The sequence below is a fragment of the Oncorhynchus nerka genome, linkage group LG4 (genome assembly GCF_034236695.1).
Source record: "Oncorhynchus nerka isolate Pitt River linkage group LG4, Oner_Uvic_2.0, whole genome shotgun sequence".
Taxonomy (NCBI): Eukaryota; Metazoa; Chordata; class Actinopteri; order Salmoniformes; family Salmonidae; genus Oncorhynchus; species Oncorhynchus nerka.
Genome location: NC_088399.1, coordinates 33,400,811 through 33,472,899, shown reverse-complemented (window position 1 = coordinate 33,472,899; position 72,089 = coordinate 33,400,811). Strand labels below are relative to the sequence as shown.

Genomic DNA, 72,089 nt, shown 5'->3' with positions numbered 1-72,089 from the left:
AAACAAACAGGAAACAGACATCACCCCTTAGCTTCTCACACCCTCTCCTTTGGAACATTTAGAAGCCCTGTGGTCTTGGCGTGGGGAGATGGGCCTGGATGTGAGTATGTGGATATGAAAGTACTGTGTGCTCTGACTCTCTGTGTACTGTGGAGTGAGCCAGCCGTTCTTCAGCACGATTCTCCCCTCCTCTCCTCTAGCCTCCTCTGGCCCGGGCTCTGCTCTCTGTCTCCTTCACCTCATCACCCCTCTCTCTTTCCTTCACCTCATCACCCCTCTCTCTCATCGGTACCACCACGTGGAGGGAAGGAAGAGGAGGGAGCATCGCAGCTTGCTTTATTTAGAGGACAGAGGTTCAGAGGTGAAAGGGAAGTGGGTGTGTGGTGGGGGAAGAGGAGGGAGGAGGGGTGATGTGTGAGCAGGGGAGTGTGTGGTGTGGCCTGGCATAGAGGGATGGGACCATATATCTTTAATAGCACGTTATGTTTGACATGGGGGCTGGCTGTTGTAGGAGGAGGAACTTTGGCTGACACACACACACATATCCCCCTGAAGTGTGCTCCTGCGTGTCAGCCGAGTGGCGCTGTGCTTTGATCTCAGCTCTGCGGGTCAGGCTCCGAGCTGGTTCGAAAAATGGCACCCCCTCTCTCCCCCCTGCCCATCTCTCTCTCTCAGTCTCTCTCTCTCTCTAATATTTTTTTATCTCTCTTTCTGGCTCTCTCTCTTACTCCCTCTATCTCTCTCTCTCTCCAGTGGTATGCCTCTCAGGGTGTTTAGGTTCTGGAGGGATCCCAATTTCCTCTACTAATCATGACATCATCCTGCCTGAATAGGTTAAAGATGTTGCCAGGATATTCCTCTCTTCCTCACTCCAGCAGGGCCCAAATTAGACACATTACATGCTGGCCCGGTGTGAGATAACATTAACCACATTTACTTGCTGAAAAACAATAATAGTGGTGTAAATGTGGCAGGAATGCATGTTCATGTTGTTTGGAGAAGAGAGTGTACGTGTGTGTGTGTGTGTGTGTGTGTGTGTGTGGGGGGGGACGTGTTTAACTATTCTTGCAGGGACCAGAAGTCCCCACAAGAGAGTAAATGAACAAAAGTTTGACCAACTGGGGACATTTTGTTAGTCCCCATAATGTCAAATGCTATTTCTTGGGGGTTTAGGGTTAAGGTTAGAATTTGTTTTAGGGTTAGAATTACGTTAAATATTAAGGTTAGGAGCTAGGGTTAGTTGTAGGGTTAGGGTTAGGAGCTAGTAGCTAGGGTTAGGTTTTTGGGTTAGGGCTAGGGCTAGGGCTAGGGTTAAGGTTAGAGTTAGGGTAAGAGTACGGGTTAGGATTAGGGTCAGATTTAGGGTTAGGGGTAAGGGAAAATAGGATTTTGAATGGGACTGGGTTAGGGTTAGGGTTAAGGTTAGGGTTAGGGTTAAGGTTAAGGTTAAGGTTAAGGTTAGGGTTAAGGTTAGGGTTAAGGTTAGGGTTAGGGTTAAGGTTAGGGTTAAGTGAGGTAATTCAATAGTGGAGAATAAGTTGAGTTGAGCAGCTCCCCCCCCCCCCCCCCCATCACAGACATGATTAAAGACTTTGACTGATTAGACGTGAAGAGTGGTCATGGCCTCCTCGGCTTGTCAATAACAGTTAGAATCAGCTCCATGCTGCTCCGATCAGCCTGTTTCTCTCTGTCCCCAACACCTACTACCATCCAGCTAAAACAAAAAGCCTAGCTGTCATTCATCTGACAGTTTAGAGTTATTATGCATATCAAATTTTTTTATTTTACACTCTGGTGAAAATGTACAAATTCAATGCATTTGAAGGCAGGAAATTATCTAAAAAAAAGCTTAACATTCAGAAAAAGTCACTGACATTTAGCTAATGCTGTATTTACCATGACTTTGACATGTGTCTGCAGTCTCACTCCAGCTTGTCTGGCGTGCATTCAAAATCTAGTGGCTTTGTCTCAACCAGAATCTCCCCAGTGTATTTAAGTGAGTAATGAGAGAATCCAAACTCTTTATTTTTTATTTTTTGTGCCCGGCCCTCAACTAAACTATAACAGCAATGGTATTTATATAATTCACGTCCCGAGAAATGTGCCTGTGTTGCTATCATGAGGGTGACTCAAGAAGTAAAAAGGCCACAAGATAAGACTATGTCTTACATCCCTGATACAGATACAGTTGACTCCTGAAACAAAACAGGTCTCTTGTCATAAATGCCTGAACGAAACCGGAGCATGCAGTTATCCAGAGCAAGTAAAACGTAACATGATATACTGTATTTGATTTAGACGTGATGGTCTGTACTTGCATGACAAAGACATGATGACATGATAAAGACACACTTAGAAATTATACATACCAATCGTCATAACATACGTGGACTCGACTTGTCCTTCTACTATTTTCCTTCTACTATTTTGTGATATGTGTATGTATGGAGGACTGAGAAGTGGGACAAATAAAGTTGCATCCATAAAACAGAGATTCTCAGCTCAAACGACCATGTGTTTTCCATAAAATCATCATTTTTATAGGGGTGTTGCTTGGAGATCTCTGAGGCAGTATCTGTGTTTCCTCCCTGAACACACATGATCCCACAGGCCTGAAAAGACAGCATGACATAGCTACAGTAGTCTCGAAAACCCTTGACAACACAGTGTAGAGGGTCTGGTTTCAATGATGGCCTCTTTTGGCATAGAGGAACTACCTCACTGCCCTCATCAGTACTTTATCAGCATGAATAAAATGCAAAATACCCAGCTAGCACATTTGGTTCCTAGGAAGTTGTGGGAATGTACATTTTTGGTTTCCCATTGGTTTCCTGACAGAAGTGATCATTTTTCCTGTTCTGGGAACATTACATTTTAGGTTGCAGGGAGGTTCTGAAAACGTTTTACTATGGTTCCCTGAAAGTTTTCCTGGAAGGTTTTATTAACGTTCTGAGCGGAAATTATACATTCATTGAATGCAATTAAATAACAGTCCGACAACATGTTTCAATGAGACTTTTAGTAACACTGCTAGTTTAGGTTAAATGTTTTTTTAACTCCAAGTACAGACAGGACATATGGAAATGAATTTGCTTAGGCATTAAACATGCAAAAACATGTATTTGTGTTGTGGCACAGCATCAGTGAGATTCAAACCTATGATCTTCTGTTTTCTATCCATGGAAGTAGCCCACTGTGCCATCAGCACAGAGCTAATGCTCCATGTTTTTATAACCTGTCCATTTTAGTCTATTCAAACAGACCCCATTTCAAAGGTCATTAGGACAACACACCTGAACATACTTAACAAGATAGAGGATAGAGAGAGTTTTGTTGATGCTGAGAACAGAATGTATATGTATTTAAATAACATTCTTTGAACGTTCTTTGAATGTTAGGCATGCTTTCTTGCGATTTTTATGGAAAGTTTTCTTAGTGTTCTGACTTGAAATAGAACCATGAGGAAACCTAAAGAAAACGTTACGCTGAAGTACTGAAATTCCCACAGAATAACATTGTTTCTTAACATTCTCTGAATGTTCTGAGAACATTACTTTAAATATAACCATGAGGAAACCTGTAGGAAACAGTATGCTGAAGTACTGAAATTCCCACCTAAGAAACATATGGTTCTCACAACTTTATGTTCTATCTGAGTATCCAGCACCAATCCCAGAACATGGTGGGAAAGCTGAATGCCAAATAACCATAGGACAACCACGCTCTCACCAAGCTCTAAGCAACATATGGTTCTCAGAGCGTTATGTGCTAGCTGGGTAGTAGCTAGCAAGATGGAGATCACAGAGGTTGTTTTTAATGAGTGCATTTCGCAAGCGGCTAGTTTGAATTAACTACCTTAACTAAAACCACTGCAAAACGTTTTGTCTGCAAATGTTGGTTTTGAATAGCAACGTTCTGGCATGTCTGCTTCATGATTTGTTGGGAGAGTCCCCATATTTTCTTTCTTATCGACATCAACAGTGTAGTTCCTCTATGACAAAGGAGCCCATCATTGAGACCATACCCTAGTTACTATGTTGCCTAGGGTCGGGTTTTCAAGGCTATAGCAGAAGCAGCTAAAGAGAGGAAAGTTCAGGCTTGTTCTGCCAAACTACATGGGGAGAATCCAGTCCAGTTCCTTTCTGTAGTCCTGATGTTTTGTGTGAGGCGAAAACATGTTTGACAACAGGAATGAATGAATTGAACAGAATTGGAACTAAATGAAAGCGTAATTATATTTGAACATTTGTGGTTGTGGTTTGTTTGATATTGAGTTCTAGTCAATCCCAATGCAGGACCATGAGTTGTGTGACTTGGCAATATGTTATTTCACAAAATGCCAATGTTTTGCTTCTTGCAGTTTAATTATGGACAGCATTTAGAATGGAGATCGAGTTCATATACTATATTCACTCTTGGGCTAAAGATGTTCTCGTACACTGTCATAGACTAGTTCAATTAGAATTACTTGTGTGCGTGTCTTTTGCCTGATAGCATTAGGTATACTCTCTACAAATATCTACGGTCACATTTTTAACTTGATCCATTTATGCTGGAAACATATTATCTGGAATTTAGTCATGTCACATAAATAGCAGAAGACGCTCATTCATAATATGAAATTAGCCTCGAGCAGGAGAGATTCGGAAAAGCAGAGGGAAGCTTGAATAGCATTTAGCATGTACAGTACAGAACCTTGAACTGATGTTTTACATGAGGAAATGGGAGAATGAGAGTGTGTATGCACTCTGCATGTACTAACCTTTATCGGGGGGGGGGGGGGGGGGGGCAGCAAACAGAGCGATAGATTGAACATACAGCCGTTTCACATTCTCTTACCTTAATCTTTCACTAACCACTGATCCTCTGAAGTTTACACTGCTTCTACTTTAGGAAATTCTGTAGATAGTCCCAAGATAACATCCTAAATGGCAAACTGCTGGTATGACCAGCTTGTTGAGCTAGTTAACATGATTCAACTATGCTAATAAGCCGTAGAACCCGCAGCACATTACTTTTTTAAATGGCATCTTCTAGAATCTGTCACAAATACCAAACAAACCATTTATTTTGTTCCACTATCTGTTTGCGTGTTTACGTTTGGACTATCGTGTGTACTCTTTGAGTAAAGGAAGAGAGAAAAGGTCGAAGGGAATTTAATTATTTATAGCCTGCTGTTCCCAGTCTCTATCGCGTAGACAGCTGGGCGCCCTGTACAGTTAAGATCACAGGCCTTGATAACCTGGTCCTTGATTTATGGATAGCATGGGCTTTTTCAATCACCTAATGAGGAAGCTAGAGTGTTTACATGTTTATTAAATACCCAGAACCAGCTGGGACTGGTTGGGTAGACAGCATCTATCATAATATTTCTGTTTCCGTCACAGCCCACCTTAACCCCATGCTGGATTGTTTGGACTTACTCAGTCAGATGTCGTTGAGTACGACAAGCAAGCGAGGCTGTTTGGCTGTAAGCTGTATAGACTGGACTGAGAGTGGCGGGCTGATTTGGAGAAAACCTCACAGTCAATGTGGCACCATGAGTAATTGAGTGATGGAGTGGCTGCTTTGGCGCTGTTAATAGCTGTTTCCCTGTTTCACAGTTGTGGTTATTATAGCAGCTAGGTACTTCTGTTCACAACTTTCATCTAATTGGAGGGCTTTGCATCAAGAATGACCTCAGTGTATTAGAAATAGCATTCGCAAAGAGTTTGTGCGTAATTTTATTACTATTTTTGTTCTAAGTAACCTTGCAGTGTTGTGTTAAAGGCCCAACATGGGCCCCCTTGTGCCAAAGGTGCTGTAAGGAAAGGCTCATGGTTCTAGGAACAACAATAATACCAGTTATTCTCAGTTATTATTCAGTTATTCTCAACCAGAGTTTCCTGAAAACACAATTACCTTTGTTGGATTAGCATGGAAAAAAGAACATCACAGATCTGTCGGGGTGGCAGGTAGCCAGTATTTAGAGAGTTGGGGCAGTAACCAAAAAGGTGTTAGATCAAATCCCTGAGCTGACAAGGTAAAAATCTGTAGTTAATCCACTGTTTCTAGGCTGTCATTATAAATATGAATTTGTTGTTAACTAGCTTGCCTAGTTAAAAATAAATCAAAGTTTTCACAGACTTTTACCATTTTTTAAAAAGCACATAACAATAGCGAGAAAAAGAACGCAAACCTACAGTACACATTTGCTTTCTTCCTCCTTTTTTAACGATGTCCAACAGCCCTGTTGTCTGTTTCCCCCCCTGAACGAAATACTTTGCCGTTGACATTACAGGAGGTCATGCAAAGTTTTCTCAGTAGGGGCCTGTCTACCCTGAGGCCGTTCTCAGCCAGAGAAGACTGGAACTCACATGGTACTGTACTTACAGCGAACCTTTAGCTTCAGTTACTGGGACTTAAATGTTTTACAGCTCTCAGTCGACCAACATAAACACGCTACTTTTTGGTCCGCATAAAGACAATTTCAGGAACAGTGCTCGCTGGAAATTAGATCTTGTAATCCCTGCTATTCGTGCCTCTCTTAAAAAATGCAAGAAGGGACAAGTGGGGGTAATTGTTTTTACTGCAGTGGCGACAGGAGGGCTTTAGCTGCGCTCATATCACCCCTCTCTCCCTCTCCCTCTCTCCCTCTCTCCCTCTCTCCCTCTCTCTTGCCTTCGTCTGTTCCTCTGTCCCGCCGAAAGGGAGGTGAAAACAGCCCCACATCCTAACCCTCCACCTCACCTACCTTACCCACCACCCCCTACCTCCTCCTGGCCCTTCCCATCACAGTCTCTGGAATACCTCAGCACCTGATAAAGATTCCCTGCAATCCAAAAAGGTTCGGGCACAACAGACGCCCTTTCTCCGTTAGTCCTTGTAAAACCTTTGCATACCAATTCTTCTTTCCATCAGAGTGATGTAATTGTCAGTTTTCTTTAAAGAAACAGAGAGCACCCAGCGAACATGGCCCTATGTGGGTATTTGGTGGGAAAGGTGGGCAGAGGCTAGCCCACACCAAGCCCACACCAGCAAACACAGGCTAGCCCAGCACAGGCTTTCCCACAGCAATCCCACATCGATCTAGCATGATCTAGTCTACATCAGCCTAACACAGGCTAGCCAACGACAAGCCCACTTCAGCCCAACACAGGCTAGCCAACAACAAGCCCTTTTCAGCCCAACACAGGCTAGCCAACAACAAGCCCAAATCAGCCCAACACGGGCTAGCCTACATCAGCCCAACACAGGCTAGGCAACAACAAGCCCAAATCAGCCCAACACAGGCTAGCCTACATCAGCCCAACACAGGCTAGGCGACAACAAGCCCAAATCAGCCCAACACAGGCTAACCAACAACAAGCCCAACATGGGCCAGCCCACACCAAGACCAAATCAGCCCAACACAGGCTAACCAACAACAAGCCCAACATGGGCCAGCCCACACCAAGACCAGCACAGGCTAACCAACAACACATAAACTACTGCAGCATAAATACTGGAGGCTGAGACAGGAGGGGTCAGGAGACACTGAGGCCCCATCCGAGGACACCCCCGGACAGGGCCAAACAGGAAGGATATAACCCCACCCACTTTGCCAAAGCACAGCCCCCACACGACTAGAGGGATATCTTCAACCACCAACTTACCATCCTGAGACAAGGCTGAGTATAGCCCACAATGATCTCCGCCATGGCACAACCCAAGGGGGGGCGCCAACCCAGACAGGATGACCACATCAGTGAATCGACCCACTCAGGTGACGCACCCCTTCCAGGGACGGCATGAGAGAGCCCCAGTAAGCCAGTGACTCAGCCCCTGTAATAGGGTTAGAGGCAGAGAATCCCAGTGGAAAGAAGGGAACCGGCCAGTCAGAGACAGCAAGGGCGGTTCGTTGCTCCAGAGCCTTTCCATTCACCTTCCCACTCCTGGGCCAGACTACACTCAATCATATGACCCACTGAAGAGATGAGTCTTCAGTAAAGACTTAAAAGTTGAGACAGAGTTTGCGTCTCTGTCATGGGTAGGCAGACCATTCCATAAAAATGGAGCTCTATAGGAGAAAGCCCTGCCTCCAGCTGTTTGCTAAGAAATTCTAGGGACAATTAGGAGGCCTGCGTCTTGTGACCGTAGCGTACGTGTAGGTATGTACGGCAGGACCAAATCAGAGAGATAGGTAGGAGCAAGCCCATGTAATGCTTTGTAGGTTAGCAGTAAAACCATGAAATCAGCCCTTGCTTTGACATGAAGCCAGTGTAGAGAGGCTAGCACTGGAGTAATATGATCAAATAATTTGGTTATAGTCAGGATTCTAGCAGCCGTATTTAGCACTAACTGAAGTTTATTTAGTGCTTTATCCGGGTAGCCGGAAAGTAGAGCATTGCAGTAGTCTAACCTAGAAGTGACAAAAGCATGGATCAATTTTTCTGCATCATTTTTGGACAGAAAGTTTCTGATTTTTGCAATGTTACGTAGATGGAAAAAAATCTATCCTTGAAATGGTCTTGATATGTTCTTCAAAAGAGAGATCAGGGTCCAGAGTAACGCCGAGGTCCTTCACAGTTTTATTTGAGACGACTGTACAACCATTCAAAATCAAATCAAATCAAATTTATTTATATAGCCCTTCGTACATCAGCTGATATCTCAAAGTGCTGTACAGAAACCCAGCCTAAAACCCCAAACAGCAAGCAATGCAGGTGTAAAAGCACGGTGGCTAGGAAAAACTCCCTAGAAAGGCCAAAACCTAGGAAGAAACCTAGAGAGGAACCAGGCTATGTGGGGTGGCCAGTCCTCTTCTGGCTGTGCCGGGTAGAGATTATAACAGAACATGGCCAAGATGTTAAAATGTTCATAAATGACCAGCATGGTCGAATAATAATAAGGCAGAACAGTTGAAACTGGAGCAGCAGCACAGTCAGGTGGACTGGGGACAGCAAGGAGTCATCATGTCAGGTAGTCCTGGGGCACGGTCCTAGGGCTCAGGTCCTCCGAGAGAGAGAAAGAAAGAGAGAATTAGAGAGAGCATATGTGGGGTGGCCAGTCCTCTTCTGGCTGTGCCGGGTGGAGATTATAACAGAACATGGCCAAGATGTTCAAATGTTCATAAATGACCAGCATGGTCGAATAATAGTAAGGCAGAACAGTTGAAACTGGAGCAGCAGCATGGCCAGGTGGACTGGGGACAGCAAGGAGTCATCATGTCAGGTAGTCCTGGGACATGGTCCTGGGGCCCAGGCCAGTTGAAACTGGAGCAGCAGCATGGCCAGGTGGACTGGGGACAGCAAGGAGTCATCATGTCAGGTAGTCCTGGGGCATGGTCCTAGGGCTCAGGTCCTCCGAGAGAGAGAAAGAAAGAGAGAAGGAGAGAATTAGAGAACGCACACTTAGATTCACACAGGACACCGAATAGGACAGGAGAAGTACTCCAGATATAACAAACTGACCCTAGCCCCCCGACACATAAACTACTGCAGCATAAATACTGGAGGCTGAGACAGGAGGGGTCAGGAGACACTGTGGCCCCATCCGAGGACACCCCCGGACAGGGCCAAACAGGAAGGATATAACCATTAAGATTAATTGTCAGATTCAACAGAAGATCTCTTTGTTTCTTGGGACCTAGAACAAGCATCTCTGTTTTGTCCGAGTTTAAAAGTAGAAAGTTTACAGCCATCCACTTCCTTATGTCTGAAACACATGCTTCTAGCAAGGGCAATTTTGGGGCTTCACCATGTTTCATTGAAATGTACAGCTGTGTGTCATCCGCATAGCAGTGAATGTTAACATTATGTTTTCGAATAACATCCCCAAGAGGTAAAATATATAGTGAAAACAATAGTGGTCCTAAAACGGAACCTTGAGGAACACCGAAATTTACAGTTGATTTGTCAGAGGACAAACCATTCACAGTTTGGGTTTCCAATCTCTCCAAAAGAATGTTTAATTTTACCTTTATTTAACCAGGCAAGTCAGTTAAGAACACATTCTCATTTTCAATGACGGCCTGGGAACAGTGGGTTAACTGCCTGTTCAGGGGAAGAACGACAGATTTGTACCTTGTCAGCTCGGGGGTTTGAACTCGCAACCTTCCGGTTACTAGTCCAACGCTCTAACCACTAGGCTACGCTGCTACGTGATCGATGGTATCAAAAGCAGCACTAAGGTCTAGGAGCACGAGGACAGATGCAGAGCCTCGGTCCGATGCCATTAAAATGTCATTTACCACCTTCACAAGTGTCGTCTCAGTGCTATGATGGGGTCTAAAACCAGACTGAAGCATTTCGTATACATTGTTTGTCTTCAGGAAGGCAGTGAGTTGCTGCGCAACAGCCTTTTCTAAAAATTTTGAGAGGAATGGAAGATTCGATATTGGCCGATAGTTTTTTATATTTTCTGGGTCAAGGTTGGGCTTTTTCAAGAGAGGCTTTATTACTGCCACTTTTAGTGAGTTTGGTACACATCCGGTGGATAGAGAGCCGTTTATTATGTTCAACATAGGAGGGCCAAGCACAGGAAGTAGCTCTTTCAGTAGTTTAGTTGGAATAGGGTCCAGTATGCAGCTTGAAGGTTTAGAGGCCATGATTATTTTCATCATTGTGTCAAGAGATATAGTACTAAAACACTTGAGCGTCTCTCTTGATCCTAGGTCCTGGCAGAGTTGTGCAGACTCAGGACAACTGAGCTTTGAAGGAATACGCAGATTTAAAGAGGAGTCCGTAATTTGCTTTCTAATAATCATAATCTTTTCCTCGAAGAAGTTCATGAATTTATCACTGCTAAAGTGAAAGTCATCCTCTCTTGGGGAATGCTCCTTTTTAGTTAGCTTTGCGACAGTATCAAAAAGGAATTTTGGATTGTTCTTATTTTCCTCAATTAAGTTAGAAAAATACTACCTTAAAACACCTTGGAAAATGCTAAATAAATGGTCAATAGTACAGTTTCACCATTTTGAGATGCCGTAGCCTGTATATGCTTCCTCAAAATAGTCAAATCAGGCAAATATATTGATAAAAGTCAGCGTGTCCCAGAGAGATGTTTCACGTTTATCAAAAAGTCACGCCGTAATAAGGCTACACGAAACACAGACCTTATTTTAAGTGTTTCTAAAATCCCCAAATGGGAAAATGTAATGGTGGAAAAACGATTGGAACCATTTCCTTCTTTGACCGCTAGGTTTTATGGGTATTGTGACTCATACTGTGGTACTCTGAAGGCATGGCCCTGAACATGGGAGTTCAAGATTGATTTGACAACGTTCTTTTGCATTGCTTTGTACACAGCATACACATTCACACCTTAACGATTACAAGCATACCCATAACATAATGCAGACACCACTATGCTTGAAAATATGGAGAGTGGTACTTAGTAATGTGTAGTATTGGATTTGCCCCAAACATGACACTTTGTATTCAGGACAAAAAGTGAATTGCTTTGTCACATGTTTTGCAGAGTTACTTTAGTGCTTTGTTGCAAACTGGATGCATGTTTTGGAATATTTTTATTCTGTTTTTTCACTCTGTCAATTAGGTTAGTATTTTGGAGTAACTACAATGTTGTGGATCCAGCCTCAGTTTTCTCCTATCACAGTCATTCAACTCCGTAACTGTTATGAAGTCACCATTGGCCTCATGGTGAAATCCCTGAGTGGTTTCCTTCCTCTCCAGCAACTGAGTTAGGAAGGATGCTTGTATTTTTGTAGTAACTGGGTGTATTGACACACCATCCAGGGTAATTAGTAACTTTGCCATGCTCAAAGGGATATTCAATGTCTGATTTTTTTACCCACCTATCAATGAAAAGCCTCCCTGGTCTTTGTGGTTGAATCTGTGTTCAAAATTCACTGCTCGACTGAGGGACCTTAATTGTATGTGTAGGGTACAGAGATGGGGTAGTCATTCAAAAATCATGTTAAACACTATTATCGCACACAGTGAGTGCATGCAACTTATTATGTGACTTGTTAAGCACATTTTTACTCCTGAACTTATTTAGGTTTGCCATAACAAAGAGGTTGAATACTTCTTGACTCAAGACTTTTCAGCTTTTCATTTTTAATTAATTAACATGATTCCACTTTGACAGTATAGGGTATTGTGTGTAGGCCAGTGACACAACATCTCAATCGAATACATTTTTAATTCAGGCTGTAACAAAATAAAATGTGGGGAAAGTCAAGGGGTGTGAATACTTTCTGAAGGCACTGTGTGTGTATTGTCTCAGCCTCTCACCGTCCTGCTGTGTTTTGGGTAGCCCTTTCCCTGTTACGAATTAGCACTGAGAGCTACAGGAACATTTATGTCTCATCCAATCACCAACGGCTCTGAATAAATCCAGACCTTAGGTGTACTGAAACCAGAATCACACTCCCTCTATGGATCTAACACTAATAGTTCCTACAGACCCCCACCCCCTGTGCATATACACACATACACACAGAGCGCGGGTGCACACACCGGCGCATATGCAAGCACACGCACACACACACACACAGAGACAGGTATGCGTACACACACACACAGCAGCCGCGGCAGCAGATTAACACAGCCTTTGTTCACGGCGGTGCGACCTTGCCAGACCTCGTCTTCAGCTACTCCCTCTGAGGTGGCGTGGAAAGGCAGACGGCGCTCCCAACAAGTCTCTGCCCCAGCAAATCACACATTTTCTTACAATTACATCCTTTCCTGCGCATGGCTGGGTGCGAGTGTCGCCTGTCTGCCTGTCATTGTGTGCTAATTTAAGGCCCATTATTTGAAGTAACAAATGTGCGCCAGGCAGAGTCACTTTCACATTAATACTTTGCACCCAAGGCGAAGTCTTCCCACAGCTATGGATCAAAGGTCCTCTCTATTGTATGCAACTTCCTGTTTCCCTTTTTAGCTCCAGGTTGTTGTTTTTTTTCGCCCTGCTCCTCCTGTTGGTTCACAGCCCACAGCACTAGATCTCCTCAGACGCCATGACGGACAAGCGTGAGAATCTGACCTTGCACCCCTCTGTGGTGTGAACAGGTGATTTGTGGGAAGAAGAAAAGGAGGTGGCTAGTGAGAGGAGAGATCATGCTCCTCGTGTATATCTTGGGTCGCAGGGTAAAATCTGTCTTGTATTATCTTACTCTCAGTGGAGGACGTCATTAATGGCAAGACACCTCATCATACTGTATGTCTGTGGTTCATTGGCTGGCCGCAGACATTTGTGTTCGATGATTTAAGGCAAAGTTGACTTGGCAATGATATTGACAGGGCCACAATATCTTGTACATGTGATGTTGACCTATTATCTTGCCATCAAACTGAGCTATATAATTTATTTCTCCTTGTCCTCAGAAACCTTTATTTTACCATCTGTCCTTACCTACTGTATTCCACCACATACACACACTACTCTCCAGTGCCATTCACTTGGGCCTTAGGCCATGGGCCTCGGAGTTCATGGGCAACAAAGAGCGATGGAGAAATGTACAGCTGCGCAGAGAGAAGTCTCACTCCCACTGGCATCACAAGAGTGACCATCATACCATAGTGCTCTAATGAAACACCCCTTAAGCCTGTGAAACCGGGGACGTTGTGTGTCTTACCAGGCACGGTTTATGACCACTTCCTGAACCCTTTGATGAGGGCTTATACTGGGGACGTTTGTGACGGATTATACAAATGTCTTGTTTTGCATTGGGGCAATACCACTGCAATGTTGCCACTTATAAATGTCTTTATAGTTTCCTCTGTGTAGTCAGCACAGCATGCTGACTGAATTAACAACAGAGACACACTGATAAGTACTAAAAGAACATTTGGTAAGTCTGCCTTATGTCACAGAATGTTTTTTGTTGTTGTCATCATCCATTGATAAACAATGGGCTTATATCTTGTCTCGAAACCCGAGCTTTCCTGAACATTTAATAGGGGTAAATTAGACCGTTATGCCTAAAAGTTATTGGTCTAATGAAGAAAGAAGCTTAATAGCGGGAAAAACATCATGATCTGTTTAGAGCAGCCCTTTCAAGTGGTTCCGCTGTCCCTCATTTAGGCTTTTGTTCTCCAACGACAGAGCGTAAACATGGGAGTATAAACCTGGTTAATGAGCGATGTCACGAAAGCCCTGTACCCAATGCCAGTTCACCAGATCCTGAACAACAGCCTTTGAGTAACCTCCCATCACAAACAGGGGTCACACACACATGCACACACGCATATATATATATACACACACACACACCGCATATATATATATACACACGCACGCACGCACGCACGCACGCACGCACGCACGCACGCACGCACGCACGCACGCACGCACGCACGCACGCACGCACCCACACACACACACACACACACACACACACACACACACGCTGTCTGAGTCCGAGGTAAACAAAACTCAGGATATGAGAGCGGTGGCACGGGGGCCTGTAACGTAATGGCCAAAGAGCTTGTCTCCAGGCCCTGCTTCAGTAATTAGGCTACACACTGAAGGTGAAAGGGACTCTCGTCCTAGCTTCTCATTAAAGAGAGGACAGAGCAGCAGAGCCTCGGAGGGGGTGGGGGTGGAGGAGGGAGAGGCCAGTAGTGCTTTGATGCTAGCATGTCATCTTGCTCCAGGTGGAGACTCTATGTTAATGTGTAATGCCTCCTGTGGGCCTCTATCAAGGCCCTGTGGACTCATATGATGTGGGAATTGCATTGCTCATGAGACTTTAGGTCAAACACTCCACTTCCAGGTCTCACGCGCGTCTGTGTGTCACAAGCGTAGTGTGGATGGTCACAGAGGAATAGAGGGTTTATAACGACTGTTTACGGTGAAACATTTAATTCCTTTCCTTCTTGCTATAGTAATGTATTATCTATTGTAGTTGTGCAGTGATATATCCAAAGTCAAGAGCAGGTTAGATTTATGATCAATTCATGAACCACCAAACCATCTTCATTTTCATAAGAAGAGAAAGCTATGGATTTATATTAGGCACAAAGTCCAAATTACTGTTACCTAATAAGATTTAACGACCAAACAAATATCATTTGAGATAGCAAAATTGATTGATTCAAGTTGGCACGCTTGTAACAGTTTATTTCCTGAAAAGTGCATTGCTTCATTGAAGCCTTGAAACATGAAGTACACACCTAAAACTAACAATGCAGAGATATGTACATTTTTGCCATCATTATTAATGGATTTAACTATTGTAATGTTTTTCCAGTAGCGGGGGGGTGGATAGCGACCAAGAGATGGTTCAACCAAGGTTTGTCAAGTTCTCTGCTGGACCCTGCATGTTCTCTGCTGGACTCTGCATGTTCTCTGCTGGACCCTGCATGTTCTCTGCTGGACCCTGCATGTTCTCTGCTGGACCCTGCATGTTCTCTGCTGGACCCTGCATGTTCTCTGCTGGACCCTGCATGTTCTCTGCTGGACTCTGCATGTTCTCTGCTGGACCCTGCATGTTCTCTGCTGGACCCTGCATGTTCTCTGCTGGACTCTGCATGTTCTCTGCTGGACCCTGCATGTTCTCTGCTGGACCCTGCATGTTCTCTGCTGGACCCTGCATGTTCTCTGCTGGACTCTGCATGTTCTCTGCTGGACCCTGCATGTTCTCTGCTGGACCCTGCATGTTTTCTGCTGGACTCTGCATGTTCTCTGCTGGACCCTTCATGTTCTCTGCTGGACTCTGCATGTTCTCTGCTGGACCCTGCATGTTCTCTGCTGGACCCTGCATGTTCTCTGCTGGACCCTGCATGTTCTCTGCTGGACTCTGCATGTTCTCTGCTGGACTCTGCATGTTCTCTGCTGGACTCTGCATGTTCTCTGCTGGACTCTGCATGTTCTCTGTGGGACCCTGCATGTTCTCTGCTGGACTCTGCATGTTCTCTGCTGGACTCTGCATGTTCTCTGCTGGACCCTGCATGTTCTCTGCTGGACCCTGCGTGTTCTCTGCTGGACCCTACGTGTTCTCTGCTGGACCCTGCATGTTCTCTGCTGGACCCTGCATGTTCTCTGCTGGACCCTGCAAGACCACACTCTGTTCTGAGGAACAGACACATTTACTTCATCCTCTTCTTCTAAAGTTCAGAGGCCAGACACACATAGAGGCACAATGTCTTTGAGCATGTGCGTGTCTCAGAGGGGCTTAAGGGGACATGGGATGAGAAGGAGGGTGGAGTGGTGAAGTGGGGGGTTAGCACGGGGCAGGGAGGTGGGGGTCACAGTGCCCCAGGGCCCAAGCTCTGTGTTGGGCCACAGAGGCCAGTGTTGGGATGGGGGCTCTGGGATTTAATTGCTAGTTTGGAGGATGATGCTAAGTGGTAGTGACAGTCTATGTGGCTGGAGCCAGTGAGCTCCTGCTGCATATTCACTCTGTCTAAGAGCATCGCAGCATCTGTCAGCGGTGTGCAAGCGACGGGATGGCCAGGGTTCTACACTGTACAGCAGGGAGAGATAATCTGCTGGGATGGACTGGGTAACAGGCATGGGGAGGGACAGGGGAACAGGCATGGGGAGGGACAGGGGAACAGGCATGGGGAGGGACAGGGGAACAGGCATGAGGAGGGACAGGGGAACAGGCATGGGGAGGGACAGGGGAACAGGCATGGGGAGGGACAGGGGAACAGGCATGGGGAGGGACAGGGGAACAGGCATGAGGAAGGACAGGGGAACAGGCATGGGGAGGGACAGGGGAACAGGCATGAGGAGGGACAGGGGAACAGGCATGGGGAGGGACAGGGGAACAGGCATGGGGAGGGACAGGGGAACAGGCATGGGGAGGGACAGGGGAACAGGCATGGGGAGGGACAGGGGAACAGGCATGGGGAGGGACAGGGGAACAGGCATGAGGAGGGACAGGGGAACAGGCATGGGGAGGGACAGGGGAACAGGCATGGGGAGGGACAGGGGAACAGGCATGGGGAGGGACAGGGGAACAGGCATGAGGAGGGACAGGGGAACAGGCATGGGGAGGGACAGGGGAACAGGCATGGGGAGGGACAGGGGAACAGGCATGGGGAGGGACAGGGGAACAGGCATGGGGAGGGACAGGGGAACAGGCATGGGGAGGGACAGGGGAACAGGCATGAGGAGGGACAGGGGAACAGGCATGGGGAGGGACAGGGGAACAGGCATGGGGAGGGACAGGGGAACAGGCATGGGGAGGGACAGGGGAACAGGCATGGAGAGGGACAGGGGAACAGGCATGGAGAGGGACAGGGGAACAGGCATGGAGAGGGACAGGGGAACAGGCATGGGGAGGGACAGGGGAACAGGCATGGAGAGGGACAGGGGAACAGGCATGGGGAGGGACAGGGGAACAGGCATGGAGAGGGACAGGGGAACAGGCATGGAGAGGGACAGGGGAACAGGCATGGAGAGGGACAGGGGAACAGGCATGGGGAGGGACAGGGGAACAGGCATGGGGAGGGACAGGGGAACAGGCATGGGGAGGGACAGGGGAACAGGCATGGAGAGGGACAGGGGAACAGGCATGAGGAGGGACAGGGGAATTAATTCAAAGGGGATTCCAGTTCCGGTGAAATGCATTGAAACGCGTCGCTTTCTTGTGGCTTTCTTTAGCAAAATAACTATGAATTAACAGACTTTAAAAAAAACAAGCCATGAGGTTCAAGGAGGCACAGATCTGGGGAAGGGTACCAAAAAATTGTGCAGCATTGAAGGTCCCCAAGAATGTAGACGCCTCCATCATTCTTGAATGGAAGAAGTTTGGAACCACCAAGACTCTTCTTAGAGCTGGCCGTCCGGACAAACTGAACAATCGGGGGAGAAGGGCCTTGGTCAGGGAGGTGACCAAGAACCCGATGGTCTCTCTGACAGAGCTCTAGAGTTCCTCTGTGGAAATGGGAGAACCTTCCAATCAGGCCTTTATGGTAGAGTGGCCAGATGGAAACCACTCCTCAGTAAAAGGCACATGACATCCCAGAAACAAGATTATCTTGTCTGATGAAACCAAGATTGAGCTCTTTGGCCATCTGGAGGAAACCTGGTCATGTCTGGAGCAAACTTGGCATCATCCCTACGGTGAAGCAAGGTGGTGGCAGCATCATGCTGAGGGGATGTTTTTCAGGGGCAGGGACTGTGAGACTAGTCAGGATCGATGGAAAGATGACTGGATCAAAGTACAGAGAGATCCTTGATGAAAACCTGCTCCAGAGCTCTCAGGACCTCAGACTAGGTCAAAGGTTAATCTTCCAACAGGACAACGACCATAAGCGCACAGCCAAGACTATGCTGGAGTGGCTTTGGGACAAGTTTCTGAATGTCCTTGAGTGGCCCAGCCAGAGCCTGGACTTGAACCCGATCAAACATCTCTGGAAAGACCTGAAAATAACTGTGCAGCGACGCTCCCCCTCCAACCTGACAGACCTTGAGAGGATCTGCAGAGAAGAATGGGAGAAAATCCCCAAATACAGGTGTGCCAAGCTTTTAGCATTATACCCAATAATACTCGAGGCTGTACTGAGTACTTACGTAAATTCTGTCGTTTTTATTGTTGTTGTTTTTTCTGAAATTCCCCCAAAAATGTTTTTGCTTGGTCATTATGGGTCATTGTTTGTAGATTGATGAGGGGGAAAAACAATTGAATCAATTTTAGAATAAGGCTGTAACGTAACAAAATGATGGAAAAAATTCAAGGTGTCTGAATACTTTCCGAATGCACTGTATAACATCACTTTAACGTGTGGGACACTAACTGTATTACAAGGAACAATAGCAGGTGTTTTTCATTCCAGCTGCTGGCATATTCTGGCCATTCACAATTGACCCGAGGGAACATGATGGCTCTCAACACCCGACAACAGAAAGAGTTGGACACTGCCATCCAAACAATTGTTGGAGATTACAATGCCCTCGACCTTGCAATTAAAACTGCAATTAATCTCTTGCGCTGCTCACTTCTAAAGTAGATACCTACTCAACTAAAGCAGAATGTTTGGAAACTGCTGCTAGTGTGACAGAGGGGCGACTCCACGACCTGGAAACTGTGCAAAATAAGCTAGAAGGAGAAATCAATCTCCTAAAAAAGAAAACATATTCACTTAAAAATCATTCCCTGAAATTCTGCTGAAACAGAGGGTGACCTACAACGAGGTCAGATCCCAGCTATGCAAGCTAAACTTGAGATGTGGCTTCATCCACCCGGCAAAAATCATCTTGACCTTCCAGAACATAACACACACGTTTTCCACTACCAAGGAGGCTCAAGACATATTGTTGAAGCGCATCAAACCCAACGCACAAGGGGACTGGCAGATCTAGGCTAACCCCAATTTGACTGGATCAATACTCAGGTATGCTACGCACAGTCACGAGCCATGGCTGTGATGCTGCCCTCAGCAAGTCAATGATGAGGACATCCCCTCAATTGGGTAAAAGGAACACTATTATTATTATTGCTGAACATGGGAAATCATTATTATTATATTCTCTATGGTCCAGGACATTTAGACAATGATGACCACGCTGATTAATGAACAATGGACAACATATTGAACTGTCATGCAGACAGGGCTACAGCGCATTGCATCACTATGGACTAAACTGTTTAGGATAGATGGCTAGTCCCATATGGGCTACCACACAATTCCTTTTGATCTTCCTGTTGATGCCAGTCCCCCTCAAGTTATGCTGCTGAATGTATCTCTCATGGAGGACTTGGCCTACAGGCCATGATTCATTATTGTGAAGATCTCAATTAAAGACAGCATTTCTTACACAGACAATTTTTTCCTTTATTTTTTTTTACATACAATAGAGCACATACATTGAGTGTACAAAACATGAATCTATTTCCATGGCATAGATTGACCAGGTAGATCCAGGTGAAAGCTATGATCCCTTATTGATGTCACTGTTAAATCCATTTTAATCAGTGTAGATGAAGGGGAGGAGACAGGTTAAAACCTCGTAAATGTAATGGCAAAAATGTACATTTCCGCCGAAATAGACATAGCCAAAAGTAACTGATTTTAATGAGCAACGATAAGGACATGTGTCCTTAAATGTGGGATTATTGGAAAGAAAATACCCGGGAGATTATAAGAAAATGGTCAGAACATAGATAGGAAGTAATTCCACTGCTATTACACGTTGAATAAGCCTAAAAGATATTTGTTCCTTTAAAAACACAATTTCTACAATATCAGCCTCTCTCAAACAGTGTCAGAGGACATCCAGGGGACATCCAAGTGTCCTTTCAACCTCTCCAACGTGTCCAAATGGGGTATTTCCACTGCTATTACACACTGAATAAGCCTAAAAGATAACCAGGCTTGACTCTTGCGAGACGATCATACCCTGCGCTCCCCTTCTTCTTGTCATTCCCCTCATACTTTTGTGGGTCGCTCATGTGACGAGTACAGTTGAAAGCCAAGAAATGGTTTTCATTCATGAGTCAGGGAACTTGATACCTTTGCCAGTCCCATGTATATTACCAGGGAAATGTACGAGAGCATGTCAGTGCATCTTCTTCCCCCTCTGCTGCTTCTTGTCCCCATACTTGTTGCTATTGGATACTAGTGTCCCCAGCACAGAGGTGGTTGAGTACAGCTGAAACAGCTGGAAGGGGTTGTATGTTTGAGTACTATCCAACTGTGGGTCTGAACCTGGGTGGTATTGGCTCCACAATCTATAATGACTGTATGCCATCTGTGCTCAGGTTCATCTCCCTCTATTGTAGTGTTTCCGGTGCTGTTTCCAGTGGCCCTAGCTCTGTTCCTCCCTCTTCTCTGAGAGGCCCCGGCAGTTCTAGAGGGGCGAGGAGCCAGGGCCTGCCGTGGGGGTAGTGGAAGAAAGGGAAAGGGAAAGGGGGATACATAGTCAGTTGTCCAACTGAATGTATTAAACTGAAATGTGTCTTCCGCATTTAACCCAACCCCTCTGAATCAGAAAGGTGCGGAGGGCTGCCTTAATCAACATCCACGTCTTCGCCACCAAGGGAACAGTGGGTTAAATGCCTTTCTCAGGGATAGAAAGACATATATTTACCTTGTCAGCTTGGGGATCCGATCCAGCAACCTTGGGGATCCGATCCAGGGGTTGTGGATCTGGCAGAGGAGAGTGAAGACTGGCGGGTGCACTTGCTGGGGGTGGTTTGCTCCCAAACATCATCATCTTCTCTGTGGGGAATACAATGAAGGAATATAAAGGGTAAATATCATTACAGTTGACTCATTTTACAATAATACATTACTGTAATGTAAAAGCAAACTTTGTTACAAATTCCTTGCTGGTGACTTTTAGCACATCATGTTACAGCCCTCTCTTAGAGACAAGCACTGTACATTTCTAACTCCTTCAGTAGGTTCCCTTCCCCCACTAGATAGGCCAGGGGGATCGTAAACTGGCTCTTCACAACTGAACAGGTTAGAGTGAGCAGCAAGCTCACCTCTGTCCACAAAGCACCTCAGAGTATGAGTTCTGATCGCTTAACCAAGATGGCGTAGCAGTGCAGACGTGATTTGTCGTCCTCTCGTGTACTTTTGTATTTTTTGTATTTTTTTGTATATATTTCAATTTATTTATCTCTTTTCCATTTATAAATTAAATATACCTTCCGGTAACCTGCCTCACCCAATGTGACACGGGTCCGCTATTTATTTAGACCTTATAGCCAGAACCTCCATCAGAGGCTGTAACGGAATTCTTCGTCCTCCTCTGACGAGGAGTATGAAATGTCGGACCAATGTGCGGCGTGGTATGTGTTCATGATGTTTATTTTACTGAACACTGAAAATACAAAATAACAACGTGAAATAAACAAAAAACGAACAGTCCCGTAAGGTGAATGGAAACAACACTAAACAGGAAATAATCACCCACAAAACACAGGTGGGAAAAGGCTACCTAAGTATGATTCTCAATCAGAGACAACGAACGACACCTGCCTCTGATTGAGAACCATACCAGGCCAAACACAAAACCACAACATAGAAAAAAGAGCATAGACTACCCACCCCAACTCACACCATGACCAAACTAAAACAAAGACATAACAAAGGAACTAAAGGTCAGAACGTGACAGAATTAGCTACTAGCTATTTAGCCATTGTTAGCCACTGCTAGCGGCCTTTCCTTCTGCACAGACAACAGCTGTTTTTATAGCCTGTATAATACTTGCCAGCATCGGACTGCTTTCTCCACTATAACGCCGGATTCCTGCCGTAAACCCTGGACCATTACTCCTGATCATCACAGCTAGCTAGCTGCCACCGAGTGACTCAGCCCCAAAGCTAGCCCCGAGCCAGGCCCACCTTCTACTCTGTGATCACCCAGCTACTCAGTCAATGCCTTCCGGACTCTACCCCAACACGGCTAGAATCCACCACTCCGCCGAATCCTTGCCGTAAGCTCTGGACCTGTGCATCGGATCATCGCTGCTACCGAGTGGCTATAGTGGCTAACTCCCCTGCCCCGAAGCTAGCACCATTTAGCCGCGAGCCAGGCACATCTCCCGGCAAACGAAATTACTACAACTACAATTACCTCTTTCGCCATCTGGTCTGGACCCTTTGTCGACACGGCGCCCGCCGTACCACCACGACTGGTCTGCCGACTTAACTCCATCCGCTGTGCCCTCAATTGGCCTTCGCCTGACGTGGAGCAGACGCTTCTACTTACCCCGGCCTGCTAACTTTAAACGCTGTGTCTACCACGTGCTAGCGTAGTAACGACTACCCCGCGCTTCCCTGTTCCATTTATTGCTGTTCACTGGACCCTATGATAACTTCACTACATAGCTGATGCCTGCTGGACTGTTCATTAATCACGGTACTCCATTTTGTTTATTTTTTTGTTTATCTGTCGACCCCAACTCAGGCCCTGTGTGTAGTTAACTGACCCTCTCAGCCCATTCATCGCCATGTTACCTGTTGTTGTTGTCTTAGCTGATTAGCTGTTGCTGTCTTACCCATTGTTGCCTTAGCTAGCTCTCCCAATCAGCACCTGTGATTGCTTTATGCCTCGCTTTATGTATCTCTCAAATGTCAATATGCCTTGTACACTGTTGTTTAGGATAGTTATTATTGTCTTAGTTTACTATGGAGCCCCTAATCCCACTCAACATGCCTCAAATCCCACCTCCCACATATGTGATGACCTCACCCAGCATAACTAGCCCGTCCAGAGATGCAAACTCTCTTATCATCACTCGGTGCCTGGGTTTACCTCCACTGTACCCGCACCCCACCATACCCCTGTCTGTACATTTTGCCCTGAATCTATTCTACCACGCCCAGAAATCTGTTCCTTTTATTCTCTGTCCCCAATGCACTAGACGACCAGTTTTGATAACCTTTAGCCGTACCCTCATCCTACTCCTTCTCTGTTCCTCGGGTGATGTGGAGGTTAAGCCAGGCTCTGCGTGTCCCCAGGTACTCTCATTTGTTGACTTCTGTAACCGAAAAAGCCTTGGTTTCATGCATGTTAACACCAGCACCCTCCTCCCTAAGTTTGTTTCACTCAGTGCTTTAGCACACTCCGCCAACCCTGATGTCCTGTATGAATCCTGGCGAAGGAAGGCCACCAAAACATTCTGAGATTTCCATCCCCAACTTCAACATTTTCCGTCAAGATAGAACTGCCAAAGGGGGAGGAGTTGCAATCTAATGCAGATATAGCCTGCAAAGTTCTGTCATACTTTCCAGGTCTATGCCCAAACAGCTTGAGCTTCTAATTTTAAAAATGAATCTCTCCAGAAATAAGTCTCTCACAGTTGCCGCCTGTTGTAGACCCCCCTCAGCTGCCAGCTGTGCCCTGGACACCATATGTGAAATGATTGCACCCCATATGTCTTCAGAGTTCGTTCTGCTAGGTGACCTAAACTGGGATATGCTTAACACCCCGACAGTCCTACAATCTAAGCTAGATGCCCTCAATCATACACAAATGATCAAGGAACCCACCAGGTACAACCCTAAATCCGTAAACATCTGCACCCTCATAGATATTATCCTGACCAACTTGCCCTCCTCTGATGTTTTCGATCAGGATCTCAGCGATCACTGCCTCATTGCCTGTATCCGCTATGGATCTGCGGTCAAACGACCATCCCTCATCACTGTCAAACGCTCCCTAAAACACTTCTCCGAGCATTTCTAATCGACCTGGCCCTGGTAGGATATTGACCTCAACCCGTCAGTCGAGGATGCCTGGTCGTTCTTGAAAAGTAATTTCCTCACCATCTTAAATAAGCATGCCCCTTTCAAAAAATGTAGAACTAAGAACAGATATAGCCCTTGCTCCACTCCAGACCTGACTGCCCTCGATCAGCACAAAAACATCCTGTGGCGTACTGCACTAGCATTGAATAGTCCCCGCGATATGCAACTTTTCAGGGAAATCAGGAACCAATACACACAGTCAGTCAGGAAAGCAAAGCAAAGGATAGCTTTTTCAAACAGAATGTTGCATCCTGTAGCTCTAACATCAAAAAGTTTTGGGACACTGTAAAGCCCATGGAGAATAAGAGCACCTCCTCCCAGCTGCACACTGCACTGAGGCTAGGTAACACTGTCACCACCGATAATTCCATGATAATCGAGAATTTCAATAAGCATTTCTCTACGGCTGGCCATGCTTTCCTCCTGGCTACCCCTACACCGGCCAACAGCCCCGCACTCCCCGCAGCTACTTTCCCAAGCCTCCCCAGCTTCTCCTTCACCCAAATCCAGATAGCAGATGTTTTGAAAGAGCTGCAAAACCTGGACTTGTACAAATCAGCTGGGCTAGACAATCTGCCCCCCTCTCTTTCTAAAATTATCCGCCGCCATTGTTGCAACCCCTATTAACAGTCTGTTCAACCTCTCTTTCGTATCGTCCGAGATCCCTAAAGATTGGAAAGCTGCCGCGGTCATCCCCCTCTTGAAAGGGGGAGACACACTAGACCCAAACTGTTATAGACCTACTGTATATCCATCCTGCCCTGCCTTTCCAAAGTCTTTGAAATCCAAGTTAATAAACAGATCACTGACCATTTAGAAACCCACTGTACCTTCTCCGCTGTGCAATCCGGTTTCCGAGCTGGTCACAGGTGCACCTCAGCCACACTCAAACTAAACAATAGCATAACCGCCATCGATAAAAGACAGTACTGTGCAGCCGTCTTCATCGACCTGGCCAAGGCTTTCGACTCGGTCAATCACCGTATCCTTATCGGCAGACTCAACATCCTTGGTTTCTCAAATGACTGCCTCGCCTGGTTCACCAACTACTTCTCAGGCAGAGTTCAGTGTGTCAAATCGGAGGGCCTGTTGTCCGAACCTCTGGTACTCTCTATGGGGGTACCACAGGGTTCAAATCTCGGTCCGTCTCTTTTCTCTGTATATATCAACGATGTCGTTCTTGCTGTGGGTAATTTCCTGATCCACCTCTATGCAAACGACACCATTGTGTATATATCTGGCCCTTCTTTGGACACTAAAGCCTGTTATGGCAAGGCGATCCCCGAGGGGAACTCCACCCCCCCCATTCAGCTGAAAAGGTAGCGCAGGGAATTCAAAAATATTCTTTAGAAATATTTCACTTTCACACATTAACAAGTCCAATACAGCAAATGAAAGATAAACATCTTGTTCATCTACCCATCATGTCCGATTTTTAAAATGTTTTACAGCGAAAACACAACATATATTTATGTTAGACCACCACCAAATCAAAGGAAAAACTCAGAGTCACAAAAGCAGGATTAGAGATAAAATTAATCACTAACCTTTTGAAAATCTTCATCAGATGACACGCATATGACATGTTACACAATACATTTATGTTTTGTTCGATAATATGCATATTTATATCCACAAATCTCGGTTTACATTGACGCCATGTTCAGAAATGCCTCCAAAATATCCCGAGGAATTATAGAAAGCTACGCCAGATAACAGAAATACTCATCATAAACTTTAACTAAAGATACATGTTCTACATATAATTAAAGATACACTGGTTCTTAATGCAACCGCTGTGTCAGATTTTTTTTAAACGTTATGAAAAAAGCCTACCATGCAATAATCTGAGACAGCGCTCAGACGTAAATATATTTCTCCGCCATGTTGGAGTCAACAGAAATGCGAAATTACATCATAAATATTCCCTTACCTTTGATGATCTTTCATCAGAATGCAGTGCAAGGAGTCCTAGTTCCACAATAAATTGTTGTTTTGTTCCATAATGTCCAATACTAGTGTCCAATTAGCTGCATTTGCTATCACTTTCAGCTCACGTGCCCAAAAGCTGACGCTGGTCCAGGACAACTCGCATGAAAACTTCAAAAAGATATATTCCAGTTCGAATAAACTGGTCAAACTAAGTAGAGAATCAATCTTCAGGATGTTATTTTCATATATATCCAATAACGTTCCAACCGGATCATACGTTTTCAGCTGCAGCCAAATGGAACGACGGTGGCACCCACAGAGAAATGCGCCAAGACCGTGACTATTTCCCCTCCCCTTCGGTCAAAGTTCACACCAAAGCTCCATTCCACGTTCTACTGAATGAGGACATCTAGTGGAAGGCGTAGGAAATGCTGCCAGATCCATATCTTGTTGGGAAAGGAAGGGGCGATGACGTCAAAGTTGACCCACATTCAGAATTTCACTTCTTGTTTGGAAGATTGCCTGCCCTATGAGTTCTGTTATACTCAGACATAATTCAAACAGTTTTAGAAACTTCAGAATGTTTTCTATCCAATAGTAATAATAATATGCATATATTAGCAATCTAGGACAGAGTAGGATGCAGTTCACTATGGGCACGCAATTCATCCAAAGTGAAAATACTGCCCCCTATCCTCAACAAGTTTTAATGAATGGAGCAAATTTGGAGCAGCAGTTTTTTTCCTGTGAGGGAGGAGTGGTTTTTAGTGGAGCGGTTGGAAAGGACTTGGAGCATGAGCGATGAGTGGGATTTCCGACCGCTTTACTCCACTCACATGCTCTGGTTGGGTACAGAGATGAGGAAGTCATTCAAAAATCATGTTAAACACTTTTATTGCACACAGAGTGAGTCCGTTAAACATATTACGTGACACATTTTTACTCCTGAACTTATTTAGACTTGCCATAACAAACAAATACTAATTGACTCAAGACATTAAGCTTTTCATTTTTTATTAATTTGTAAACATTTTGAAAAACAAAATTCCACTTTGGTATTATGATGTGTTGTGTGTTGGCCAGTGACACCAAATCTCAATTGAATCCATTTCAAATTCAGGTTGTATCACAACAAAATGTGGAAAAAGTCAAGGGGTGTACATACTTTCTGAAGGCAATGTAGCAATGCTTCAAGAAATACATCTGCTCCAAAAGGACTATAGAATATACAGAATAGAGAACCATACAAACTGGCAGTTTTTATCAGCCCCCCAAAAAACTAAAGATGTAAACTATATAGAATAGAGAACCATTTGTACAAACTGGCAGTTTTTTATCAGCCCCCCAAAAAACTAAAGATGTAATCATAATGATACATAAGCTCAAAATCACCATCTCGGTTAAAGGCAAAGACCAAGAAGGCAGAATCAGTTTCCTTAAAAATCTCCATAAAGGAAAGAAATGTCATTTGTTAATGTGTACGCTTCAAATTCATCTGATCCTAAGTTTTGATTCTCTGAACAGCATATTGTTAGAATTAACTGAATTCCATCTGGTTATTGGAACAGACATTAATGCCATTTTGGACATGCGGAACAAATCTAATTAGACCAATCCACAGGCAACCAAGGCTCTCCAACATATACTCTCTGATTACAACCTCATTGATGCCTGGCGAGCTCATAATCCTAAAGCAAAATAGTACACTTTCAACTCAGACAAGAATAAATCATTCTCACAAATTCATTTCATACTATTATCTACACCTCTATTGTCTTTAACCCCCTAAGCCGCTGGGGGGTTCAAACCGACATATGGAATTGTTTTAAGATGGTCTTCCTATGGATCATTTAGCTATTTGATTTAGAATTTCAGGAATCCTTTAGGTACAAAACAAATATATACATACAGTGGGGCAAAAAAGTATTTAGTCACCCACCAAGTGTGCAAGTTCTCCCACTTAAAAAGATGAGAGAGGCCAGTAATTTTCATCATAGGTACACTTCAACTATGACAGACAAAATGAGAAATAAAATCCAGAAAATCACATTGTAGGATTTTTAATGAATTTATTTGCAAATTATGGTGGAAAATAAGTATTGGTCACCTACAAACAAGCAAGATTTCTGGCTCTCACAGACCTCTTTAAGAGGCTCCTCTGTCCTCCTCTGTCCTCCACTCGTTACCTGTATTAATGGCACCTGTTTGAACTTGTTATCAGTATAAAAGACACCTGTCCACAACCTCAAACAGTCACACTCCAAACTCCACTATGGCCAAGACCCAAGAGCTGTCAAAGGACACCAGAAACAAAATTGTAGTCAAAAGTTTGGACACACCTACTCATTCAATGGTTTTTCTTAATTTTTAATATTTTCTACATTGTAGAATAACAGTGAAGACGTCAAAACTATAAAATAATATAACTTACTCTGGGTCTTCCTTTCCTGTGGCGGTCCTCATGAGTGCCAGTTTCATCATAGCGCTTGATGGTGTTTACGACTGCACTTAAAGAAACTTTGAAAGTTCTTGACGTTTTCCGGTATTGACTGACCTTCGTGTCTTAAAGTAATGATTGGCTGTCAATTCTCTTTGCTTATTTGAGCTGTTCTTGCCATAATATGGACTTGGTCTTTTACCAAATAGGGCTATCTTCTGTACTCCATCCCTACCTTGTCACAACACAACTGATGGGATCAAACGCTTTAAGAAGGAAATGAACATCCACAAATTAACTTTTAACAAGGCACACCTGTTAATTGAAATGCATTCCAGGTGACAACCTCATGAAGCTGGTTGAGAGAATTCCAAGAGTATGCAAAGCTGTCATCAAGGCAAAGGGTGGCTACTTTGAAAAATCTCCAATATATATTAGTTTGTTTAACACTTTTTTGGTTACTACATTATTCCATGTGTTATTTCATAATTTTGATGTCTTCACTATATTCTACAATGTAGAAAATAATTTTTTCAAAGAAAGAACATCCTTGGAATGAGTAGGTGTGTCCAAACTTTTGTATTTATACTGTAATTATATTTTCTAGTCTGTTGCTCTGTCCTCCTGCTATATGAGCCAACCCAAGGCTGGCTGTGTGGTAGATTCTGGCTTTATTTTAGCTAAGTTGCCAGCGTCCACCTGTCCTTGGAGCATTAAGAGCATGAGGTCTAGGGCCAGGAGGGGGGCATGGAGGGGAGGGCCAGCCAGCGGTGGAGGACCAGTGGAGGCAGAGGGGGTATGAGGCAGCTAGGGCTGACTCAGTGCTGTCCTTCTGCTAATTTTGGCCCTGAGATATTATTGTACCCTGGGTCCAGGTCAGGCCTCAGTAAGGTTACAGTGCCCCTCTTAAACCTGTTGTTATCACGGCACTCCATAAATATAACACCTCATAAATATGGCCCACTTTGGGATTGGTTTACCTTGGAAAACGCCAGCTCTGAACTATGCCCTTTGAACTCATAGTCACGTTGGTCCACCCCTCTGCCTGCCTGCCTGCTTAACTGTCTGCCTGCTTGCCTACTAACTACTTGCCTGCCTGCTAACTGTCTTATTTTCACAGACATAGACGTCAGTTCAACATCTAGCTTTAATTTACATTTGATTGAGTTGTCAACTAATGTGAATTCAATGTGAAATCAAATGATTTAGGTGTCATTGGATTTAGGTCCTGAGGGGAACAGTGGTCTAAGGCACTGCATCGCAGTGCTAGAGGCGTCACTACAGACCAGGGTTCCATCCTGGGCTGTATCACAACCGGACGTTATCGGAAGTCCCATAGGGCGGCGCACAATTGGCCCAGCGTCGTCCAGGTTAGGGGAGGGTTTGGCCGGGGCAGGCCTTCAATTGGCCCAGCGTCGTCCAGGTTAGGGGAGGGTTTGGCCGGGGCAGGCCTTCAATAGTCCCAGCATCGTCCAGGTTAGGGGAGGGTTTGGCCGGGGTAGGCCTTCATTGTAAATTAGAATTTGTTCTTAACTGACTTGCCTAGTTAAATAACGTTTAAATAAAAATAAAGTAGGTTAAAATTTGTGTCAAAAACAGACAAAAGACAAATTCCCGAAATTCCCCAAAACAGACAAATTCCTGAAATTCCTTTTTCACACCGATTCAATGTCGTCACATAGATTTTTTGTTGTTGTTGTTGAAATGACGTGGAAACAATGTTGATTCAACCAGTTTGTGTGCAGTGGGGTCTGCCTCTCTGACTGCCTGGCTGGCTGGCTACACTGGAGTAGGGGAGCATGAGAACAGGGGACAGAGACAGCTGAATGTGTGAGATCCGCTGTCTGACTCTTCTCTGAGAGGTGTACAGGTGCAGTGTTAATGGGATCACCCTCTAAACTGTCAGTTGTGATTACAATCCCTTGCTGAGGTACACATGGTAACATCACAAGTAAGCTTCCTGATATTGGTATTTCTTTTTTCCCTCTTAGTCTAGTGCCGCGCTCACATGCTAGTCGAGACTCTGAAATTTCCGAATTGCTAATTGGCCTGAACGCGTCACAAGTATAACTACAACCAATTGGACATTTCTGAGTTACATAGTTCCGACTAGCATGGGAACGCGGCATTAGTAAAGGTTCATTGATATATTATTTGTATATCAAAATACATTAAATTGGAGAATATTGCATTCAGGTTCCATGCCAATGTATACAGATGTAGGATCTTAATTTGATCACGCTAATGCAGGAAATGTTTAACTTGTAGTGCATTTGAGGTTTTAAAAGGCTTCTGAATGAAAGAAATCTTCAACACTGCATCATATTACCAGGCCTCGGGTCAAATCACAGCCCATGTTTTTTTTAATGTATCATAAAGAGGAGTAAAGAATGGGGTTGTTTTGTATCATACATGACTCCCTGGGCCATTGTGGATCACAGACCTCTTTCAAATGCACACAGAAACACACTTTTACTCTCAACCTCAACTAATGAAATAGCCTGGACTTCATGCCTGTCCTATCCATGTAACAAGGCTGATTTTAATAAGGCCTTATTTGTCATTAAGGTGAGTAATGAGGATACTGGCTGAGAGAGCCCAGAGGGGAGCATCAAAACAGTTTATATTGTTTTAGACCATATTTATTCAGCTGCAGAAGCCTCATTACCAAAGTCCTTTTTCCCCCTCTCTCTCTCCCTCCGTTTTCTCCTTCTTTCGCTTCTCAGTGCTTTACGTGGGAACAATAGGTGTACAATTAACGTGTGCCGGGGCCGGAAGGGCGAGTGTTTGATGTCCCCCTGGAGTGGTTGCTGTGGTGGTGAGGCTATAGGAGGACCAGGGATGTCTGCCTGGAATCCTGCTTTACTGGTTTCTCTGAAGCATTATTAGCTCCCAGCACACAAAAGCCAGGCCATAAATAAGCTGCTGGAGGCCACAATACGGCAGAAATAATGTTTATCTTTCCCTCCTGAAGCACAGGGCCCTCATTATCTCCCGGGGGCGCAGGGAGAGAGACGGGAGCCGCCATTCAGCCACTTTACCCCCTCTGCCCTCTGCTCCTCTTCACTGTCATCCTCCTATCTCTCAATTTGCCTGTCATTAGACGCCTCTAGTGTGGTGTAGTGGTGGTGGTGTGATACAATAGAAGTAACTGTGGTAGTGGTACTGGGATGGTGGTGATTCTCTAACTACTCTGATATTCAAACATTCATATCCAGGCTTCCCATATAAGAGAATAACCTTATTTAAATAAATGAATAAGTACAGCTCCAGTACATGTCCCATAAAACCATTGGTAAGCATAGAATGGATTTTCCTGGCAGAAGTACATGACCCATAAAACCATTGGTAAGCATAGAATGGATTTTCCTGGCAGAAGTACATGACCCATAAAACCATTGGTAAGCATAGAATGGATTTTCCTGGCAGAAGTACATGACCGAAAAATTACTCCATCATTTTGATTTTATATTCTTCCCAAAACAATATCATCTCCATTCAAATTACACAGAAAGCTTTACTGCATTGAAAGTATGGTGATTTATTTTGTGTGTAACCCAAAGATGCTCTATCACATTTGTGACCGGTTACAGGATCTGAGAATTTTGATGCCAGTTCCTACTTCACAGTAGGGATGTTTGAAAAAACGTAGAAATGACTTCTTGAACATGGGAAATTTCATGCGCCTTAATTACAAACTTGTATGGGATCTGTAAATGAGCTATACATATAAAATCCAAGATGGCGTAGCAGTCGGATGTCTTGTCGTGTCGTGTCCCTTGTATATATCGTTTTTTTACATATTTTTCTTCGCATATCTTTTAAAACATTTTGCTAAACCTCAACTTCGAAATACTCTCCTGCAACCCGCCTCACCCAATGTAGCGCGGATCTGCTTTTTTTTCTAAAGTACTTATATTTACTTCGGATCCGGAACCCCCCCAACTGAAGCTAGCCAGCTAACTACCAGCAAACCATTGCTAGCGGTCATCAGCTAACTGGTCATCAGCTAACCTTTAGCTCGGAAAGCTCTCGCCAGTTCGAACAATGCGACTCTAACCAGAGCATAACGGACCTATTATTATTTTTTTTTTTTATCCCCGGATTCCCACCGCAAACGGAACATTTTCAGCTGGATCTTCACAGCTAGCTAACTAGCTAACCAGCTAACCGCAACCCCGGATGATTACTCCTGGCTAGCGTTTCCATCCACTTAGCTTGAAGCTAGCCCGGCCAGAGCTCCTGTGCTACCACCGAAGCATACTCCTGGGCTACAATATCCGGACCCACGACCGGTCTATCGATGTCACCGCATGAAGAGGCATAAACAGACTCACCCCATCGCGATGTCCCCCAAAGACTAACTTTATAGCCCTTGCTATCTGCTTGCTTGCTAATTCGGCCTGCTAACTGCTAGCTTGTTTAGCCCCGGTCCGCTAACTGCTACCTTGCTCAGCCCCGTCCTACTAACTGTTAGCTTGTTAGCACAGGCCTGCTAACTGTCTGAATCGCCGCGTCCCCAGCCAGCCCAACCATTCACTGGACCCATATTTACTTTCAATCTCTTTTCGATTTTTAATTTGATTATACCTTCTGGTAACCTGCCTCACCCAATGTGATACGGAATCGCTATTATTTTTCATTTTTAGAACACATTCAAGAACCCTCCAGAAGCTAACCAGCTAACTAGCTACAAGCTATTTAGTCATTGTTAGCCACTGCTAGCGGCTTTACCTTCTGCACAGCCAGCCAGTTTTTAAATATTTTTTTTACCTGGATAATACTCGCCAGTCCCATCCACCGCTGCCCCCTGGACACTGATCACTTGGCTACATAGCTGATGCATGCTGGACTGCCCATTAATCACGGTACTCCATTCTGCTTGTTTATGTTTTATCTGTCGGCCCCAGCCGCACTCAGGCTCTGTGTGTAGTTAATCCGACCCTCCCTGCCTAGTCAACGCCATTTTACCTGCTGTTGTTGTGCTAGCTGATTAGCTGTTGTTGTCTCACCTACTGTTTAGCTAGCTCTCCCAATTCAACACCTGTGATTACTGTATGCCTCGCTGTATGTCTCTCTCAAATGTCAATATGCCTTGTATACTGTTGTTCAGGTTAGTTATCATTGTTTTAGTTTACAATGGAGCCCCTAGTTCCACTCTTCATACCCCTGATACCTCCTTTGTCCCACCTCCCACACATGTGGTGACCTCACCCATTACAACCAGCATGTCCAGAGATATAACCTCTCTCATCATCACCCAGTGCCTGGGCTTACCTCCGCTGTACCCGCACCCCACCATACCCCTGTCTGCGCATTATGCCCTGAATATATTCTACCATGCCCAGAAATCTGCTCCTTTTACTCTCTGTCCCCAACGCTCTAGGCGACCAGTTTTGATAGCCTTTAGCCGCACCCTCATACTACTCCTCCTCTGTTCCGCGGGTGATGTGGAGGTAAACCCAGGCCCTGCATGTCCCCAGGCACCCTCATTTGTTGACTTCTGTGATCGAATAAGCCTTGGTTTCATGCATGTCAACATCAGAAGCCTCCTCCCTAAGTTTGTTTTACTCACTGCTTTAGCACACTCTGCTAACCCTGATGTCCTTGCCGTGTCTGAATCCTGGCTCAGGAAGGCCACCAAAAATTCTGAGATTTCCATACCCAACTATAACATTTTCCGTCAAGATAGAACTGCCAAAGGGGGAGGAGTTGCAGTCTACTGCAGAGATAGCCTGCAAAGTAATGTCATACTTTCCAGGTCCATAGCCAAACAGTTCGAACTACTAATTTTAAAAATTACTCTCTCCAGAAATAAGTCTCTCACTGTTGCCGCCTGCTACCGACCCCCCCTCAGCTCCCAGCTGTGCCCTGGACACCATTTGTGAATTGATCGCCCCCCCATCTAGCTTCAGAGTTTGTTCTGTTAGGTGACCTAAACTGGGATATGCTTAACACCCCGGCAGTCCTACAATCTAAGCTAGATGCCCTCAATCTCACACAAATCATCAAGGAACCCACCAGGTACAACCCTAAATCTGTAAACAAGGGCACCCTCATAGATGTCATCCTGACCAACTGGCCCTCCAAATACACCTCCGCTGTCTTCAACCAGGATCTCACTGCCTCATTGCCTGTATCCGCTACGGAGCCGCAGTCAAACGACCACCCCTCATCACTGTCAAACGCTCCCTAAAACACTTCTGTGAGCAGGCCTTTCTAATCGACCTGGCCCGGGTATCCTGGAAGGACATTGACCTCATCCCGTCAGTTGAGGATGCCTGGTCATTCTTTAAAAGTAACTTCCTCACCATTTTAGATAAGCATGCTCCGTTCAAAAAATGCAGAACTAAGAACAGATATAGCCCTTGGTTCACTCCAGACCTGACTGCCCTCGACCAGCACAAAAACATCCTGTGGCGGACTGCAATAGCATCGAATAGTCCCCGCGATATGCAACTGTTCAGGGAAGTCAGGAACCAATACACGCAGTCAGTCAGGAAAGCTAAGGCCAGCTTCTTCAGGCAGAAGTTTGCATCCTGTAGCTCCAACTCCAAAAAGTTCTGGGACACTGTGAAGTCCATGGAGAACAAGAGCACCTCCTCCCAGCTGCCCACTGCACTGAGGCTAGGTAACACGGTCACCACCGATAAACCCATGATTATCGAAAACTTCAACAAGCATTTCTCAACGGCTGGCCATGCCTTCCGCCTGGCTACTCCAACCTCGGCCAACAGCTCCGCCCCCCCGCAGCTACTCGCCCAAGCCTCTCCAGGTTCTCCTTTACCCAAATCCAGATAGCAGATGTTCTGAAAGAGCTGCAAAACCTGGACCCGTACAAATCAGCTGGGCTTGACAATCTGGACCCTCTATTTCTGAAACTATCCGCCGCCATTGTCGCAACCCCTATTACCAGCCTGTTCAACCTCTCTTTCATATCGTCTGAGATCCCCAAGGATTGGAAAGCTGCCGCAGTCATCCCCCTCTTCAAAGGGGGAGACACCCTGGACCCAAACTGTTACAGACCTATATCCATCCTGCCCTGCCTATCTAAGGTCTTCGAAAGCCAAGTCAACAAACAGGTCACTGACCATCTCGAATCCCACTGTACCTTCTCCGCTGTGCAATCTGGTTTCCGAGCCGGTCACGAGTGCACCTCAGCCACGCTCAAGGTACTAAACGATATCATAACCGCCATCGATAAAAGACAGTACTGTGCAGCCGTCTTCATCGACCTTGCCAAGGCTTTCGACTCTGTCAATCACCATATTCTTATTGGCAGACTCAGTAGCCTCGGTTTTTCGGATGACTGCCTTGCCTGGTTCACCAATTACTTTGCAGACAGAGTTCAGTGTGTCAAATCGGAGGGCATGCTGTCCGGTCCTCTGGCAGTCTCTATGGGGGTGCCATAGGGTTCAAATCTCGGGCAGACTCTTTTCTCTGTATATATCAATGATGTTGCTCTTACTGCGGGCGATTCCCTGATCCACCTCTACGCAGACGACACCATTCTATATACTTCCGGCCCGTCCTTGGACACTGTGCTATCTAACCTCCAAACGAGCTTCAATGCCATACAACACTCCTTCCGTGGCCTCCAACTGCTCTTAAACGCTAGTAAAACCAAATGCAGGCTTTTCAACCGTTCGCTGCCTGCACCAGCACGCCTGACCAGCGTCACCACCCTGGATGGTTCCGACCTTGAATATGTGGACATCTATAAGTACCTAGGTGTCTGGCTAGACTGCAAACTCTCCTTCCAGACTCATATCAAACATCTCCAATCGAAAATCAAATCTAGAGTCGGCTTTCTATTTCGCAACAAAGCCTCCTTCACTCACGCCGCCAAACTTACCCTAGTAAAACTGACTATCCTACCGATCCTTGACTTCGACGATGTCATTTACAAAATTGCTTCCAACACTCTACTCAGCAAACTAGATGCAGTTTATCACAGTGCCATCCGTTTTGTCACTAAAGCACCTTATACCACCCACCACTGCAACCTCTATGCTCTAGTCGGCTGGCCCTCGCTACATATTCGTCGCCAGACCCACTGGCTCCAGGTCATCTACAAGTCCATACTAGGTAAAGCTCCGCCTTATCTCAGTTCACTGGTCACGATGGCAACACCCACCCGTAACAAGCGCTCCAGCAGGTGTATCTCACTGATCATCCCTAAAGCCAACACCTCATTCGGCCGCCTTTCGTTCCAGTTCTCTGCTGCCTGTGACTGGAACGAATGGCAAAAATCGCTGAAGTTGGAGACTTTTATCTCCCTCACCAACTTCAAACATCTGCTATCTGAGCAGCTAACCGATCGCTGCCGCTGTACATAGTCTATCGGTAAATAGCCCACCCATTTTTACCTACCTCATCCCCATAGTGTTTTTATTTATTTTATTTTATGCTCTTTTGCACACCAATATCTCTACCTGTACATGACCATCTGATCATTTATCACTCCAGTGTTAATCTGCAAAATTGTAATTATTCGCCTACCTTCTCATGCCTTTTGCACACAATGTATATAGACTCTCCTTTTTTCTACTGTATTATTGACTTGTTAATTGTTTACTCCATGTGTAACTGTGTGTTGTCTGTTCACACTGCTATGCTTTATCTTGGCCAGGTCGCAGTTGCAAATGAGAACTTGTTCTCAACTAGCCTACCTGGTTAAATAAAGGTGAAATAAAAAATTAAAAAATTACAAAAAATACTCTGAGCTATACATTGAGAAAGAAAGGATACTTCCTGGATAGTCATGATTGGCTGCGATAATGTAGTGGTTGGACATACCGAGAGATGAGTCCTGATTGGTCTGTCATGTCACAGGCTTCTGTCTATAACAGAATGGGGGCTTCCCTGGGCAGTATATAGATCATATTTGCTACCTACAGATTTTTGGGAAGATGTAGCGTTGGACAACTGCAAAACAGTTGCTAGAGGTCTCAAAAACATTGCTGTCTTTAATTTAGCTGGGTTTAACTAGAGAGACTACTTTCTGGAGGACAATGCCATGCTACGGCTTAAGAGGGTGTGTGAACAATGTGAACAAACCTGAATGGGCGTGAACAAAGAAGAACACTTTAGGAACTGTGAAAATCTCATCAAAATCTTGGGCATTTCTCATGCTTTTCTCAAGTTGGATAACAAGTTGATCACCTTTTGAAGCGGCATTACTTTCCCATGTTTCCTCCAACTACAGTTTATGGTATACCCTTTGGAAGCTACAAGTCTGTCCTTTCATAAACATCACTTACATTTGATATAAGCCTAAATAGAGAAATCCGGAAATATTTCACAGTCGTGAAATAGCTAAAAATGTAATCTGACATTTAATGAATTGATCATGTCAACCCCTTTCAAATACTTATAGTCATTTATCTCTGTGATTTATGCCATCACTGTGGCAATAAGACCATACTAGCGGCACCCTGCCCATACGGGCGGTAATTCATTGGAAATTACTCATTCAATTCATTGTTGTGGACCGACAGAGAAGCAACTACCAAATAACCTTCAACTCAATTTGTTCTATGTTCCTAAGTTTCTCAACTCAAGAGCACTTTAAAAACTCAAATTCCCTGTGGGATCATGCTTTCCCTTAGAAATGCAATGATTTGATGAGACTACCATGAACCCATAAGTTAAACAAAATGTGTGTAACAGGCCTAGGTCAAATCTTTAGGCTAAAATAATTTGGTTGCAAATGAAACTGAGGTCATGTAAATAAATAACCTTTTGTGACCATGAAAGTCTACAAGCAATGTGCACTGTAAAATCTTGTGGCTGCCCAACTACACCATAGAAGGCTCCCGAGTGGTGCAGCGGTCTAAGGCACTGCATTTCAGTGCTAGAAACACCCTGGTTCAATTCCAGGCTCTATCACAACCGGCTGTGATTGGGAGTCCCACGGGGTGGGGCACAATTGGCCCAGCGTCATCTGGGTTTGGCCGGTGTAGGCCGTCATTGTAAATACGAATTTGTTATTAACTGACTTGCCTAATTAAATAAAGGTTAAATTATAATAATAAAGAGGCCCATGGTCTTACATCAGGTGGTAACACTCATCGCTCAACTGACAGTACAGGCAGAATTGTTGTGCTTATCTGACATAAGACAATGCCTTCACCATAGAAATAAAAATAGCTATTGATGCATAATTGTCATGGTAATTTGGAACGATCAGTCAATGAGCATTGTGGGTAATGTAGTCATTCTACCGTTTCCAAATCGGCATACGTTCTATGCATTGTGACAGCACTCATACAAAGTGCTAGTTGTATGTCCCCTGACGACGAGCCTAAAATGAAGAAAATTGGCACATAATTGTAGGATCAGAACCCGCCGCAAGTGTGGCCTACAGTATTATAACATAGATCATTATCACAACCCCTTTCAAATCTTTACTACAGTCATTTATCTCTGTGATTTACGCCACCACTATGTCATCACTGTGGTAATAAGACTCCGTGTTTGAATACTAATCACGCTCACCTGCTAATAGCCTGATAAGTAGCCATGTCCCTGTGGGGCTCAGATGGCCTGCCCTGCACTGACATCCCCAATGTTCTCCATCAAAAGGCCAACCATTCAGAGCTAAAGGCCAGGGTGGGTCCCAGCCAAGAGGGTGGAGCAGGATTTCGCGAATGGAAACTCAGGCCCGTAACAGGGCCAATTCATGGATGAACGTGAAACACGGCAAAAGGACATTTAATTGCATGCATGCTTTGTGAGCGCACAATGACGTCCTGTAACATTTTAGGAGCCATGTGAATTGGTCTGAAGCGGGCTGTTGGAAATGTGCAGTGTTCAGTCCCCATCAGCTTCCCTGGCAACGGAGCGCTGGAGCATTTCCATCGTCATGGAGGCCAAGTTCATGGGATTTGTTGCATGACAGGGCCCATAGGTTTACTATCATACACATGGCACTTTTGTGTGTGTGTGTGTGTGCATACGCTGCCATTCAGTCTTACTGGTGAAACAGGGTACGATCAGCACTGGCAGTTTTATTGTCAAATTTTTCACCACTGTGACCATTTCATGGTGTAATCATACCGTAATGGATTGGAGTTCTCCAATCACTGTAAAGTCAACTGTAATAGTAAAGGAGGAGAGAGTGTTTTCTACTGCATATTTCAGCTAGATAGGTGAAAAGTAGTGTGTTAATGTAAATATCAAGTAAGTGATCCATCCCTGATCATATGACTTTGGCTGGTGCTGCCAGTGCAATGATATGCTACATGCTGAAGCAGTTCATGAGGAAAATATGTTTTGTGGTCAATTGGTCATATCTGACATTGATGATAATCAACATCTGACATTGATGATAATCAACATCTGACATCGATGATAATCAGCATATGACATTGATGATAATCAACATCTGACATTGATGATAATCAACATCTGCAATATGCTCTGTGTGTGTGTGAGCTTGTGTGTGAACGTGTACGTGTATGTGTGCTCACTATATGTGCACGTGTGTATGTGTTTATGTGCATGCGCTGGGAGCTGCTCTGAGTAATCCATTGTCGGCTAATTCATGTCAATCATCTGTCTGAAAAAGCCTTACACTTATTTTAGCCTAGCTTTGTGTGACACAGAGTCTGGCCTCCGTAGAGCTGAAGGTTGTGTTCTGGCTGAAATAAAGAGCCATGCAGCGCACACACACACACACACTTAAAGTTTAGTGGTGCCGGGTGTTTGTTATAAATGTTGCTCTAACTTCAGTGTGTCTTTGATCTGCGGTGCTGCTGACGGGAGACAGTGTGGGGGAGCGTTTGATTTTGTAAAGGCTGAGGGAGGATATAGAATATGGTACATAAAAGCTTATTTGTTGGGAAAGCAGAGGGAGAGAGTATGGTGTATTGAAGTGCTGGGGTGATGAGGACGGTGTTGAATCATTCTTCCCATACACACACGCACACTCAGAAACACTCACACACATTGGATAGAGACCTTATTGAGGGGAATATTATAGATGGACTCTGTCTGCCTAGTATCCACAGAACCAGGACTGCGCCTACCTACTTCACAATACCGGCCCAAACAAAGCTTCAGTCGCCCTCAGCACAAGTTGATTGAATTTTACACTGACGGTAAGGAGAACACGCAAGGCAGGAGAGAATGCAATAAAGGCCACCGTGGATGACAAAGGAGAGTGTGATGACATTGAAGGAGATTAAACATTTCAGTGCATAGCCCGCAGTGGGCAGTGTTTTTTACCAGGGAGAATGTTTTTTCCTCATGGTCCATCTCTTAAGTGTGCCGAAGAGTTTCCATTCCCCTGTCACATTCTATCCTTTTCTTCTCCTCCTTCCAACCCATCCACTCTGGAAGATCATCTCTAGGCTGAGGTGTGGCCCTTCTCTGGCATATGGTTAGGGTACTGGGGGTCAGGAAGGCTGGAAGTGTGGAATACCTCCTCATGATGGGTTTTATTACTGCAAGACAGGCAAGAGAGAGAGAGAGAAATACAAAGAGAAATACTCAAAGCCACAATGCACAAGAAGTTCAGAGTGCAGTATGGAATGCATGGGTCACCAATACACACAACACAAACTATGAAAAGAAAGCTAAAGTGCTGAAGACCATTATACTGCAGTATTATTCAAAACACAACAACATCACTGTCATGTGCCAATGTTTTCTTCATTATCAGGCGAGGGAGGGAGAGGAGGAAAGAGAGAGAGGCTGCCCCCACTCAGGCAGTCCAGTCCAGTACAATCTCTATAATAAATCAGTGTATGCAGCTTGACAACAACAATCCCAAAGAGAGGATTGATTGGCAGGGCCCAAACAAACTAGGAGATGGAAAAACTATGATGTACTTTGCATATGTTTTAATGAAACTAGCTCTATTTGTATTATTGGTGCCAGCTGTTGGACTGTGTACAGAGGTATAAATCAGGAGTCAAATGCCAATACACCCTCTAACCAGATCTCTCAACCTGATGAAACACAAGAATAATCAGATTTGGAGAGAGGCTTTTCAGAGTGGAGGTTCAGGGTCGCCAAGTCCTGGATGATGATATGTCTGTAGACTGAACAAGAAGTCCTTTTAAGGAAGACAGTCCTGGGTAGGTTTTCCTCCGAGGGGGTGTATTGTGACTTGTCACTGAATACAATCCTAAACATAATCTTAAACATAATCAAGAAACCCAATCCAAGAAAACAGGGAAGGGAAAAGCAATGCTGTAGCAAGGGTTACACAGCACAACCTGAGGTTTTGTGTGCAGATAGGAATGGCAACTTTAAGTTGAGTTTGTGTGTTTGAAAATACGTACACTGTACAGGGTGTATTTTGTGGATATACAGTGCTTTCGGAAAGTATTCAGACCCCTTGACTTTTTCCGGATTTTGTTACATTTCAGCCTTATTCTAAAATGAATTCAATTGTTTTTTCCCCTCATCTATCTACACACAATACCCCATAATGACAAAGCAATTTTTATTTATTTTTTGCTAATTTCTTGAAAATAAAAACTTTAGTATTACATTTACATAAGTATTCAGACCCTTCACTCAGTACTTTGTTGAAGCACCTTTGGCAGCAATTACATCATTGAGTCTTCTTGGATATGATGCTAAAAGCTTGGCACACCTGTATTTGGGGAGTTTCTCCCATTCTTCTCTGCAGATCCTCTCAACCTCTGTCAGGTTGGATGGGGAGCGTTGCTGCACAGCTATTTTCAGGTATCTCCAGAGAGCAGGTTTTCATCAGGTATCTCTCTGTACTTTGCTCTGTTCATCCTTGCCTTGATACTGACTAGTCTCCCAGTCCCAGCCACTGAAAAACATCCCCATAGCATGATGCTGCCACCTCCATGCTTCACCATAGGGATGTGCCAGGTTTCCTCCAGACATGACGCTTGGCATTCAGGCCAAATCTTGGTTTCATCAGACCAGAGAATCTTGTTTCTCACGGTCTGAGAGTCTTTAGGTGCCTTTTGGCAAACTCCAAGTGGGCTGTCATGCCTTTTACTGAGGAGTGGCGTCCGTCTGGCCACTCTACCATAAAGGCCCAATTGGTGGAGTGCTGCAAAGATGGTTGTCCTTCTGGAATGTTCTCTGATGTCCACAGAGGAACTCTAGAGCTCTGTCAGAGTGACCATCGGGATCTTGGTCACCTCCATGACCATGGCCCTTCTCCCCCGATTGCTGAGTTTGGCCAGGCGGCCAGCTCTAGGAAGTGTCTTGGTGGTTCCAAACTTCTTCCATTTAAGAATGATGGAGGCCACTGTCTTCTTGGAGTTGTTTAATGCTGCAGACATTTGTTGGTACCCTTCCCCAGATCTGTGCCTCAACACAATCCTGTCTCAGAGCTCTACAGACAATTCCTTTGACCTTCTGACCTTCTGACTTGGTTTTTGGTCTGACATGCACTGTCAACTGTGAGACCTTATATACTGTAGAATGGTGTGTGCTTTTCCAAATCATGTCCATTCAATTGAATTTACTACAGGTGGACTCATCTCGAGGATGATCAATGGAAACAGGATGCACCTGAGCTCAATTTCGAGTCTCCTAGCAAAGGGTCTGAATACTTATGTAAATAAGGTATATTCAGTGAGCACCATAATTCATTGGACAGTGACAATGTTTTTGTTATTTTGGTTCTGTACTCTAGCACTTTGAGTTTGAAAGGTTACAATGACAATGAGGGTGAAGTGCAGACTGTCAGCTTTAATTTGAGGCTATTTTCATACATATCGGATGAACCATTTATAAATTATAGAAGCTTTTGTACATAGCCCCCCCCATTTTCGGGCATCAAAAAACATTGGACAGTTTAACATAAAGTAATCATTGTTAATATTTGGTCGCATATCCTTTGCATGCAATGACTGCTTGAAGTCTGCTATGCATCGACATCACCAGACGCTGGGTATCTTCCCTGGTGATGCTCTATCAGGCCTGTACTGCAGCCATCTTCAGTTCCTGCTTGTTTCGGGGACTTATTGCCTTCAGCCTCCTCTTCAGCATGTAAAATGCATGTTCAATTGGATTCAGATCCGGTGATTGACTTGGCCAGTCAAGGATTTTCCACTTTTTGGCCATCAAAAACCCCTTCGTTGCTCTAGCAGTATGTTTAGGGTCATTGTCTTGTTGCATAATGAAGTGCCGTCCAATGAGTTTGGAGGCATTCGGTTTAATTTGAGCAGATAAAATATTTCTGTAGACTTCAGAATTCATTGTTCTACTTCTGTCTGCAGTCACATCATCGATGAAGACAAGTGAGCCTGTTCCACTGGCAGCCATACAGGCCCAAGCCATAACACCCCCTCCACCATGTTTCACGGATGAGGTGGTATGCTTTGGATCATGGGCATGTCTTTTTCTTCTCCACACTTTCCTCTTTCCATCACTCTGGTACATGTTAATCTTTGTCTCATCTGTCCACAATACTTTTTTCCAGAACTCTTGGGGCTCTTTTAGGTGCTTTTTAGCAAACTGTAATCTGGCCTTTCTGTTCTTCAGGCTTATCAGTGGTTTGCATCTTGTAGTGTACCCTCTGTAGTCCTGCTGGTGTAGTCTTCTACGTATGGTAGACTTTGACACATCTACACCTGCATCCAGGAGAGTGTTTTTGATCTGTTGGACTGTTGTCAGGGGGGTTTTCTTCACCATGGTGAGTAATTCTCCGGTCATCCACTACAGTGGTCTTCCTCAGTCTACCGGGTCTTTTGACATAATTGAGTTCACCGGTTGTTTTTGTCTTGTCAATGATGAACCAAACTGTTTACTTGGGCATGCCCAGGGTTTTTGTAATGTTCCTGATTGATTGATTTTCATTTCTGAGCCTTATGACAGCCAGCTTCATTTGCATTGACACTGCTGTCTTCCTCATGTTGTCACACCCCAACCACAACCTCCAAAGGCAATAGCAAAGTCTAGAATCAATACTATTCATCAACAGCTCTCCTGCATTCACTAACGACACAAATGAATACACCTGCCTAACGAAACACATCTGTGAAGCCAATTCAACAAATACTTGTAGTACCTTAAAATGGGGGGACCATGTACAAAAGGTGCTATCATTTCTAAATGGTTCATCAGATATGTATGAAAATACCCTCAAATTAAAGCTGACAGTCTGCACTTCACCCTCATTGTCATTGTATCCTTTCAAACTCAAAGTGCTTGAGTACAGAACCAAAATAACAAACAAAATGGTCACTGTCCGATGAATTATGGTGCTCACTGTATACTGTATTTTGACTGATCTGTACAGGCCATGTTTAGCTTTTATTCTTCATTGTGATCGTGGCCTACATAGTCTTTCATTCAGATACTTAGCCAATACATGACACAATTGTCCTTTGTCTATTGCTTGGTTTAACCTCTTCTGGGCACATCAGGACTGGTGTGCTTTACGAGGCAAATTCAACTTAATATAGACTTTGGGCTCTATTAATTTCAACCTGGTACAGGGAAGTATGTGTGGAAATACTTCACAACATGTTTTTTTCACTGGCAGAATATTATTTTGCCTTATCTGAGAATCTTGATAATAACAGTTTTGATACAGGGCCCAATCCTGAAAAAGATTGTGCTAGGCTAAGCAATGTGACAGTGTACCATAAAACAAGTCACATTCAGGAGAGGTTTTCAGGTGATGGCAGAGTAACCAATACTGTCTGCTTAACTTGATGAATGAGAGAGGAGAACTAGAAGGAGAGAGGGGAGGGGAGGGGAATGGAGGAGGAGATGGGAGGGGAAGGGAGGGACGAGAGTCGGAAAGATTCCAGGCGATTGTAATTCGAGGAACATCATTCTGTGGGAATCTGTGATCATTTCTGGGGAAAGATGATTTGGAAACTTGCTCACATCTCTCACACCAAAGTTACTGCACCACCGTAGACTTTGATGTTAGGGAGGGGAAGGCGTTCTGGTTTTCATGCCTGAGCGTGGTGTGTCTGGGTGTGTGTAGGTTCTGGGTGTGTGTAGGAGCAGAGGTCTTTGCTCATAAAATCTTTTGTGTGGTGCATTTAGAGAGAGAGAGGCAGATACCCAGACAAAAAACATGTCAAACGTCTTTCTGCACTGAGTCAGATCTGGTTTATAAAGACATATGCCATTTTAACCTGAGACAGGGGATTTAGAATTATGATGCTCAATGAAAGCGAAGGATTGACTTTAAGCTATTGTACTGTATATTTGGGACTGCTATAATAAGAAATAGTCAAGTTTTGAAAATAGTACCATGTTGAAGTAATGCCCAATAAAGTCAATAGATGGATTCAATACATTGATGCCATTATTAAGGTAAACATAAACATGAGATCATAGGTCATGTATTTAAATACAAAATACATTATTCTTATGTGGGACTTGCCTACATTAGCCTATAGGCTACATCCAGATTCCTTGCTTATAAATAGGCCTATCGATGTTTGTATTTTGAGGGGCTTTACAAAGGCATAGCCATAAAATGTGTCTACTTCTTTCCTGTACACATGACAAACAACAACAGCTAATTAAAGAGTAGACATATAAGGAATATGATTCTTTACATAACAGGGCCCACAATCTACAGACCTTATTGTGACAAAATGCAATATAACCAGCAATGAAAAAACAATACTGCTCTTTTTTATCGATCATCCCATCCATTAGAATACATGTCAAATTCAAGATTGGCTTTTAATTTAAATTGCACATTAACACTTGTCAATGTCAAAGTAACCTATAGTCTACCATGACGGCTGCCATTTCTGCAACTTGTATTAGTAGCCTTACTAATGATCATTTATATTAGTAATAGTAGCAGTATGGTTTTTGTTATCATTGGTATGCTATGTGTTTTTCATATGTATGTATGAATATGATTATGATAATATACGGTGCCTTAGCGCCATGCAGTGGTGAGATACATTTTCAAATACAATACTTTTCAGGGTTAGAGACTATGTACATGAACATCTAGTTGATTTATTGAGCACGCGTGTGTAACCTGTTTGTACGTTTTTTCAAATGAGGTGTAATCTAATTTAATGTTATTCATTCACTTTAATAAGGATTTTAATCTGATCTATTCATTTATAATGTATCTAAACACATATTAGATTGCCATTAGTTTGGATTGTTAGACAGTAGGCCTATAGCCAGTATTTGTTTCAATGAATTTTAGGCTATGTAGTTAGTTGAATAGTTTACACTTTTCAATTCATCTTAAATACGAAAGAGCACTGTTCTATTGAATTCTACAATTTTAAGTGGATTTAAATGTCCATTAAAGTGTTTCATGAAAATAATCTAAACAAACGTTGATTTATGCTAAAAGTCGACTTTGATGTTGGAAATCAAAAGCTAGTCCTTTGTAAAAATCCATCTGAGAAAAATGGGGTCGATCAAGTATAATTGTTACAATAACTTCACCTCTTCCTAGCCGTTTACAAAGAAAACTCAGAAAACCTCTGCCTCGTATATAATGAGGCAATTTTCCTTCACCCGGGACACCGCTCCAAAAGACATTTGCTAGGGAAAGGAGTAAAATGTTAAACAAGACCATTTGAGAATATGTTTTTTTCTCTCAAAATAAATTGAACTAGTTGAGATGCCTCGCTCTCGGAGATCGTTTGAAAATCTGTCTTCTTCAATTAAAGACGACTACCATTTTGGTGGGCGACTGGGGGTTACAACAACTCTTGCTTATAATTCTGACACGAGCGCGTTAAACAATGCACTTCTAACCCGACTGGTTTTTACAATTCTAATACATGTCTGGTTTAATATAATGTAATATTGCGAATTATATTAGTTAAATGTTTGTTTTTTATTAAAACATGAATATCTTTATTGTAGGCTATTGTAGCTTATATTTATTATTTTAGCATAGGACAGGGGAATTTTTGCCCCTTTATTTTGCATGTCCTGATTGTTAAATAAATAAGCAGTTGTGATATCAAAATGTCAGTGATATATCTTCTCACACAGCAAAGATCAAAGTGTCCATCCAGAATAAGCAAATTAACCAACTACATATCAAAGGAAGATACTATTTCATTTCGTTTAAGCCTATTAAATGTTAAGCTAATTAGCAATGATAAATTAACAATAACTAGGTCGTGTTGCCTAATGCAGTTTCTCTTGCATTTTTTTCATGGTATTAAAACAATCATTGAATCATCGAATTGAAAGCACCGCTAGCAATAATGAAAAGGAAGAATCTCACCGTGAACTATCATTTAGCTCCTGTAGTTATTGACAAGCCAATACTCTATGCTTGGAGCTCCTCTCTGGCCGCATGCCCTGGGTAAATATTTTTTCTGACCCAGTTTTACAATCAATTGCAGCACAGCCATTCAGGTATCTAATAACATTCTCAGCGTCGTTTTAACTGTCTAACTCTAGACATATGATGCGCTGTGAAACGTTTTCTAATTAATAATAGCGAAATAGACCAAAATCTGTTTTAAGAAAAATATTATTGAACATTTTCATATATTTACCTGTCTTTAAAAAAATACATTTTAGTCATGTATTTGCCCATACAAAAAAATAGAAACAACCGACATAGGCTAAAATGGAGAATTATGAGGCATACATGCATCTTGTGGAGGGTTTTGTGTACCTACAGCAGGTATAGGCATGAAGTAACCACTTTTTAAAATTCTAGAACCAAGGTGATTCATTTCAGGACAGGTCAAAGTGAAATGAAAACAACAGTAAACTTATACATTTATCTATCTTCTCTTGATACAGTATATAATCCATTACAACCACGACACATCATGCAACCTAGGGCCCTGTGTATACACTGTATTATACAGTATACACACTGTGCATTAAATACACGGAATTCATACTCTGCTAGATGAGCTATGAAGTCACACAATAATAACCTCTAATATATCAAATGCCTTCAAGTTTTTCTCTGGATTGTGTCTTTGTTCGAGACAAATTAATTAAATGACTCATCAAGTAGGCCACAAACAGTAAACAGCATTATAGTTACCCCCCCCCCACCCCACCCTCTTATTTTTCAGTATATTTTCTCATGTAAGTTTTGGACATGGAAAAGTTATCAATTTAAACTGTTCTCACACCATTAGAAGTAGATGTGGAATGGAGCAGAGGAGTTTGGAGTCTGGCGACTATTTCTCACCACATTCTAAAAAATGCTGGGTTAGACTCAACCCAATTTGGGTTATTTGGTAACCCAACGCTGGGTAAATATTGGACAGAACACACACTGGATGATTTTGACCCAGCCAGTTGGGTTGCTGAATAACTCAACACAGTTTGGTTGATCCAACAGCCGGGTCTTTTTTAATGTAATCTATAGGTTATTTCCAGGAAGCATGGCCTATTAGGGCTCTGTCTTTCAAATAATCAATTTTAAACTCCCATACGAGTAAATGTCATTCCTGTTCATCAAGTTAAGTTTATACACTACAATTTATATATTTTTCACATTACATATTCTAATATAATATCCATGACATTATTATTTACATATCCCAACATTTGGATGTGCATAGCCTCTTGAGGAACTCATACACTTGTATAAGCCTCATTAAAGCTTCAAAAGTGTCAGTGTACAACCTTAACATGTGATAGCAATACAACAGAACAGATTAACTGGAATTACATTTACTTTCACGGGTGGCCAAAAATAACTACCTGAAAGCCACGCCCTATTAAGCCACGTCTCCAGTCTTCTGAGCTGACCAACTGGGTCATATCTCAATAACCCAGCATCAATATCCCAGCGCTTTGGTCGACCAAACAGCCCAGCATGTGTAACCCCTGGCCAGCCGGCAGAAAGGAGAGACTCCCATGTGCAACTGTTTAAAAGAAGAGAGCTCTCCATCTTCCTTTGTCGGAGGCCCTACTGTCAGTCGGACACATCCATAGAAATAGAGACAGATTACTAAAATTATAAGCAGTCAGAGGGGCTGCCAGCTCAGAAAATCTAATTTTATTTATTTTTTTTTACCTTTATTTAACCAGGCAAGTCAGTTAAGAACAAATTCATATTTTCAATGACGGCCTAGGAACAGCGGGTTAACTGCCTGTTCAGGGGCAGAACGACAGATTTGTACCTTGTCAGCTCGGGGGTTTGAACTTGCAACCTTCCGGTTACTAGTCCAACTCTCTAACCACTAGGCTACCCTGCCTAGTGAGTAGAGTACGGTAGAGTACGACATCCAAAACCTTAAACTCACAATCCAACAGGTACGAGATAAGATGCTAGAATCTCCAAAGTCTCTCCTTTACCTCTCGCTTGCATCATGCACAGTATACTGTACATCAACTATCAAGCAGACTTCATTTTCTTTAGATGGTGTGTGTGTGTGTGTGTGTGTGTGTGTGTGTGTGTGTGTGTGTGTGTGTGTGTGTGCGCGCATGCACGTGCGTGCGTCTGTGTCTGAATGCATTCATAGGTGTGTGTAGCTCATCCATGCAGGCCTACAGTGTGTGAGCAACCGCAGCTACCATGTCTACAGTACTGTTTGTTTTCTGTCTTTAATAATCACCCCTTGCCATTTGATCTGGGAGCAGAGAACCTTTCCTTTGTGTATGTTCCTTGTTGTGTTTGTCCACTTGAGTGAAAATGAATGTTTATGGGCACATTTCACCTCTCAGTTTACGCTACAACGGCTGCTTGGTGATGCTTTTATGATTAAAACGGCCAAATGAGAACCAGAGAAGGCAGAGAAGAGAGAGAGAGAGAGCAGAGAGAAGGGAGCTACAGTAGACTGCTGGAAAGCATGAGAAACAAGGCACGGTCGGTGGGACAGATATTTCTGTTATCAATGATGAGTTCTTCTCTAATGAAAGACAAATGGATCTTGTGTTATTGTAATGAGTGTAGACTTTCACTTCAAAGTGCTTTTAGACAAACGGCAAACAGTGGGGCGATGGCACTCCAAAGAAACAATGCATTTTTTTGTTGAATGTCAGCAATCATTGTGGTCACCAAGGCACTCTGGCAACAGTAGTGTATCAGGTGAAATGATTTTGACAAACATTAGTGTTGTTTTACAGTGCAACGGCAAATGCCAACCCAAACGAGGTATAAAAAAAGAAGCTAATGTTCTCTGCTTTCAGTCATGCTGTCTTAGTTAGTTGATCTATCTTTGAAATATAGTTCTGTAGAATATACAAGGAGACAAACCTAGATAATAAATCATTATGTATTCATTATTGCCTATCTATGTAATGATCAGAAGAAGATCCTGGCTTTGATCCACGTTTTCAAATGCAACTTGAATGGACTAGCAGAGAGACAGAGGAGGGACATATTTTTCAGGAGATTGCAGTGTAAGTGCCTGCAGCGAGACCTTGTATTTATGTGGCACTCTGAATTGTTTGCAGCTCTCTCTCGCTCTGTGTGTCTGTGCGTGTGTGTGTGCCTGTCCAAGCGCGCGTGTGTGTGTGTGTGTGTGTGTGGGTACGCCGATTGGTCATTTCAAATTTAATTAATTAGAAAAGATATCATGTGAAACAACTTGATTACCAGATAGCAAGGTGATGATGATTTCTAAAGGAATCCTAACCACTGTGGCTCATAGAAACATAATGGCTCCTCTGTCTGGGTGTGATCTGTTGGACGACAACTCTCCCTTGTGGAGAGATGAAGCACTGTTGGGATATAACACAATGCAATCCTCACAGTCAATTCTCCCGTGGTCTCAAAAACAGAACCTTTAGGATCCAATTCATGTCAAATTCACATGTCAAATCCATTCAAATACTTGATCTTAAATGAGTATGCATGGTACAATGGAATGAATGGAATAATCCCCAAGTTGCAAATTCCAAACTAAATCAAGCTCATTTGAATGGATTTGACTGTTGTTTTCTAATAACAGGGCTGCTCTTGTTACTGATTTGCAGAGTTTTAAAGGGTTTTCCCTTTACTTAACATCTGTGAAAATCTTGATGTGCAATGTTGGTGTAAAGACTTACTATAACATTGTACACATTGTAATCTTCACCATCTCAGGAGCACACCCAGGACTGGCCTGATCAAATCCAGTATTTCAACTATTTATGCTTGGCTGTTTAAATTCATTAAATTCCCTGACCCCTTTCAACAGGGGCACAACTTTGGCTTTAGAGGTGGGGGGGGGGCGTCATTTGGCGGGGGGTCTGAGGGTCCTCCCATTTTTGTGGGCATCTAATGCTAATTTCCTGAATTTCTACCTGATCTAATATGACCCATGGCCCTTATAGCCGCCTCTATTTAGAACAGCCAAAATGCCCTCAGTCATCAAGCTAGGTAAGAGACCAATAGCCTAACAAATGAACAATTCCTACAATTCCCAAAAGTACAGACTTAACTTTTGAATGTCTTTAAGACATCCACTATTTCACACTTCAGCCCAGCCAGCCTGCATGCCCGACCCCCAACTGTCTAGTCAATAACTCAACTCTCTCCCTGTGACAGTGTGCGTCTAGGTGGTAAGTGTAGGAGTCAGGCGCAGGAGAGCAGGGATGTCTGAGAAGCGTGTTTTAATAAGAAAGTCCACCAACACAGGAATGGCACAATCAAAAGGTACAACGCCCTCGACAACAGAGAACCCATACAAACGCACGGAGGAACAAACAAAGTTCCGACACTCATATACTTCATTCAGAACCCGTGAAAACAAATAATGGTAATACCTTACCGAGCACCTCACAATCAACGACTAATCCCGCACAAATTTAGGCAGGCAATAGGTTACAATTATACACACAGAAATTAACGCAAATGAAACCAGGTGTGAAAAGAACAGAAACCCAGATACCCTGACCCACTCCAATTTGCATACCACCCAAACAGATCCACAGATGATGCAACCTTTATTGCACTCCACACTGCCCTTTCCCACCTGGACAAAAGGAACACCTATGTGAGAATGCTATTCATTGACTACAGCTCAGCGTTCAACACCATAGTGCCCTCAAAGCTCATCACTAAGCTAAGGACCCTGGGACTAAGCACCTCCCTCTGCAACTGGATCCTGGACTTCCTGATGCGCCGTCCACAGATGATAAGGGGTAGGTAACAACACATCCACCAAGCTGATCCTCAACACAGGGAACCCTCAGGGGTGTGTGCTCAGTCCCGTCCTGTACTCCCTGTTCAGTCATGACTGCACGGCCAGGCACAACTCTAACACCATCATTAAGTTTTCACGATTACACAACAGTGGTAGGCCTGATCACCGACAACGACGAGACAGCCTATAGAGGAGGAGGTGAGAGACCTGGCCGTGTGGTGCCAGGACAACAACCTCTCCTTCAACGTGATCAAGACAAAGGAGAGGATTGTGGACTACAGGAAAAAGAGGACCGAGCACGCCCCCATTCTCATTGACGGGGCTGCAGTGGAGCAGGTTGAGAGCTTCAAGTTCCTTGGTGTCCACATCACCAACAAACTAACATGGTCCAAGCACACCAAAACAGTCATGAAGAGGGCACGACAAAACCTATTTCCCCTCAGGAGACTGAAAAGATTTGGATTGGGTCCTCAAATCCTCAAAAGGTTCAACAGCTGCACCTTCAAGAGCATCCTGACTGGTTGAATCACTGCCTGGTATGGAAACTGCTTGGCCTCCGACCGCAAGGCACTACAGAGGGTAGTGTAAACGGCCCAGTACATCACTGGGCCAATCTTCCTACCATCCAGGACCTCTATACCAGGCGGTGTCAGAGGAAGGCCCTTAAAATTGTCAAAGACTCCAGCCACCCTAGTCATAGACTGTTCTTCTCTCTCTACCACACGGCAAGCGGTACCGTAGCGCCAAGTCTAGGTCCAAGAGGCTTCTAAAACAGCTTCTACCCACAAGCCATAAGACTCCTGAACTTCTAGTCAAATGGCTACCCAGACTATTTGCATTGCCCCCCCTTTACACCACTGCTACTCTCTGTTTTTATCATCTATGCATAGTCACTTTAATAACTCTACCTACATGTACATATTACCTCAACTAACCGGTGCCCCTGCACATTGACTCTGTACCGGTACCCCCCTGTATATAGTCTTACTATTGTTATTTTACTGCTGCTCTTTAATTACTTGTTACTTTTATTTATTATTCTTATCCGTATTTTTTTAAACTGCATTGTTGGTTAGGGCCTTGTAAGTAAGCATTTCACTGTAAGGTCTACACCTATTGTATTCTGTACATGTGACTAATACAATTTTATTTGATTTTATTCGTATCAAAGTGCAATTATAAAAGTTGGGCGAGGGACAAAAATGCAATTTAAGAATGTTGGAGGTTCATGTGTCCCCCGTCCCCAGTGAAAGTTGCGCCCCTGCCTTTCCCTGCGCCCCTTCCTTTCAATAACACCAGGAAAACAGAAACCAGCTCCTTTGCCAAATGTGCAACCTGAGCCCCTGATTCACCTCAGATTTGTGTCAAATGCCATCCTTCATCAAGAATATCAACATCACAGCTGTCTCAGCTGTACCTCTCATGTACATTTTCACACTCATAGAAAGGATTCATTCACTTCAATATTTTATTTCCAGAGGAAATGACAGATTGTTTTTGCGTGGGACCTATTTGATGTTGGCGCAGGAGAAGCTAATACTCTGGGCTTTGAAGTCCCCAGCGCTGTTATCTCCCTCTATTTACTTTGGCTGAAGTGTTAAGTGGAGTTTTCGTTTGGCCTGAAGGATGTAATGCACTGCGAATGAGAGATTTACAGGAAGGGAAACTGCGACTCTGCCGCTGCGTACTCCTTTTAGGCCCCGAAACAAAAACTATTTATGCAAATGTGTAGCGAAGCCCGAAAACACTCTCAGACAAAATCAGATGTTTTCCAACAGGCTGCTGAGTTGGCAGATGTTCTGTCGCTTCAACAGGGACCCTGTAAACAAAAGCTGTCGATGGCTCTCCGCTTTAAGTGGAAGCACTGCCAGGAGCTAGACCTCCTTGTAGCCATCTGGAAGATAACAGGCTCTAGTCTGACACACAGGGAGACAAGCTCCTTATTGAAATGATATTAGAGAGAGAGAGAGAGAGAGACAGAGAGAGAGAGAGAGAGAGAGAGAGAGAGAGAGAGAGAGAGAGAGAGAGGGGAGAGAGAGAGAGAGAGAGAGAGAGAGAGAGAGAGAGACAACACAACACATCGATGTTCATATCATAGCCTATAGAAGGTGCAGAGGTCTGATCCTCTAGGTTATGCTTTACAAGTTGATGGCTGACCATCTTACAACAGTAGCGATTCTAACTGGACATATCAGTTACATAGTAGACATTGGGTCAGGGAGAATGGCCAGTCCCAGAAAGATTGATGACAGTAGTCATCAGTCTTCTTATCAGACCCTTCAAAGATGACATTTTGGATCTACCTTCCCACAGCGTTGCCTTGAACAGCGACATCTAAAACGTGTCTGTGCAATATATATGATTACAATGTGAGGCATGGAGGAACAACCTACAATGACTCTAAGCAGCGGTCCCTCCAGATCTTAACTCCAGATGTCCTGTAGCAGTCAAGTCCAGGGTGTGTGGTGGGGTGGGGCGGGATGGGGTGTGACTCACAGAGACCAGAGCACCCTTCTAGCCATGGCTACCCTGACACCGTGTCTCTGTCTATGTGTTCTGTCTATTTGTCTGCATGGGCGGCCCTTTGGTGTTGGGCTGATGATGAATCAGAGTCTGCACCTGTCACCCCCCCCTCCTGCTATGAACAGCGAGCATGACCTGCCACATGGCTCCAGTCCCTCCCCTAACCTCTTGGTGACCCCCAAATCAGACCCACCACGTTGTCCCCGGTGACGAGTGGAGGGTTGCCATGACGGACGCCACACAGATATCCGGTAGTGGCTCTTGACTAGACAGACAGACAGACCACCAGCTCTAAAGTGTGTATGTTTGTGGGGGGGGGGGCAAGCCCAGTTCATCCCAGGTTCACCGCATGACTGCTGTAAGCCAAACACACACACAGATGCACACACACGGGCACAGATACACACACAGACACACACACACACCTACGTGTCCATCTCCACACCAAAACAGTGAAGCTACAGCCCCCAGCTGCCTCCACATCTGAGGAAGAGGAGATGTCAAAACAGCACACGGCTCTCTCACTAAAGTCACGCCTGGAAGTGAAACAGTCTCACAGACCATCTGGAGCGACAGCCTGCCTGGCTGAGGAGAGGAGAGCATCTCTGTTCACTTCAGGCTCGGTCTGGGAACAATGTAGTATGTTGGATGGAGTACAATGCAGTGTACTCCACTAGCAGAGAGAAATGTGCCTAGAGGGAAACAACGTTGTTTTGGAGAAAACGTATTGAAATGTGACTGTCAGGGCAGTTAGTTTATCACAAAGAGATTGGACCCAGATGGGATAGAGTTGCTGCTGATCTGTCTTATCTTCACCTAGCTTTTGACACCAACACTATTGTAGGTAACATGTATAAACAAAGGCCAGACTTCAATCAAATAGTCCCCTATGGATGGTCTATAGATGATACATATCAACACACTACCAACTGCAAATCTGTTAACATACAACAGCTTTAGGGTAAGGGTTAGGGTTAAGGTATGCATTACTGCTGTAAGTACAATGTATTACCAATCTAAGGGTAGGGTTGGGGGTAGTGGACAATTAGTGGAAATACAAACTATCTTTAGGGGACTTCCTTATTTCAGAAATTGTTCCTTGTGTTCCTGCACTTTTAAATACATTTATAACCTAAATACACATGATCTATCCACAATGAATTCCTCTTTTGTTGGGGGAGGGGATAAAAAGGGTTAAAATGATTGAACCTCTATAGTGACCTCATAAGGTACCATTAGAGAACCTTGTCCCTTTCTTAAGGCCCACATTTGCAGAATGGGATAAAATGTAATTGAGTGCTAATTGTATTTGCGCTAATAGCCACATTTTCAGGGACGCTGCTTGGCTCCATTGTCCAGTCTGGAGGCCATTTGGCTGCAGCCGAGTGGTGGTGAGGCAGATAGCAGGTGAATGGACATGGTCTAATAGGCCATCTGTGGATAACGCAACAACTCAATTAGTCATCTTCCTCTTGGGGTGCGGCTGCACAGTGGCCATTAGACAGCCTTGCCACTCCGGGAGTGACTCTTCAGCGCTGGGCTATTCAGTGACCAGTGCCTTTTCACTAGACCTCCTCATCCTCCACTGCTGCCACACAGCTTGACTTTTTGTTTGATTTGTTTGCTCACCATTTTCATGTGATGGCTTCATTGAAACGCAGGCCCTCTTGTCGAGTGGGCGCTTTCATTTGACCCTGATGCTCAAATGGACTGAGTCTCTGACCTCCACGAAACACTACCGCACTCCTTCCCTCTAACCTGCTCTCTAAAGCCAGAGGATGCGGTGCTTTAAAATAATTAGATACACTGACAGAGCGTGCACCTTGAACACAGCTGGTCCTACCGAACCAGTTTGTATTTTTCCTTTATCTGATTGATTGATTGATTCTAATATATTTGATGGACATGATCTTACTGGGCTTGTGTGATTCAACACAGCGTGTCACCAGCTCGGCAGGACCACACAGCGTTGTTACCGACCAACCCTCTTTTGTGTGATGAGTTGAAGACATTCAAAGGCAGGACAGCATCTCAATCAGCAAGTTGTTGACTTAATCAAATTTCAGCGGTGCCGCTGTGCCTGGAGCTTTCAGACGCCTTCAGCTGGGTTGATGGATGGCTCATGAGGTAAGTTGTGACTAGCTGGCATTTGGACGTGGCATTGATGTGGGCAAACCTTGTTTTGCATAGAGCGCGAGTGGCACTGACCAGGCCCCGGCACTCTGTCTGTCACGGACATAGACAACTGTCTCTGAGTATCACTGCTAAAGCGAAGGTCAGTGTAACCACAAAATTATCCTCCAAAAACATGAAATACTTACCACAAAAAAGGAAAAGAGCTATAGTATATAACCTTAGTCCTGATCTATGGCACAGAAATGCTGATCTGTATGTATAGGCCCAGCCCCCGAAGTGACTCTTATCAACACTCTACGCAATGTTTTATTTTCTTCTCAGGAATTCAGCCTTCTCTGTGTTTATCTCTTCAAACCCATTCTGTCACAGTTATGTGAAGCAATGTGTGCCAGTGGCCATCGAAGGTGAGCATTTTCCCAATGAAATCGGTTACAATGGCGAACTGCAGTCAGGTCAAGACCCTGGTGAGGATGACAAGCACACAGATGAGCCTCCCTGAGATGTTTTCTGAGTTTGTGCAGAAATTCTTCCGTTGTGCAAACCCTCAGTTTAATCAGCTATCTGGGTGGCTGGTCTCACACGATCCCGCAGGTGAAGAAGCTGGACGTGGAGGTCTTGGGCTGGCGTGGTTACACTTGATCTGCAGTTGTGACGCCGTTTGGACGTACTGCCAACTTCTCTAAAACGACGTTGGAGGTGGCTTGTGGTAGAGAAATGAACATCCTGGTGGAAATTCCTGCAGTCAGCATGCCAATTGCACGCTGACTCAAAACTTGAGACATCTGTGGCATTGTGTTGTGGAGCAAAACTGCACAGTTTATAGTGGCCTTTCATTGACCCCAGCACAAGGTGACAATTCTTTTAATGTGATGTCGCTCTGGATAAGAGCGTCTGCTAAATGACTTAAATGTAAATGTAAATGATCATGCTGTTTAATCAGTTTCTTGATATGCCACAGCTGTCAGGTGGATGGATTACCTTGACAATGGAAAAATTCTCACTAACATGGATGTAAACAAATTTGTGCACACAATTTGAAAGAAATATTTTTTTTGTGCAATATTGTATTTCAGCTCATATATATACACTCTATAGATACTGTACTTTTTTATGTTTCAATGGAACCAACCAAAATCATACAATTATTTAATACAAAATACATTTCACCAAAATCAAGATTTCATCATTATTGGCACTCCTCATTTAATACTTAGTGCAACCACCTCTGGCAAGGGTAACAGCATGGTCTTTTCCTGTAATGTTTAACAAAGTTAAGGAACACATTTGGAGGGATTTTGGACCATTCCTCAATGCAGATCCTTTCAAGATCCTTCACATTCTTGGGTTTGCACTTATCAACTGCCCTCTTCAACTCAGCCCACAGGTTTTCGATTGGATTGAGGTCTGGCAACTGAGATGGCCATGGCAGAACATTGATTTTGTTGTCACAGAACCATTTCTGTGTGGATCTTGAGGTATATTTTGTGTCATTGTCTTGTTGGAAAGTCCACATACAGCCAAGTTCCAGCCTTCTGGCAGAGGCAACCAGGTTGTCAGCCAAAATTGCCTGGTACTTGGTGGAATTCATTATGCCATCAGTCTTAATCACTGCCCCTGGACCTCTGGAATTAAAACAGCCCCAAAACATCACTGACCCACCACCATATTTCACCGTGAGTATGAGGTGCATCTCCTTGTAAGCATCTCTGTTTCGACGCCAAACATTACGATAATGTATCTGACCAAAACGTTCAATTTTAGTCTCATCTGACCAGAGCACCTTCCAATCATAATTTAAATGACGTTTGGCAAACTCCAAGTGCTTGCGTCTGTGTCTTGGGGTCAGAAAGGGTTTTCTTCTGGCAACCCTTCCAAAGAGCCTGTGGTTGTGGAGGTGGCGCCTGATGGTGCTTTTTAAAACCTGGTGAACCCAAGACGCCACCAAGGCCTGCAATCCTTTCACAGTGATTCTTGGGGATTTTGTTGCTTCTCTCACCATCCTCCTCCCTATCCTGGGGGGCAAAATGCATTTGCGTCCTCTACCCGTGAGGTTTTCAACTGTTCCATATCTTTAGAATTTTTAAATAATTGCTCTGACAGTGCTTCAATCGTTTGTGGATCTTCTTGTAGCCATTATCAGATTTATGAAGATCTATGAACCAAATGTCCCTTTTGAACTGCCAGTTGTTTTATTTTCTTCGTGGTGTTGGATGACAAAGGGATATTGCATGCTTGTTTACCTCATTTTTAGACCCAAGTGAAAAAGGAAGTGATGTAATGGCTCGATATAGTTCCTTAACACTGAGAAACTTAAATAAGTGGAATTTAATTCCTGGTTTAATTTTGGCAGATGTTATTTACAATCATCTTTAAGGGTTCCATTAATTGCGAAACCTTGATTTGGAAGACATTGCTTTTTAATTAAATCAATAAATTATTTTGTTGGGTTCCATTGAAACATTGATAAAGTACAGTATTTTTCACATGTTGGTATTTTGAGTTTATCTCTATAGTTACAGTGTTTTTTTTTTTTTAAGTATTGTTTGTGCATTGCCAGTCATGGGTGCCAGTCATTTTGGAGCCCACTGTATATATATATACAGCACCAATCAAAAGTTTTCTTCAAAGTAGCCACCCTTTGCTTTGATGACAGCTTTGCACAACCTTGGCATTCTCTCAACCAGGTTCATGAGGTAGTCATGTGGATTGAATTTCAATTAACATGTGTGCCTTGTTAAAAGTTCATTTGTGGAATTTCTTTCCTTCTTAATGCGTTTGAGCCAATCATTTATGTTGTAACAAGGTACAGAAGATAGCCCTATTTGGTAAAAGACCAAGTCTATATTATGGCAAGAACAGCTCAAATAAGCAAAGAGAAAACACAGTCCATCATAACTTTAAGACACGAAGGTCAGTCAATACCGGAAAATGTCAAGAATTTTCAAAGTTTCTTCAAGTGCAGTCGCAAAAACCATCAAGCGCTATGATGAAACTGTCTCTCATGAGGACCGCCACAGGAAAGGAAGTCCTAGAGTTACCTCTGCTGCAGAGGATAAGAACATTAGAGTTACCAGCCTCAGAAATTGCAGCCCAAATAAATTCTTCACAGAGTTCAAGTAACAGACACATCTCAACATCAACTGTTCAGAGGAGACTACAAGAATCAGGCCTTCATGGTCGAATTGCTGCAAATAAACCACTACTAAAGGACACCAATAAGAAGAAGAGACTTCCTTAGGCCAAGAAACACAAGCAATGGACATTAGACCGGTGGAAATCTGTCCTTTGGTCTGATGAGTCCAAATGAGAGATTTTTGGTTACAACCGCCATGTCTTTGTGAGATGCAGAGTAGATGAACAGATGATATCTGCATGTGTGGTTCCCACCGTGAAGCATGGAGGAGGAAGTGTGATGGTGTTGGGGTGCTTTGCTGGTGACATTGTCAGTGATTTATTTAGAATTCAAGGCACACTTAAACAGCATGGCTACCACAACATTATTCAGCGATTCGCTATCCCATCTGGTTTGTGCTTACTGGGACTATCATTTGTTTTTCAACAGGACAATTACCTAACACACCTCCAGGCTGTGTACGGGCTATTTGACCAATCACCCAAACTCAACCCAATTGAGATGGCTTGGGATGAGTTGGACTGCAGAGTGAAGGAAAAGCAGCCAACAAGTGCTCAGCATATGTGGGAACTCCTTGTAGGCTGTTGGAAAAGCATTCCTCGTGAAGCTGGTTGAGAGAATGCCAAGAGTGTGCAAAGCTGTCATTAAGCCAAAGGGTGGATACTTTGAAGAATCTCAAATATAAATATTTTTTATTTGTTTAACACTTATTCTACAATGTATAACATAGTAAAAATAAAGAAAAACCCTGGAATGAGTAGGTGTGTACAAACTTTTGACTGGTACTGTATATAATATACTTATGAATCAAATATTACCCCACTACAATACAGATATATGAATGAAACCAGCATGGTGCAAGGAAACACTATCATTCATGTTTCTGTTTTGTTTCAATAAGTTAGAAGCTGACATATGCTACAACAACGTTGTCAAGATTGTGACAGTGTTAGTGAGCGAACAAGTCATGTCTGAACTTCTACAGTACCATGAGAGAGCAGCTCTCAGCATGTCTCCCACATAGTCTCCAATAAGGAGGGCAGATGTGATCGGGGGTCCGAGGTGTTGATCCAATTCACAGGTCTCTGTGTTGACAGGACAAGGGGAAAGCATTGAAACATGCTAACAGGCCCTCTCCTCCCCTCTCCTCTCCTCTACACAAATGCAGATAGCAGAGCATTGACGCGCCAGACCATTCCAACCACATCACATGTAGTCCCTTTCACAACATGGCAATGGAATCAATGTCTGGGACTAATCATGCAGCTTGTCTCAAATTCAATGAGTGATCTGAATGGCACTGTCCATAATCATATAAAGATATCAAAAGATTAAAGATTTTAAAGACTCCAGTTTCGAACAAGATAGCATAGAGAACACACACTCAGAGTTTTTTTCAAGAGTTTTAATAATTTACTAAAAAAAAGAGTGTAAAAGTCACAGATCTCTTCCCCAAGATAGATCTGTCTCATATTCAAAATGATGGCAGATGTCACAAATTTGCAAACTTGCCCTTTTTTGTACTTGAATGTACATTTCTTGGCAATACACCCGTGGCTGTATTTTGAATGAGAATTCATATGTATATATTTATATTTAAAAAAGCCCACAGCAAAAAATACTTTATAGGAATCACTTAAAATAAAGTCAATTAAACCAGCATGAAATGTACAGCTTTGAGAAATTCGAGAAAAAACCCAGGTGAAAAGTGTATATACAAACATGCTAGGAATTGTACAAATAGCAGGGCTGTTTGAGTGGAGCTCAAGAAATAGGCTTTTCTGATGGTTTGCTTGACATCATTTAGGACCACCACTGATATAAAGCATATTAGTTAAATATACAACACTCATGTAATGCTCAAATACATACCATTGAAATCTATTGCCTATTTCAAGTTTATTTAGCAGGAGAAGAGAGACACTTCATAAATATATCTTTCCTACAGTATTAAGCTCCTTAACTTAAACTCATTAAATAAAACGGCAAAAAGTTGACATTTCAATCATTGAAAAAAATATAAAAGTATAGAACTAAAATACATTTTCTTTGATAAAAGATTTATACTGTATTTGCCTCTTCAAAGAGAAAGTTATGTATAAACCACTATCACCATCATGTGGCTGTTTTAGAGAAGTAATATATGTATATACACACACACACATATACATATATATATATACACATATATATACACATATATATATATATATACACATACATACATACATACATATATATATATATATATATATATATATATATATATATATATATATATGAGTTTATATGCATGATATACTATATATAAATATGAAATGTTATAATTTTTTTTTTTACAATTTGCTTCAAAACGTCAATTTCCATTTCCGACCCCAAGGTGATTGATATTAAATTTGGAAAAGACCTTGATACATTTTTTTCTTCAAAATGTAATTTTAAATATTAAAAATAATTCTAAATTCTTCACAAATGTCAGTTTAACTCTATAAACAAGAATCTCTGTTCATTATTTGTCAAATAGTATTCAGTGTGTTCATATGTACAGCAATAAAATTGTAACTTCCAAAAGTAAGGAAAAAGTGCCATTATCAAATGCTTTGACCTCACAGGAAATTGTTGTGTTCTACGCCCTTTTATGATTGTTGGTATGAATTTCATTACTAAACCGCGAGCCAATGAACTCACAACCACAGTTCCTTACAAACGTGTAAAAGTGTTATTGAAGGTAGGAAGCTGCTGTGTTGCTATGGTCAGTTGGTTCCCTGGTTGTTGCAGTGTGGGGCAGATACAGGACACCTAATGCAGGTGACTCCCAGGCTCCCATCCTACATGAGGATGTCTGTATCTCCCAGGGTATCACTGTTATGGCTGGTAAGGGGGATGGTGCAAGTCTTCATGCAGGACCACACTATAGGTCACATAGTGCACCCTTTAACATGTTTCCTCCATGACTTCAAAACATCTTCAGTCTCACAGGAACAGGGTGAAAAGTCAATGCTGATCTGATAATGACAAGTGTAACACTGAAATGTCCTATTATGACAATAAAAAGGGCATAGCTGGATATCTCCATCTTCTCTCTCAGACGGTACGTGCCTTTTCAGATGGTTGTTGGCACATCACCGCATCTTACAATAACCGTTTTTAAAGGTAAGAATTGCACTGGACTGGTCTCATGGCTGACCATACTGTTCATGTTCAAAGGTCTCTCTGTACTGTACATAGGCGTTTGTTTTCCCAACCAAGGACCAGCACAATCTGTTGTCCTACTGCCACCATTTTGGCCATCAATCCACTGAATTAAAGCCATGATTTGATCACAGATCACATGGTAATACTAGGTGTAAAAGGGGTCCATAAGTCTCACCCTACCTGTCCTTCCTGAATTTGTTTAACAGACCTCTGGCTCTCTCTGGTGTCCCGGCAGAGACATTGCAGGCAGGCAGACAGGCAGGCACACATGACCTCAGAGGCCATGGATTGTACAGCACTCAGTTTCCTCAGCTGTCCATTAGTAAGTCCCATTGCTAGAGCATGTTGAGGACGGCATTGTACATCTGTGTGAGCACAGCCAGGTGGACGGGCAGGCAGGAGCGGCGGTCCTGGGTGGCAGGGTTACACGTCAGCCACGAGAGGGCGTTGTACTGCTCCAACACAAACCTACAGCAGGACGCAAGACATGAGCACCAGGGTTTGGGGTTAGAGAGCACATAACATGAACATACATCATACTCAATGAAGTGTTGACCTAAATAGCCTTCAAATGATCCCTGCACATACTCTACTACTTCATCACAGAGGGCAAGTTAGTGACAATAACAACCAATATGACAGAGTAAGAACAGGAGACGATAGGGTGTTATACAGTAGAAGGTAGGATGGGATGGGTAGTGCATACTGGGAGGGTTTCAGAATTCTCTGGTTTTCCAGAAATGTTGTAACCATAGGTACTGGGCATATAGCATAACCTACTAACCTGAGCACGTCAGAGGTGGTCTTGGAGTCCAGAGGGTGAGGTATCCTCTTGGTCGTCTTGTCTGAGCTTGTCTGATTGGGTTCATCTGATTGGGCTGTGGCAATGGCGATGTGGTGGTGTAAAGATGCCTGTAGAGGAGAAACAGGGGTAAGTGTCTGAACACACACTTACACACACACATACACAAAAGTATTCACCCACACGCACACCCATCCCACCCCCCACCCCACACACACACATACGCACGCATCCCCACCCTCACACACAAAATCAACAAGTACGTGGATCCCTTACCTTGAGAAAGAGTGGACACTGGTTCTGAGCCTGAGGGCAGGAGGCCCAGAACCAGTGAGGCAGGCTGTCGGCCTGGGCAGTGGAGACATAGTATCCCAGGGCTAGAGGTTGCTGCTTCAGCTCCTCCGGAGGGTTCTCCCTGGACAGAAACCTCTCTCCCTGACTCTGGAGGACAGAGGGAATATTAAGGATATATGGCCACTAACAGTGGATAGTTCAGATGAATTGAGTCACTTAGCCTGGTTCCTGAACTCACCCTGTTATGCTGGAAGTGTGAGCTTCCCCCCATGCCAGAGGGGGAGCCAGGGGAGGGTACGGGGGAGGTGTTGGGGGAGGGGTGCAGGTTGAGAATGTCATGTCCTATGTCATTCTCCAGCTCGTCAGGGAAAGGCAGGTCGAACATGTCGTCTGGAGACAGAAACACAGCAGAGAGTTATCTATCTAGTCAGTTACATATACATATTCCTCTGATCCTATTCCAAACAATCCTGAGAGAATTGCACCCTCTGGTGGAGATATTTGTGAACTTCACACAACTTAAATCCAGCAACAGTTACTGTAAGATGCTGAGTATAAAATACCTTATTGCCCATATTAAGCCTTCCAGCTCAAGTATAGATTTTTAGATATAATGTTATTGCCGCTAACATATTGGTTGTACTGAATAAACTTGTACACTGCATTCAACATGGAGGTCTAATGTGGAGCCCTTACCGGCGTTATCCTCTGTGGGGTAGGAGCTGGCAGCCAGCTGTGTGGTGGCGGAGGTGGGGAATACCAGGATGTGGGTACAGGAAGCGTCCTGAGGGGTGTTCAGCTGGGACGTCTGCAGGTTGAGGGCTGTGCTGCGACCAAACACCGAGCCCATTGTCACTGCGTCTGCACACACACACACACACACACACACACACACACACACACACACACACACACACACACACACACACACACACACACACACACACACACACACATAAACAAAAGTGCCATGTGTATGATAGTAAACCTATGGGCCCTGTCATGCAACAAATCCCATGAACTTGGCCTCCATGACGATGGAAATGCTCCGGCGCTCCGTTGCCAGGGAAGCTGATGGGGACTGAACACTGCACATTTCCAACAGCCCGCTTCAGACCAACTTATTATAAATAGTATGTCATGTAAGATTTACCTCAATAGAGCTCAGTGTGTGCTTGGCAATGAAATCCTTTGAGTGTGTTAGTTTGAATTGCTATGCACAATGTGCTACAGTGCAGTCTATACTGTAAAATCCACTTGGCCTAACCTTACCTCAAAATGCTGCAATCGCCATTATGTCTGCATTTCTGTGAGCTGTGAAGTGAGTGTGGCAGCTCGCAGTGCTCCCCGAGTGTGTGGCAGTATTGGGGTTAAACACACTATTACACTGTTCACCCTTAGCTCATAACATCATGTTGTATCTGCAACTCCAGGACTTACAGAGTGAGCTCCTATAACATCTATTAGATATGTCTATTATATCTGGAAGGTTCACTAAACACATCATCCATGGGCCCAGCAGTGCTGCTGCTAACCTGGCATCACCACGATGGAGCCCTGGGGCTCCATGGCAACCAGGCAGGCACTGAGGATGGAGGGGGAGTCGGCGGAGGAGATGCCACACATACGACATGCCTCCTTCAGCTGGCGACTGATGGAGTGGAGAGAGTGCTCCCCCAGGAGAACGCTCCAGTCTGGAGGGAGGGAGGGAGACGCAGGTCAATACAGTGAATTGTTCTACAGTCTACTGTCATCTCCTCTGGATCAACTGAAATACTGAGGCCGAAAATATCGAAACAATAGTTCCAGCAGATCTCACCTTCCACCAAACACCGGGGATATTGAAACAGAGTTAGCTGCACTACGCTGAACTCACCTTTCAGTTCACCATGTCCTAGTCTGCCCAGCCGACCAATCACGATCCTCCATGGCAGTGAGGTCATCTGGATGATGCCGACACACCAGTCCCATAACTTTTGCAGTCCAATCTTCCTGGCTGAGATCTTGGGCCACCGCGCTCTGAGGAGGAGCAGTGACAAGAAGAACGTTTGGTAATGTCTATATAGCATCATGAACTGTATAAATATAAAGGTTCTGAAATGCTACATTAAAGTGTATTACTTTACTCAATATAATATAGCCCAGCCTAGTATGCATAATAGATATTATATGATATAATTTAATGAGCGACAGGATGAAAGGATTTGACATGATCTAACATTAGCACAGCATCATCAACACCTCATAGATATCCCACACTCTCCCAGACCCTGAGTGATTGAGTAACTGATTGAGTAACTGACCTGTTGGGCACATCGATGTTGATGATGCAGGTCTCCAGTAGCTCTCCCTGTTGGTCGGTGCAGGAGACCAGGATCCAGCGCTGGTCGTGGGACAGGCAGTAGCCCACAAACAGCACGTTGTACCTGGGAGGGATCTCTGCCCACACCTCCCCTGGCTCCGGTTGCTTGGCACGGGTAGGACCCAGAATGTATGGGGGAGAGTAGCCCTGTAGAGGGCTGGGGTGCTGGGGAGGGGACAGGGGGAGAGAGCGGGATGGAGAGTGAGGAGGGAGGGGGAGAGAGTGGGATTGTCAGACATTTGGAGCATTTACTAATCAGATGAGATGTGTAGGTAGGGTAGGCCCCTATGTGTCGGAGTGATTGTGTTTGAAGCCTGTGTGTGACTTTGAATGGGTGTACATGTCTTTAAGTGTGTGTTCGTCCAAGCCTTACCTCTGGGCTCTTGAGCACAGATTCTAGGGTGGAGGCGGGGCCAAAGCCGGTCAGAGACTTGATGTGTGTCTGTGTGGGTAGGAGGCGTCTGCACTGGGAGTAGGCTGAGAAGGCCAGGGAGCGCAGGTGCTGCAGGTACAGAGGGCTCTCACCGCTGGCTGGCTGGAGCAGGTACTGACATGGCACCACCTGGACAACCCATCCAGAATGAATGATCCGTGGTTGGACACCCATACAGTGTCTTCTGGCACTCTATTCCATATATAGTGCACTCCATTTGACTAGAGGGCTCTGGTCAAAACTAGTGCACAATGTAGGGACTAGGGTGTTCCCCCACAGTCTCAGTCACTCATCCATACAGCCATTCTATCTCAAGGCCATCAGACTGTTAAACAGCCACCACTAACATTGAGTGGCTGCTGCCAACACACTGACTCAACTCCAGCCACTTTAATAATGGGAATTGATGGGAAATTATGTAAAATATATCACTAGCCACTTTAAACAATGCTACCTAATATAATGTTTACATACCCTACACTATTCATCTCATATGTATATGTATATACTGTACTCTATATCATCTACTGCATCCTTATGTAATACATGTATCACTAGCCACTTTAACTATGCCACTTTGTTTACATACTCATCTCATATGTATATACTGTACTCGATACCATCTACTGTATCTTGCCTATGCTGCTCTGTACCATCACTCATTCATATATCTTTATGTACATATTCTTTATCCCCTTACACTGTGTATAAGACAGTAGTTTTGGAATTGTTAGTTAGATTACTTGTTGGTTATTACTGCATTGTCAGAACTAGAAGCACAAGCATTTCGCTACACTCGCATTAACATCTGCTAACCATGTGTATGTGACAAATAACATTTGATTTGATTTGATTTGATTAACATTGAACCATACAGAAGCAAAGCTATAGGTGGTGTAGGAGGGAGTACAGTACAGTATATGATCCTACCTGTAACACCAGTGCTGGTCTCATGCTCTCCGGCAATGTCTGTAGCATCTCTGTGTAGCAACGCAGCAGCCCTAGTAACCACACACTGCCTGCCTCCACCTCCTCACCCTCCTCCTCCTCTCCTCCATCCCTCGCTCGGCCCGAGCACAGGAAGGGGTCCACCACGTAGATCACGATGGCAGGGGGGTGGGCGTGGCTATCGGCCGAGTCCGCCAGCGTGGGGATGCCGATTCGCTCCCGCTCCGCCACACTGGGACAGGGGGCGGAGACATATATCATGATAACATAGAAAACTGAATAATAATATAGTAATACAATAGTAATATAGCAGCATAGATGCCCTGGGTCTTCACCTCTCAGGGGTCTCTGGCTGGCTAGGTGGTGGTGGTGGTGGGGCATTGAGGGTATTCTTGACCTCAGTGGACCCTCCTTGGGTGCTCTCTGCTGGACCTTGCTGGCCCGAGGCTGCTGCTGCTGTGGGGGTTGGGGTGCTTTCTGAGCTGAGGGCCACTGCGGGGGCTGTTGCCTCTCCCTCAGCAGGGGCCCCAGGACCATAGGGGGGCTGGCTGGAGGAGGGGGCAGGCTGGGCTGAGGAGGGCGTAGGGGCTGGAGAGGGCTGAGGCTTGGGGGGTAACAACAGACTGCTGTCCAAAGACAGGGCAGACAACTGTGGACCTGGATGAAGGAAAACAGAGGAGGATTTAGAGTTGAAATGCATGGAGTAGTTAGTGTTTAGGGGTGGGGGTGTTGCAGCACTCTCAGCACCCCTACTTCCTGCAGCAATGGTTAGTGTATATACATACAGTACCAGTCAAAAGTTTGGACACACCTACTCATTCCAGGGTTTTTCTTTATTTTAACTATTTTCTACATTGTAGAATAATAGTGAAGACATCAAATCTATGAAATAACACATGGAATCATGTAGTAACCAAAAAAGTGTTAAACAAAGATTCTTCAAAGTAGCCACCCTTTGCCTTGATGACAACTTTGCACACTCTTGGCATTCTCTCAACCAGCTTCATGAGGTAGTCACCCGGAATGCATTTCAATTAACAGGTGTGCCTTGTTAAAAGTTAATTGTGGAATTTCCAATCAGTTGTGTTGTGACATAGTAGGGGTGGTATACAGAAGATAGCCATATACACAGAAGACTAAGTCCATATTATGGCAAGAACAGCTCAAATAAGCAAAGAGAAACGATAGTCCATCATTAATAAGACATGAAGGTCAGTCAATACCAGAACATTTCTAGAACTTCTAGTTTCTTCAAGTGCAGTCGCAAAAAACATCAAGCTCTATAATGAAACTGGCTCTCATGAGGCCCGCCACAGGAAAGGAAGACACAGAGTTACCTCTGCTGCAGAGGATGAGTTCATTAGAGTTACCAGCCTCAGAAATTGCAGCCCAAATAAATGCTTCACAGAGTTCAAGTAACAGGCACATCTCAAAATCAACTGTTCAGAGGAGACTGCAAGAATCAGGCCTTCATAGTCGAATTGTTGCAAAGAAACCACTACTAAAGGACACCAATAAGAAGAAGAGACTTGCTTAGGCCAAGAAACACAAGCAATGGACATTAGACTGGTGGAAATCTGTCCTTTGGTCTGATGAGTCCAAATGTGAGATTTTTGGTTGTAACCGCCGTGTCTTTGTGAGATGCAGAGTAGGTGAACGGATGATCTCTGCATGTGTGGTTCCCACTGTGAAGCATGGAGGAGGAAATGTGATGGTGTTGGGGTGCTTTGCTGGTGACATTGTCAGTGATTTATTTAGAATTCAAGGCACACTTAAACAGCATGGCTACCACAGCATTCTGCAGCGATAAGCTATCCCATCTGGGTTGTTCTTACTGAGACTATCATTTTCTTTTCAACAGGACAATGACCCAAAACACACCTCCAGGCTGTGTAAGGGCTATTTGACCAAGAAGGAGAGAGATGGAGTGCTGCATCAGATGACCTGGCCTCCACAATCACCCGACCTCACCCCAATTGAGATGGTTTGGGATGAGTTGGACCGCAGAGTGAAGAAAAAGCAGCCAACAAGTGATCAGCATATGTGGGAACTGTTGGAAAAGCATTCCAGGTGAAGCTGGTTGAGAGAATGCCAAAAGTACTCATATGTCCCAACTGGTACAATGTCCCTCCATCACTTCAGACAATTTCAATCATAAAGTTCAGTGTTTCACCTAGCTGCTTCCTGCAGGTGCGCGCATAGAGTTTGAGTTTTCTGAGGTTGTCGCTGTGTTGCTGTCCAGCCCAGGGCCCTGTGAACCACTGGTCTATCTGCTCCTCCTCATGCCTCTCCTTCTCTTTCTCCTTATCGGTCTCAGTTTCTGTCTCTGCCCCCACACGCACCAGCCCATCTCTGGAGACCTTTGCCAGGGGTCTGTGTTTCCCCAACCGACACATCTGAAAATGACAAAAAGTAGGGGTCAAGGGCTATAGAACACATACACAGTATCCCACCCAGTGTCTTCAAACATTCACAGGAGGTGGAGACATCTAATTGGTAATTGTATATTCTGAAGAAAACAACAACTAAGGAATTGCTAGAGGAGAGGTTTGGGATATAGTAGTATAATAGGACTTACCTCGTAGACAGCGCTGAGCTCCTGGAAGAAGGCCTGTGCCCCGGCCAGCAGGGTTTCAGAGTTGGGGCAGAGCACCAGGAAGGCCACGTCCCTCTGTCCCCCATATGGTTCCAACAGCAGCTTCTCCCAGAAGGGCAGCGCCAGGGGTGACAGCGCCAGGAAGTTACGATCATAGTTATCGTAGTAGCCCAGCAACAGGGTAGGGATGGGAAGGGGTTCGGGCGACTCCTCTGACCCTGGTGAGAAGAAAGATGAGAAGATTTATGGAAGGCTGGACTGGACTGAAAGAGGTCAGGTGATTGTCATGTTCGATTACATTTCTCCAGTTATCCTTTGTACAGCAATATTTAGGCGGCCTACTCCTAAATTGAGATCAGTGTAAGAACCTGAAATGTTGACATCAAATATAATTTACACAAAAGTGAAGTCACAAACAGTTCATGGGAAATCTATCTAAAATACAGTACATTTCAAATATCTACTGTAGATATGTCAATAAAGAGTGTCCCTGGTGGCTTACCGTAGGATCCCCGGCCGGCCATCTTGTGGAACTGTTGCCATGTGAGTGGACCCTGGACATGCTGGATGTTCTCCCAGGTCCGGCCTGTACGTTTCTTCTGGATTGCGTCCTGGAGGAAGGGCTGCAGGGACAGCAGCATACGCACCACGTCCTGGGACGACAGAATACTGATGTCCAACACTAGGGAGAGACAAGGACACACACACACACACACACACAAGAACACACACACGAGAACAAACACACACACACAGAAATACATATATTACATAAATAAGCATTAGACATCATACACATTGAACGTCACATTACACAACAGTCCGTATCTAACATAGAGAAACATGGATTTAAACTTCGAGTGAATGGATTGATCTTGTTTAATTTTCCATTCTAAGAAACAATATGCTACACGACATGACCAAAAGTATGTGGACTCTTGCTCATCTAACATCTCATTCAAAAATCCTGGCCATTAATATGGAGTTGCTACGACCTTTGCTGCCTTAACAGCTTCAACTTTTCTGGGAAGGCTTTCCACTAGATTTTGAAACTGGACTGCCACAGGAGGTCGGGAACTGATGTTGGGTGATTAGACCTGGCTCACAGTCGGCGATCCAATTCATCCCAAATGGGGTTGAGGTCAGGAGT

General features: G+C 44.1%; 1 protein-coding gene and 1 long non-coding RNA gene across 2 annotated transcripts in view; both read right to left on the bottom strand.

Annotated features, from left to right (window-relative positions):
- Nucleotides 1–19,735: 19,735 nt before the first annotated feature.
- LOC115122623 (uncharacterized) lies at nucleotides 19,736–43,062 on the bottom strand. The gene is made up of 3 exons (XR_003862491.2): nucleotides 40,741–43,062; nucleotides 20,968–21,098; nucleotides 19,736–20,750 (listed from the first exon to the last, which is right to left on the bottom strand). It is a non-coding gene; the product is annotated as an uncharacterized LOC115122623 (long non-coding RNA).
- Nucleotides 43,063–61,693: 18,631 nt separating this feature from the next.
- LOC115117511 (mediator of RNA polymerase II transcription subunit 13-like) overlaps nucleotides 61,694–72,089 on the bottom strand; it is a 126,180-nt gene continuing 115,784 nt past the window's right edge. Inside the window, 14 exon segments of the mRNA XM_065017465.1 lie at nucleotides 61,694–63,972; nucleotides 64,289–64,416; nucleotides 64,583–64,747; nucleotides 64,839–64,990; nucleotides 65,297–65,461; nucleotides 66,136–66,294; nucleotides 66,477–66,619; nucleotides 66,904–67,127; nucleotides 67,336–67,524; nucleotides 68,326–68,575; nucleotides 68,679–69,000; nucleotides 70,517–70,739; nucleotides 70,922–71,157; nucleotides 71,442–71,621. Of these exon segments, the coding sequence (XP_064873537.1) occupies nucleotides 63,840–63,972; nucleotides 64,289–64,416; nucleotides 64,583–64,747; nucleotides 64,839–64,990; nucleotides 65,297–65,461; nucleotides 66,136–66,294; nucleotides 66,477–66,619; nucleotides 66,904–67,127; nucleotides 67,336–67,524; nucleotides 68,326–68,575; nucleotides 68,679–69,000; nucleotides 70,517–70,739; nucleotides 70,922–71,157; nucleotides 71,442–71,621 (2,669 nt within the window). The 3' untranslated portion in view covers nucleotides 61,694–63,839.